A 63,479-nucleotide genomic window follows, 5' to 3' on the forward strand; every position below is an offset into this window, starting at 1 on the left:
TGTCCACCCACCTTCATCTATTCCGTTTTTATATTGGACCTTATTATCATTATTATTTTTTTTTTACAAGGCAGCACCAATATTGGCTTGCTGTACTTTCTTATACAACCGCAGTATAATAAAGATGCATAGTTCGTACACTCGTGCAAAACTAAGCCCTGAAAATGATACAGGCCTATTAGGCCGGTTCAATTAATTTCTGTTAGATTTTGAGAGTATTTTCATCGGACACATCCACATTTTGCTCGTACACCTCAATCGTCGTGTCTTGACCCGGAGCGATGCTCTCTTTCCCATTCATTTGTTCAGGTATGATGGTAGAAGGTCCTGATGTCTTGTTCGTGTCCATGTTCTTGTCCATTAGCCTGAGGCTCGGCAGACGACGTTGGTGCGTTCCCGTTGCCGTCCGCTAGGGGCTCTTTGTCTTCTGCGACGGGCATGGAGAGTTTTCCCAAGAAATTGATGGCGATGCCGTACACAACAAGGCCGAGAACGAACCCGCCGAGTACGCCTATAGAGATGAACACTGGAGTGGTGTTGAAAGGCGCTGTCGCAGCTATCGTATTGCTCACTGCAGGTGGTGATCAGATCATAATTTACTTGATAAAGTACTGTGCCAGTAAGTCAGCTTTCTATGAGCAATGAGATGATGATATTGATCATGGGATAAGTTGACATATATAGATACTGTCTAACGATCCACCATCAGTCTCCTGAAGATTTGTACTTTGATTAATAGAGTCAGCGTGACAGGTCGACATTATACAATCTGGAGTTTTGCTATTTACACCTGTCTCCAGATCATCATCATCATCAACAACAACAATAACAACAACAACAACAGCAACAACAAACTTACATAAAGCATATAAATGCTTTCGATCACTCCATCAATTTTAATGTGACATGAATTTTATGCCCACGGTCATTTTGATTACGGTACTCAGTCATGATGCCCATAATGATGTGAATTACGTGATGTCTTCACTTTCTTAACACCACTAAACTCAATGATTCATATATATATATATTTACCTTCACCTGTTAATTCCAGCAATATCCAACTCACCTGTCGTCATGACTTCACTTACGAGGATAGTCGTAGCATTCTCCATGTTTGTCCCTCTTTTTTAATGCTGTAGGCCTATATGAAGCTCAATGGCAACCTACAGAGTAGTAGAATATTCACCATGGTAATGGTGATGATGATTATGATAATAATTTCTTGTATTCAGCATGTCTATACATATCATACGTGTCACTTAATACCGAACATGTCTATATGTGCTGTTTCAGACTATGCTTGATACGTTTGTAGTGTATGACTGTGTGCGCTATACACCCGTAAACTTTCATGCAACCTATATACACCTATACCTCTGAAGTGCAAAATCATATACACTGTATTGTTAACAATGTCAAAGTAGTTTCTATAAAGAGTGGCACAGTGATGCAATCCATTGAGTACGTTCCTTGTCAATATTATCTAACTTGCAGAACATGATTATTTTTTCATAGCGATAGATTATAGGATCGAAACATATACTTTGTTAAATAATGTGTCTTTATCTTAATTTGTGTGTGTGTGTGAGTGTGTGTGTGTGTGTGTGTGTGTGTGTGTGTGTGTGTGTGTGTGTGTGTGTGTGTGAGTGTGTGTGTTTGTGTGGTTGCCGCCTTAATAAAGTATACAGTGCGACTCTACACTTTGTTCCAAAGGCTCATAAAATTAGAGAAACTATTTGAACAGCATGTTTGGCTCAGTCGCGTGATCTATGGCAACGGATTACTTACGTATCAAGGCTTGTGCTGCGAGATGGAACCAGAACAGGTATATCATTACCACGATGTTCTATCAGTCACAATGATTACGGCTGCTGTACACAATAGTATCTTAATGCGTTACCATTCAACGTCACATTGAACGTTTAATTGAAAACTGCAACAATGCAATAGGAAACACCGAGGTTGCGGTATCATCCGCCTTCCCTTTATGCCTTTGCTCCAAACCGTAACAATTCGAGAAATGGGTAATCACCGCCAGGACAACAGCAACAATCAAAGTTGAAAGTTTCGATCCGATCAAGCGATACTCATGTGGGAATCAGAACGCACACTAACTCGATCGTTGAAAATGACACCAGTCCACCGTGAAATACTTGAGTATACTTTGTTCACCCATACAAACACACACTAGTCCTGAAAACTTGATCCACTCCCTCCATGTCTGCACGCTCCAGTTTTGTTGACGCCGAGTACAGAGTAAATACAAAAGAGAATACTGAATAACAATACACCTCCGACATCAGTCTGCACACCTATTGTGCTGGTTCCATTTGAATGACTGCAAAAAGATTGCGATTGACATCGACACTGCTTGACATTATAAAAGTGGTCTTAAACTTACTTGAGGGAGTGACCTGATGCCACGAAATCGTCACTTTTATGGTTATATGACGATAATTAATGACTCTACGGCTGTGTGTCATCTCAAGATCTCATGCGTATTATTGACTCAGGGTTTACCAAAGACGGGAAGATGAGTGAAGTGGCGTATAATGTTTTAGGGGTTCGGGCAGAGTTCTGATAGAAACTAATAAAAACGATCTCATGAAATTTATTGGGAAGGAATGATTATACTTGAGATACATAATGACTGATGATTAGAGTGCTTTTAAAGTTTCACATTCCTGCTCAAAGTCTGTGAACGCAAAATAATTATGTCATCACTTTGTTCAAGGCCTATAAATTTTGTTAGGCCTGAGAGATTTATATGACGTTTTGGAGGTATACGTACTATTAGTATTATATACTTTATTTTGGCTCGAAGTGCAATTTTCACACGTTCGAAAGTGTTCGAGTTGGTGTGAAGTTTGACAGTGAGTTTAATTGAATGTGGGCAGGTATTTTGAGTTTCACAGCCAGGATATAGACGTATTGTTCACAAATAATTTATGTACAATTTTGCCGGGTCCATTATATCCGAGGTTGCGTTGCGTTGCGTTTCGTGGGCCGTGTGTTTATGTGATGATACAGTCATGCCATCAACTTACAATCCCAGTTTGTTTATGATCGAGGGTGAAAAATATTTGTGATCTGTGCAGTTGTCTGTATCAAAGTCATTGTCTCTAAATCATTTGAACAACAGCAAGAAAGTCGTATATGAAAGATGAAGCTTCCAGCACTTTTATATTCTTTTAATTTACTTCATGTCACGTGAAAAAAAATAAAGAGGTGTTTTAACACGATTGACGGATGATTGGTGATTGATGATTGATGATTGGTGATTGATTGATAGATAGATAGACAGATAGATAGATAGATAGATAGATAGACAGATACTTTGATTAATTGATTGGTTGTTTGATTGATTGATTGATTCTCTGACTGGCATTACGTTATTATACAATTCCATCAATTTTCAGCAATATCACCAAACACTAATCTTTGTGGAGGAGGAAGATGGAGACAATTACAAAAGAGCAAGGATGAAAACGCGCAAATTTTTCCACCACTGGCAAACAGGTATAAGACACCTCTAAAAGTATCCAATGATCTTCAGTATTTTCCGTGGTGTTTTCCCTGGAACATCTAGAAACCTTATACAAAGTTGTTTTGTTTTGTTTTGACTATCATAATTATTCTTGCATGTTGATTGGGCGACTTCCTTCACCAAACAATGCATTTACAAATCGTCTTCAATCAATAATTCATTGTATGATTATTGAGCAGGATATACATTTCCTCGATTTCTGTAATAGAGAAAAACAAAACCAAACAGAAACGAGAGGGGCAACGTGGTTTCGCCCGACGAAAAAAAAAAGGGGGGGGGGGTGCGGAAGCGGGCGGGCACAGAGGGAGTTGCGTGCGTTTTTATTGTACGCAAAGAGAGAGGCACGTGTAGAATCTCTTTGATTGTACTCCGCATGTAATTAATACGTACATTGTACGTGTGTGTGTGCGTGTGTGCGCGTAAACTAATAAACAAGATGGCAGCCGCCACGTCTCCGAATGAGCTGATGGCTGGTGTAGAAAACCTCACTGAAATCACTGAAATTCAGAGTGCCTTGTCTAAACTTTCTAAAGAGGAGGTATGTATACCTATGCGCCTTTGGCGACATGTGTCAAACAGCTTTCCTGGTCTTGCTTCGTCGTACCGCTGCGACTTTTACTTGAACGAACCGAGCAGTCCGAATGTTGACGATGCGATGCGAAGCGCGAATGACATCAACGTTAGCTATGTAGCCTACACACTGCACTGCTGCCCTTCTTCCAGCGCCAGCAGAACGGCCCGCGGCCCGTTTCCGTTCGTTCGTTTGTCTCCACTACATAGTTCAGTACTTATTACTGTATGTACAGGCATATTCAGATCTTCTAGTATTTAGTACCGGACACACACATTTTAATTTTTGCGTACTAATGACATTCTGTACGCGCAAACTTCGTAGATTAGCCTCACAGAATTTTGTGTGGACCGAAATCGCAAAAAACGCGACATAAAGTCATAGAAATGTATAAACACGAAGAAATGCACCTCATTTTACCTCAAAACAGTCACATTTAGTTGAGTGATCCGCACCTCGTCATTACCAACAATAATACTTTATATTTATGCATGTTTGAATCACATTTCGTGACTGAAATTCTAATTCTATGAAATCCCACTCACATATGGGCAATTCCACGGTAACTGACGTTACGCGTAAGGATTTTCATGAAATTGTTTACGTTGTAGTTTTGTGAATGAAAGCACCTGGGGCTTGTAATTAGCATTGATGAATGAGTTCATGAGAATGAAGAAATGGGTAGAAAATTTTTCCTCGAACTGCATTTCTTATCAAGCAAGTGAAAATGTGTCGGTAACTGACGTTACGGAAAAAGGACATGGGAATTTATGGTGTAGATTTAAATGGAAATATCTCATGTCCCTGACTTCTAACCTTTATGTGTTTAATATGGTAATATACTTAGGTTCTTAGGAACAGGTGTGCAAAATAATGTGCACTGTAGATATTTCCTTTTAGCACCATGCCAATTTCAGTGAAGGCATGACGGTAACTGACGTTAGGCTTACATTTGCCATAGGGTTTACACATGCAAAATCATGATTAGGAATACCCGGTAGTTTTGTGATATTTTATAATTCTGACCTTTCAGAGTGATTTGTTTGATATGGAATCATACCTTGGTTCATCGATTACAAATACACAAATGAAATGAAACATTAGTCCATTTTCTTTGTGTTCTATGAAAACTTAAAGGTAATATGTCAGTGACTGACGTTACACATACTTTAGCAGTTTGCTACGGGTTTACAGAGAACTAATTTGTTTGAAAGGTTAATTATACTGCTGCAGTTTACCAGTAACAATCCCAGGCATTTACAAAGCAACAAATTAAAACAAAGTCTAAAGACACAAATGGGGTGGGGCCCTTAGGGGACACGTTCCCCCCCCCCCCCCCATGCCCTAGCACAGTTGAGCAAAAATAATGTAAATACTCCAGAGGATATGTCTTGACATTTGTCTTAAGATTGAATGCTAATATTCAACAGTTAAGATTACACAGATCCATTTTAGATTCAGCAGTTCCAAGTATAAATATTGACATAACTAAAGTTTGTTTGTTTGTTTGTTTTTAAGAAAGTTTCTATCTAGAGTGCCCCACCCATAATGCCCTGTAGTACTACACAAAACACATATATTTTTGTGTGTTTAGAATATATATCTTTCAGGTCATGGCAAAAAAACGTACAAATATCAACTCATAAATAAGCATATATATGTATGAAATCTACTGTGATATATTTCTTCTTCTTTTCTTTATTTTATTCCTCCCTCAAGGCATTGTTAGAGCCACAAATAAAGATTTGATCTCCATCATCGATTGATTTAAATGAGTAGTGTTACACATTTAATTTTTTTTCTGTGAAGAAGAAACATTATGCTTTTTAGGTCAAAAGGGCATTATTGGTTTACTCCTGGCTTGAAGTACGATAATTGTTTTACTTTTCCTTTTCACTGGTATATCAAGGCTTGCAAATACATCCCAGATACCAAGAAATAGGGCTTTTCAACGAAAGAATTCTAAGATCAATATAAACAAATCTTCCCGTTCATAATTATCATGTATTACAAAATGTCCCTGCATGAATGAATTAAAGTGATCAACAAATCTGAACAGTTTCTTTTACCCTAGAATCACCTCTCACTTTGAGCAACATCAGTGTTCAGTTTGAAACAGTTATGACAGTACATGCCTTATGTACCATAATACATGGTGTGCCATATTAAAACTAAATCAGACGTTTAAGTTCAAGCGAAGAAATATATCTGTTTGTGCATTTGCCTTGAGGTAGAAACTTCACTAAGCTTCCAGAAAAAAAGAAAAATGCTAGCAAAAGCAGTCATTAGTAAAGATTATAAAACTGTTGGTATACAGCTGTACACAAGCTTTTTAATAGAATAAAGTGGTTACCATGCAACCACATCATTGATTAGGCCTGAAAACTTTGGTAGCTGTATCATCCCATAGGACTGTGAATGTACTCTCCACATAGTAATTTGAGTGCATATATTGCATGTGGTAAACCTAAACTTCCAGATGATTTAACCTTAAACTTGTGCTGAACCGAAAATCAAAATCTTAAACCAAGAAAAAAATGATAATAATAATAAATAAATAAATAAATAAATTTAAAAAACAAAATAAGATGAACAAAAACAAATGTATCCATGGACATACCATGGTGATGAAATCATTCCCTATCAAAGGGATTGTTGCTCTTTGTTGATAACCTTTGACCTGTCAGATGTATTTAAATGGCCTGAAGTCAAAAAATTTGCCTCAGTTATAATTGCTGTCACGGTAACTGACATTACATACTGGTATACGGGCATGTATGATGTTTCGGTAACTGACGTTCCACATTTTGAAGTATTCATTTTGACTCTCCAGTATGCCAAGTGTCCTTATTTCTGGTATTCAAAGGAAGGCGTATGGGCATACATTAGAAATCCCAAGTTACATCATACAGAGCGTACTCACTTTCTTTGATGAATGAAGTTCAAAATTCCTTGTTTTTGGTAACTGACGTTACATCCATCATTGTCAAACTAATTAAAAGTTTTTCTCAACGTCTAGCAACCAGCTTTTTTTCTATCATGTGGTAAAAGACATCCCTGGTATTAAACTGCATACATACACGTTGTATAAAAGATTGTTGTTTAGAGTATTAGTAAAGTGGATATACAGAGAGTAAGTTATGTGACAATACACTCTTTCTTACTATTAAGTTATGGGTATATTTTGGCAGCCATATTGAAAATCAAAATGGCCGCTTTTATTGAAAAACATCTTAAAACTTCAACTCAAGTATTGTCTGAAAATGTATGGTGTTTGAAACAAATATCATTTTGAATTTTTGGCATCTGTGTCCTATATACCGTGGAATTGCCCATATGCTGAAGATTCCAATAGGCTAACTGCGTCCAGCCCGTACAAGGAGCGTCCCGGGGTTACCAATAGGCCTACTACAAGTACAATATTATTAGAACCAAAAGTTCACTGATCGATATCGGAAATTTGTAGCTAGATTTATCGTCCTCAGGTTTAAACGTGAACGATGCGGAATAGTTGTGCGCTACGGAAGGGGCCCGCAAGTAGCGCAACTCGTCACCCGCGCGCCGCGCATTTAATGCAGCTCCCATAGACAAAGCATGTAAAATAGAAGTCGATTTCTCACAAGGACTTATTGCGTAAACTGTTCGGAATGTTCAAGACAGACATTTTACCGTAGAATACGAAATTTGAGCCTCATTTGCCGATTTTTCTTTGTCATCCGCTCGGTGAGAATGTGTACGGTGATTTGTGGGATGAATTGTGATTCTGGTGCCAGGACTAGGTGCAAAAGACGTCGATTATTTCATTGCGAAAATCGTGTTCGGTAATAGCCTAATACAATGCGATTTTGCACCGCGCAAAGAGACAACTTTTTTAAGAGGGGTATGTTTGAAGCATAATTTCTAAAAACTGGAGCGAACAATTGACATAAGTTGGCAGAATTCGTAATTTCCAGGACTCTGAGTCTGTGAATAAGTGGTGTTATTTTTAGCCGAAATTTCATCCTCTGAGTATTCAAATTCAAAGCCACGAAAAAAAAGCGTCCGGTGATACGATCTACTCTCCTACTCCTACTATGTCCTAGTATACTATGATGATTTTGTTTGTCTCCACTCTCACTATGATAATTTACAATTAGATCATAAGCCCATATGCCCCAGGCCAAAGGACAACCCAAGATTGTTAGAGGGTTCTAATTATTCGTTACCGATCCAAACCATCATCATGATATCGGCGTCATCGCTTCTTCTTCCTCCGAGCTAAGACAGAAAGATCCGTTTGTCCGGAGGAGTCTTTTATTTTATTTCATATTTATCATTATTATCAAATTTTTTTTGACGTTCTCGCTCTCCTCCGAGGGGATCCATGAAGCCAGACGCAGTCTCCGTGGAACATACATATCCTCATCGACCAGATACAGACCGATCTTTCGCTCAATGATTAAGTCTAGTAGACTGTAGCAAATTGAAAGGATTTTTATTTCGGCTGTTTTTAAAGTTTGTCTAGAAACCCCTAGATCTGAGATATGATCTAGCTAGACTCTCTAAACAGTTATGTGGTTATCTAGGCCTCACAATTAAATTTAGATTTTAATCATTTAATTCATTGTATTTAGCCCACCTAGCCTAAATTTATGCATGTAATTAGGCCTTCCTAGTACTAGAGTAGTGTGTTGCTAGGGTAGGATCTAGATTAGTATCGCCACCCACACCAAGGTTCAACCTCCCGTGCCAAGGTTCAACACATAGAATCAAAGCATAGAATCTTAACTGCACCAGCCAGCACCAGCGACCCCATGGCCCCAACACGTATAGTTGGACCTTCTCATCGACCTTTTTTTATTAAATACCTTGTATCATAGAAAATATCTCTCAGTTTCAAGTTAACTTCATTCCACTCGAGGCAGAAAATACCGGAGGTTCATATCCCGGTTTAGATTGTTGACTCGTGCTGTACGGGCGGAATTGTCGGCAACAAACACAAGTGACATTTTTTACTAAACACTGGCACAAGCTCATCATTCTAATTGACCGCCCATTTCCCCATTGAAAAGCATGTAAATCCAGTGAATGGGCAAATACGTGTTAACATTAATTACGTGTATTACTCGTCTAGTGACTACACCTCACTAAATCACTACACCTCACATTCAACTGGACCCCATGGAAGACCAGCTTAACGTAGCTGAATATTGGCTATCCAGCCATCTTGGTAGATGGAAAATGAACAAAAAAACAAACAAATGAGGAATTTTGTTAATCTCTTTTTCCTCCTGTTTCCTCATGTAATTTACCTGTGACTATCCCTCTAATTTCTCTTAATTTGTATTCATGTTTGAATGTTCAAGCGTATTGTGGCCTGTCCCATGTGTACTTTTGATTTTATGCGCAAGGGTGGTTGATCTAAAAATAGGTGGTTGATGAGAAGTAGACTTACTAGATCTATACATGTTTTTTACTGCTTACAGTGTGTTTGGGTCAATAGAACCTTAGCCCCACCAGATGCCGTGCGAAGTATGCGTCTTCCATACACACTACAACTGTATAGTTAATAGAATCTAGGTTTTCTACACTTAGCAGGCAGTCAAATTATGGGCGGCTTGCATTAGGCCTACACCTGAATTTTAGTTTACCTCTAGTAAATTGTTTAATAGATTAAACTGTTAATATGCTAGTTTGCCAGTGTATAAATTTACAGCCACATACATGGTTCTTTCCATTGTTCAAGTTGCTAAATACATCCACTCGCACCTTGCACATCTAAAGTGAGGTATACAACATGCTCCTTTCTTTCTCTCTCTCTCTCTCTCTTTGTTCCAGCAACTTGTGACTGATGAGATCTCAGTTTTGCTTGACCATCATGGACACCTGGAATCCAAGATGAATTCTCTGCACAGGATGGGGTAAATTGCCCAAGATTTGTCATGCAGCAATTTCTTTGGATAAACTCTGATTTAGAAATTCATCTTCCATCTTTTGAATGAAAGATTTGTTCAGCCAATTAAAAAGCAAGTGCCATGGAAAAGAAAATACACCAGTTATATTTATACTTCAAAAATGTGTGATTCCTGTATAGTAAGATGCATAATATATTACATTATGCAACTAAAGCCTGTGAAACCCTGTGAAAGTCTTCTTTCATCATCCCATCGCCATTGCTACTGTGTTAGACAGGTAGTCATATGATAACAAGGCTGTGACATATTTGACTCTTCAGCAAGAAATTCTATCATGTTTACAGAGTTAATAGACACTGAAGTGACAAAATAATGGTATCGTTTTTTTATGTTTCTTGACAGATTGTTAGCATAAACTACTGGGAACCTAGTCAAAGCCAATGTGAAACCTTATTTGATGCCCTGCTAAGCAAGACTTGAATCTTTTCATCTTTTTATCTTCTTATTTTAATTTTTGCTTGTAAATCAAACTAGACCAAACTTGCAGCTGGTCCTGACTGATGCTAAACAACTCAGTGGCATGATTGGGTTCACATCCGAGTTGGCAGAAAATGTCAGCAGCAAGGTTCGACAGCTAGATCTTGCTAAGGTAAAAAAAATGGAAAATACAGTGCTTAGCAAAGATATGAAACCAGAATCGTGTCACTGTGATAGACTACTCCACTAGGTATGTCCTCTCGCTAAATGACTGATCTATCTTTCTAAGCATCCTTACTTTGTAATGATAAATGTAACTTACTCTGAAATGTCAACAATGAATATATTTCTTTCTTTCATTCCTATCCCTTTACTATTTTTTCACCTTTAACCCTATTCTAACTGGGCTATTTGAGACCAAGTTTTTACTGGGGGGGTCAATTTGACCCCCCCTTCAGATCTCGGCCACCGATCGCGCGATCGCCGCGAAATTTTGCCTGAAGATAAAGCTGGATGTCAACTACAAGTTTACATGGTCATACAATAGAAAAATGTTTCCTTTCTATTTTTAATAAATTAATTATGCAAGTTTGTGCATGAAATCATATTTTCACCTATAACTCCATTAAAAAGACTGAAGTATTGGTAAATTTTTGTGTCAGAATTCCTCAAGACATATCAAACAATTTTCATGTAAAAAAATAGCACAATCAAAATCAATTTCTTATGTTTTTTATTGTTTTGTTAATTTCTTATGTATTTTATTGTTTTTTCGACCTTTTGTTTTCTATTGTTTTTTTGCCAAAATTTTTTGTAGGCACTTTTTCAGGCTTATCTATACTAGAATTGATTAATTTCAATGGTTAAAAATTGAAATAATCTAATATGTATCAATTTAACCAAAAAACACAATTTGCATTCAATTTGAACACAATATCATGAATTTGAGCTGTTTTCGGGTTGACATGTATATAAATAACATTACGTAACTTCAGAACGGTGTAACCGGACGTCGCAAATTTGATCTCAAAATTTGCAGAAGACTTCAATGAAAAAAGTTGTGAAACTATGTGGCAAAATCTTTGCGCGTTGCCGAATCGTGGCGCGAAACGTCGAGGTAAATTGGTAAATTTTTGTGTCAGAATTCCTCAAGACATATCAAACAATTGTCATGTAAAAAAATAGCACAATCAAAATCAATTTCTTATGTTTTTTATTGTTTTGTTAATTTCTTATGTATTTTATTGTTTTTTCGACCTTTTGTTTTCTATTGTTTTAAATTGACCCTCCCTGGTGCTATAACATTACTTGTGTGTGTGCAGGGAATGATTTTCCTGGTTAAGTATAGCAATTTGTTATGCACTTCAGTGAGACTGCTGTATACAAAATGTCATTTGTCTACCAGTTTCAATACATAGAATTGTACACGAGTTTGTTCAAAATGTATGTACATCAACTAAAATTGCTATTCAATATTAAGAAGGGTAATTAGTCCCTGGTGTGTGTATGTCCTTTTTTTAGCTTACCCGAGCCGAAAGGCTCAACTGCGCTTTTGCAGTTGTTCACTGTCCAGCGTCTGTCTTGTTCCTGTAAACTGATGGCTGGAGAGTGACCATGTTGGCAGGAATCATCAATTGGCGGAGGGGATAATAGATTTTACAAAAGGTGGTTGTGTCTTTTGGACCAAAGGGGCCTGTAGGATGGACCAAAGAAAATTAGAAGGGTCTTGCACAGGGGGCCTGTAGCAATCCCTGAACCTCAAGATTTTTTCAATAGTTTGCCTCGGGTGTATTGCTCTGATGATGAAAAGTGAAGTGTGACGTTCAGGTCAGCACATCTGTGGGTCTCTTTTTTTTTTCCATTAAGCACTCTACCAATGTAGCATCCTTCACCTACTTTGTCTGTTAGAGGAATTTAAACTCTCTATGAATTAAGGCCTACTATCTGAAAATGACAATACAACTGATCTTTAGCATAGTATTGAGCCAACACATATTGTCATATGAACTGCTGTCATCAAAGTTGGACACTCTTGTTATCATCTGTAGTATTATCATAATTTGTAGTGTTAATAGAATCATCATTATTATCACTTCATTTGATATCATCAGATGGTGTTGTAGTGGTGATGGTGGTAGTGATAAATGCATAAATTTTGTACAGCAAAGAATTAATACTATGCCTTTTTTGTTTATTCTGTAGAGTCGTGTTCAAAGTGCAATCCAGAGGGTAAATGACATACTTGATTTAAAGGTAAGATCATGTCAAACTGAGCATAACAGAGAATTTCAGTATCTTACTGTACATCCAATATAGAAATCTTTAATATCAACCTGCATTTTTTTTTCATTAACGCATGGAAGCAATAAGCACAAATTGCTGCTGAATTTACACATATTATTCCTTGGGAAGAAGAAGATAAAAACAGTCATTGATTTCAATTTCTATTAACTTTCAAGTTAGCTGGAAGTTGCAACAGAAAAAAAAAATCAAAAGGTATTATTACTGAATGTCCCTGGTAACCATTAAAACATGTTGTGATAAAATATCTAAACTTTCAAGAGTCACTCATGTCATAGATATCTGTCAGTGATACATTTGCTTATACATTTTGTACCTTGGTACCTTTACTTTGTCAATTATGTGTCATTGGTGGGAGTTGGAAGCGTCTCAAGGTTCTTGCATTTTAACACAATCAACCGTGTGTTCAGGGAGAATGTGTTTTATTTTTCCTCTTACTCTCTCTCCTTAACACAGTTTTGTACTGATGGAGTCCAGACAGCCCTTCAGTCTGAGGACTATGAAAAAGCCGCTGGTCACATCCACAGATACCTAACACTGGATGAAAAGGTTCTGAAGCAGGTCATCTCTGATGCCAGGGAAGGTAGGAGAAAGAGAAATAGCAAATTGCATCTTCACATGTAGTTTTTGTGTTGTATTACTTGGATGCACTGCATTTTGTTCTTAAAAGTTTGAAGGAGAGAAGTGCCAAGATAGGTGGATTATGCTAGGTGCTGTACTAAAGTTCATTTCTACACCACAGCATCATGGGATACACTTTTGTTTTATGGTAATGAATATTTCCACTGTAAATGGTGGAACTCTGCTATGCCTTTGTATATGATAAGTTTTTGTTATCAAAATACAAAAAATGCAGTCACTGCGAGTGCCAGTCATGCCTTGCCCATTTCACTTTTTCGTAATATGCTGGATGCAGGTAGCAGCATTGACGCCTCCCTCAAGGTACTGCATGAGGCTGAACAGAACCTGAAGGGCTTGGTGAGGGAAAAACTGGACCAGGCCATCAAGTCCTCAGACCGACCCTCCGTGGAGCGCTTCTTCAAGATCTTCCCCTTGCTGAACCTTCACGAGGAGGGGCTGGCCAAGTTCTCCACATACCTACAGGCTCAGGTGAGGACTGAAATCATGACAAGAGGAACCTGTGGTTGTGGCTAGATCTAGTGGACAGTGCACAGTGGTTTCCATTGATAGCTTCATAGTTTAAGCCATAGTATGGTACATGTATGGTACATAATCCACAGTAATCATATGTTGTGAAGGGCTCTGAACACCACGGGATGGTGAAAAAGTGGTATACACAAAAAGAGACAGATTTCATTATTACTTCTCTTGTTATCATAATCATCAGACATTAGGAGCAGTAGTAGTAGTAGTAGTAGTAGTAGTAGTAGTAGTAGTAAAGTAGAAATAGTTGTTCGAGGTAGTGATAGTGGTCGTCGATTTATAGACAGGAAGTCAATACCATTTTTAAAAAAAATTTTTATGCACCAAACTCTAAATAGTGAAAGTTTGTGTCAAGCCCTATATTATGAATGAAATGACAAGGCACTACTCACTGATCATAAGAGGGAGAAAGGTATCTATGTTCAGAGTTTGAGATTTCATGCTACCCTTTCCTTGCAGATTGTCAGCAACGCTAAAGAGCATCTGGCAATAGCATCGAGCGTCGAAAGTACAGACAGGAGAGCAGGAGTCTTGTATGCAGACGCACTGACGAGTCTGTTTGAGGATGTTGGGAAGATTATTGAGGTCCATCAGCCTCTAGTTGAAACATACTATGGTGAGAGGAGTTCCATGTTTTGATCAGATCCCAGATTTGAATTTTAGGATTATATGCTATTTCTGCTACACAGTATTTCAGTCTAACTTTGGTTGGAATGATTATTTTCTGACAGCACTTCATATATTTTGTGAAAAGCAAGTATGAAATACTAGTATCCTGCAGTCCAAATAGTGTGATAGCATGAAAATCTTTACATTTCACTGAACCTTTCCAGTCTCACGATCTCTACATAGTAGGACCATTAGCATAGTGGACATTGTGTGTATGAAGCGACTTTGACAACTAGAGTAAGTGATGGCAATGTACATCATGCCTGGTATTATGAAATTTTTATTTCATTTTTCAGATGCTGCGAAAAAAACAACAACAACTTTTGCCTGAGACAGCAAACCATAAGAGACATTTTATAAAAGTCAGTATTATACAACAAACTTCATGGCCTGTCAATCAAACAAACAAGCAGCTCCCTGTATGAATGCAAAACTATGTCCATATTCATGACCTTGTGGCTAGAGATGTTCAAGAGGAGTGAAAATTGGTTTTGTCAAACTCATCTCTTCAAATTTGTTGCCAAGATCATGCTATTCAAACATCAAGCTTACACCTAGAATCAAGCAAAACTAAGGTGATTGCAAAACAGGTGTAAACTACAATCTAATAAACCTGATTACAGAGGCATGACCCTTTGCTGTGAGATGAAAAAGTAATGACAATAATGGGAATAGCGTGAGAAGGCATCAGACTTATTTCTTAACTTGTTTGAAAATAAATCATTTGCGATGTACGAACCCTGTGGGGCATGTTATTACTGAAGATTCACCTGATGTTAAATCATGTCCCTGTAGGACCAGGGAGGCTGTTCACCATGATTGAATATCTGCAGAAGGAATGTGACAGACAGGCCCAGAAGGTGATCAACACGTTTGTGGAACAGCGCGACTTTGACAGGAAGGCACAACAGGTCCAGCAGAGCCTCAGCAGGTCGGCTTACAAGTCATCAGCAGTTCACGACAAGTAAGGCCTTGATGGCAGGGACGGAGAGAGAGAGATTGGAGGCTGAGGGTGTATGTGTGTGAATATATAGGATATCCTAGGGCAGCAATAGGCTCTTAACAATGTTCAGTTTGCTCATTGCATTGAGATGTCAAGATTTTTCTGCCGTAGGTATAGAGCGATGCAGCAAAATTTGTTGCATTTGACAAAAATGGTAGCTCCTCAGTTAACCTGTTGAAGACTAGTCCCCGGTATACTCGGGCAGGTGTCAATGGGGAATGTGTGTTATTATAGCAAAATGTTTTTGTCCTCAATGGGTCAAATGTAAGTGACTGACACTAGCAAAATGTTTTTGTCCTCAATGGGTCAAATGTAAGTGACTGACACTTAGTAGAACAGAATGGGTATGAAACCAAGTTCATTGCTTCCAAAAATTACTGTTTTCTTTCAAAGCTGGGTTACTACTACATTTTTTTTTGGGGGGGGGGGCATAAAAAGAGAAACTGAATCACCGTAAATCGTGTCAAGCTGTCAATGCATTTACATTTCCTGAGAAAATAATTGCCTTTAAGATGGACATGGAAAGTTTTTCAGAAAACTTTTTATGTTATTGCAGGCATAGGAATGGTGTTATACCAGTATGCTGATGTTTTTTTTTCTTCTAATGTTTGCACTTGGTCGAGTAAGATGAATTTGAAGTGTTTTTTTAGTTCCACAGAATCTGCAGTATCAAAACATAAGATAGTATTACTTATATAACAAGAAAACAATTTGCATGCTGTTATTATTGCACTTGTTTCTTCTCTAGCAAAGTGCAAGATGTTCACACCACAAAAAGTCCACTTTTATAGTATAATTCATGATGCCACTCACTTGCAATAATCATTATTTTCTTGAAGTAATGATCAATGTGAATGTGTGTCAAAGACGTTTCATGGCACTGTTTGCTCTGCTGCCAATAGGCTGGACCCAAGGGATCTAGATGTGTTACTGGCAGAGTGCACCCTTCTGAATGCGAGGACAGAGCTCTACCTGAGGTTCATTAGGAGGCGTGTTACGGTGAGCTGATGTACCTTCCTTCAGATTGTTATAAGGCTAAACCATTAACTAAGTGGTACCCAAAGGCAGCTCTATCATATGTAAATGCTAAGTCATCTTGGCACAGCAGGCCCATAAGGGTTAATGGGCTGGATTGTATTGTCCAAGTTATACTTTTCTTCAGATTGGTAAGAGCCATCTCTCACTGCTACTTGCTTCCTAGAGTGACATTGAGGTGTCCAACGAAGAGGGACCAGCCAAGGAGGAGAGTCTGTCGCATCTGGAGCGGCAGCTGAGAGAGTGCGCCCTCAGCAGGAGGATGCAGGAGATCATTGGAAACTACATCGTGATGGAGGAGTACTTCATGAGGGAGACTGTCATGAAGGTTGCCCGAATCTTGTGTTTGTCTTTCTTTGTCGTGAATTCAGTTTCCTTTACAAAATATTTGTAACATTCACCAAATATCATTCTTATTTGTAGATACGAGTGGATTATAGTCACTCAGAATTGTATACCTTAAGCAAGAAAATGATTTTTTTTTTTCATTCTAGAAATTTGTCAAAGGTAGTTAATAACTACTGTGCTTGGCTCCATTCACCTAAAGTAAACAAACCTTAAAGCAACACATTACCCAAAGTGTTGTGAGGGGGAGTGAAAAGAGCATGATTTACAGATTGTCTAGTTTTAATATATTATCACAACATTTATTTTCCGTATTCAACAGGTGCCAAGTTTGTTTGTATATTTACATGCCATCGTTGTTGTCTTTTATTTGAGGATATCCATAACCACGAAATAAAGGCTGTAGTTATCATATACGAGTGTAGGAGGGTTGTATTGCATGTCTATGTAATGTGATTCATAATGCAGCTTGCACCAGTAATTGAGCTGGGATAGAATATGAGTAATATAAAATATATGAGTACTAACAGTTTACTTAGGTAAAACATACATAGCATAGAAACATTTGACTCTTGTATCACTAGCATCCTATGAGAGCAAACTTTTTTTTTTTTTTTGGGGGGGGGGGGGGGAAGGAAACACCATGTAAGTCACCATGTAGTATTGATTTATTCTTAAATGTTTTTATGATCAATATATAATAATCAATCGCTGCTTTCTTTCTTCTTGCAAAGGCCGTCAACATGGACAGCATAGAGCCAGGGACACACACATCAAGTATGGTGGATGATATCTTCTTCATTCTCAAGAAGTGTACCAGGTATTCCTGAGAGAAGTGTGTAACATAAAAATGAATTATTACAGGCTGGCATGTTGAGATGTGTTTAATGACCAATACTCTGCCGATGATTTTACTTGTTATACAGGAGCCCATGCGCTCTGTACTGTTTAAGTGGTATGTTTGTTAGTTTGAAATCAACCACTCTTCTGTCTTTCAAGCCCCATATTGTTCCATAAGTTTTCTCTTAAGTCCCATGTATTGTTTTTACAGTAAACTTTTGAAGCATTAGCCTGCTTAGGCCAGTAAGCTGTAAGAACATATGAAATATGCCAGTAGGTTACTTATAAAACCAATATACTTTATTATCATATCATTTAAGTGTTACGTAGTATGTTAATAGTTCAAAAATATAAGTCAGGGAAAACTGCACTTGGTTTTTACTGTGAGTTTGAGAGTATGATGCAGATCCCTCAGAGATCGTGAATAGTGATTCTTTCTCTCTCTGAAGTATTCATCTTTAAAATCTACTTGCTTTGTCAGTTTGGGTTGGAGGATTTTGATATTCTTCCAGATTGTTGGCATCAATAGAATATAAATTCACCTAGGTTTTGGAGGATGCATTGTTGTTTATCATTTTATGTAGGAAACTGTGGAGCATACTTGGATACTTCTATATACTTTAAACAGGTATGAAAGAAAATTTACCAAAAAAAAAAAAATTGTTATTTGTTTTTTATTAGCTCACCTGAGCCAAAGGCTCAAGTGAGCTATTGCGATCGCCCTTCGTCCGGCGTCCGTCGTGCGTCGTGCGTCGTGCGTCGTCCGTCGTCCGTCGTCCGTCGTGCGTCGTCCGTCGTGCGTCGTGCGTAAACTTTTTACATTTTCATCTTCTTCTTGAAAACCCCAAGACCGATTTTCATCAAACTTGGCAGGTAGCATCCCTAGGGGGTTAGGAACTCAATTTGTTAAAATGGGCACCATGCCCCACCCAGGGGGCCCCCAGGGGGGCCCAAACCCCCCAAAATTAAGGAATCTGTAAAAATCTTCTTCTCTAGAACCAGAAGTGATAGAGCTAAGTTAATAATATGAGTTAGTACATTGATGACTGTAGTTTCAAGTTTGTTCATGGCAGAATCAGGGGTGCCCCCCTTGGGACCCAGGGGAGGGGGGTGGGGAAGGGTTCTAATGGGGCCTAAATTGTACATTTTCATCTTCTTCTTGAGAACTCCATGACCCATTTTCACCAAACTTGGCAGGTAGCATCCCTAGGGGGTTAGGAACTCCATTTGTTAAAATGGGCACCATGACCCACCCAGGGGGCCCCCAGGGGGCCCAAACCCCCCAAAATTAAGGAATCCGCAAAAATCTTCTTCTCTAGAACCAGAAGTGATAGAGCTAGGTTAATACTATGAGTTAGCACATTGATGACTGTAGTTTCAAGTTTGTTCATGGCAGAATCAGGGGTGCCCCCCTTTGGACCCGGGGGGGGGGGGGGGGGGGGGGGGGGGGGGGGGGGGGGGTGGGGGTGAGGAGGGGTCCTAATGGGGCCTAAATTGTACATTTTTATCTTCTTCTTGAGAACCCCATGACCCATTTTCACCAAACTTGGCAGGTAGCATCCCTAGGGGGTTAGGATCTCAATTTCTTAAAATGGGCACCATGCCCCGCCCAGGGGGCCCCCAGGGGGCCCAAACCCCCCAAATGAAGGAATCTTTAAAAATCTTCTCTAGAATCAGAAGTTATAGAGCTGAGATAATACTATGAGTGAGTACAGTAATGACTGTAGTTTCAAGTTTGTTCATAGGAGATCCAGGGGTGCCCCTCTTGGGGGTGGGGGGGGGGGTGGTTGGAAGGGTCCAAATGGAGGCCTGAATTGTACATTTTCATCTTCTTCCTGAAAACCTCATGATGGATTTTTGTCAAACTTGGCAGGTAGCATCCCTAGGTGGTCAGGATCTCAATTTATCAAACTGGGCACCATGCCCCACCCAGAGGGCCCCAGGGGGCCCCAATTCCCCCAAATTAAGGAATCTTGAAAAAATTGGGCCCTTATTGTACATTTTCATCTTCCACTTGAGAATGCCTCGTCAAATTTTGGTAGAGCTGTGAATAATTTAGATTAGTGACTGCGTGAAAGGTGAACTTGCGATACTCAGGTGAGCGCTAGACCCGCGGGTCTCTTGTTTGTTTTATAATGCAGGAAAATGTGGCATTTCCTCACCTTTCTCTAATAACTTCATTCTCACGCTAAAATAACAAACACAGCTCATGCTGAGATACCCTAAATGCATTGGATGGTAAAATATGACGAAAACCTTCCTTCCTTCCTTGAAAAGATATCCACCACCTTTCTTTCTCTCTCCTATTACCAGGAGGGCCATGTCAAGTGGCAGTGTGGACTGTGCATGTGCCATGCTGAACCACACCAGCACTCTCCTTGGAAGTGACTATCGTGATGTATTGTACGGCAAGTTAAGGGCGGGCTTCCCATCGGGTTCCTTCGATGTGGCCCAGGCCTACAGCATGCTGCAGCAAGGAAGATTTCCAACATCATCATCAGACACCAATGCGGCTAAACTAGAATTCCTTGTAAGTTCATTAAGTACTGTGATATTTAAACCCTGTAAAAAAGGAAGTCACTTCAAGCAATGAGATATTTTGAATGAAGTCAGTGAAGTTAAAGGACAAGTCCACCTTCATATACATGTGGATTGATTGAATGCAACAATATTATTAGAACACATCAGTGAAAGTGTGGGGAAAATCAGACGATCCATTCAAAAGTTATGAATTTTTAAAGTATCTGCACAGTCACTGCTGGATGAGAAGACTACTACAGTGTATGATGTCATGTGCATGCAACGACATAAAGAAAATTAAAAGAGAATTTCACAAAACTTCACTTTTTGAATAAAGTATGCATTTCTTCAACTTGTTACTGACATATGTCAAGGGTAATATTATTCCCCCTGCCTTCTGAAAGAGAAAAGTTAAGTGTTCTTTTGTTATGCTAGAAAAGTGAAAATATGTTGAATTTTCTTTATTCTTTCTTTATATCATTGTACGCATTGTGACATCACAAGCTATAGTAGACTTCTCATCCAGCCTTGAGTGAGCAGAAACTTCAAAAATGCATTAAGTTTGAACAGATTGTCCGATTTTCCTCAAACTCTCACAGATGTGTTCTACTAATATTGCTGCATTCATTCAGCCCACATGTTTATGAAGGTGAACTTGTCCTTTAAAGCATCCAATCAAGAAGAATGGAGCCGAGGAAATGATGTGCTGTCTATTTTCTTCCTAAAGCTACTGTCATTCTTTTGTGGACGAACAAAAGCTGATTTGTTATGTTTTTTTTTATACGCAGCTGGACAATAACCTGGTATAATGATCTGAAGACACTGAATGTGGCATTATGTATTTTCAATGGTCCTTCCACATGTTCGCAGAAAAAAACATGCAAAGGGTGCAACAAACTATTGTGTGAAATTGTGCTTGCAAGGAGAAGGGATAGTACAAAATTGACCACATAGACAAGTTTACAGTGTATACTCAGTAAGAGAGAGTGAGAGGAAGAGAAATGGAATATACGTAATATTAATGCTAATCAAAACTTGGACATATTAAGGTCAGTGTGCTTTGATGTGAAACATATTGTGTCTTTGTTACCCAGACCACCTTGAACAATGTGGAAGTGAGTATAGAGTACACACTGACATTGAGGAAGAGCCTTACAGAGGACTGTCACAGTCTGGTCAGTCAGAGTGGGGAGATGAACAGAGACAAGCTGGACATGTGCTTGACCGAACTCACCACCCACACAAACAAGTTCAAAGATGTGTTGGAAGTAAGTGATCATGATTTCTCTTGGTTCCCATAGCCAAAGTAGAAATGTTTAACAACAAATAAATCAAAGTAACTTTGACTGTCAAACAATCAAGAGTACGGTCAACAGACATTGCTAAACTGATTTATTGGGATTTGATCTCATTGTTTGTGTTGCAGTATGGCCTTGGCCAGCTGAATGCCAGTGCCATCAAGCCACGGATCAAACCAATGGTGGACATGTTCCTATCTACAAGTCACAACATCACTGAGGATGAGTTCTCCGTCTATGAGGCCAATGACCCCTTTGTCCAAGAGTTCATCATGAATCTTGAGCTGCTCCTCAAAGAATTCAAAGTAATGTGCATTAAACCTTTTCAGCTCTACCAGTTTATCACAAACCTGTGATAAAGAAATGTCTATGATATATAGTATTAAGAGTGTATCACATCCGATTGTTTGATAGCCTTTAAAAACTTACATTGTCTGATCACAGTTCCAAAAAGTTAGAAAAATGATCAAACTTAATTTCTTGCTTTCAGCCATTCTTGAAGTTGATGGAGAATCAGCCAACATGTTATTTTCAGAATCAAGGCAAAGTTTCTCACTTCCTTTGTGCATAATTACTCATATAATCTTTGAAAATGTCCATGGTAGTAGAACTTTCAGGGTGGGTGGTTTCATGGTACATTATGGATTCTTTATTGGATGAGAGTGTGGTCTTTAGAGTGCATGTCTCTGATTGGCTAAAATGGTCACAGTATGGATGGATGATCATGGTTGATTGCACAGACATCCGCACTGTCTGTGAGGGGCTTCACATTTGGCTAAATAAAGGTACAGAACAGGTCCTTAACAGGTCGTCAGCGGCAATTGTGTAGGGGCTCTCGGTCTTATCCACTGTTGTGTGGGGACTAATAGGTGTTGACTAGCCACAGTTGTGTTGGGGCTGGAGGTGTTGACTAGCCACCATTTTGTCCGGGCTAATGTAAGTTATAGAAATAAGCATTTCCTTCATAAACATGAGATATGATATAAGGCTGAAGTACTTCAGAAATCTGTGTAGGTGTTGTATTTGTCACTTCTTGTTCTTTTTTCTTTTTTTTTTAAATCCCACCATTTGCCAGGATTTGCTGACTTCCAGTAACTATGATGCCATCGTAAGCCTCCTGACCAATGAAGTCACAGTTCAGCTAGAGAAAGCCGTCCTCAAGTCTGTCTTCAACAGGGTAAGAAGGGAAGAACAAACTATCACACCTTATTATTTGACAAATGAGTCAAGTTGTCAGGGCTGTCAGAGTAAGGATCACTTTTTCCTCCTGCATCCTCCTGTGCAAAGAATGTAGCTGGTACACTTTCATTGCCATAAACCCAATAAAAATGGCTTGGGAACACAGCACAGTTAAAAAAACAAAACAAACAAAACAAAACAAACAAAACAAAACAAAACAAACAAAATCCTGTAAAACAGGTCATCACTCTGTATGTGGATTTGATTGGCTGTGATGCTGTTGTCACATGTAGATCGTAGCTCTATGAAGCATCAGAATGGAAACATTTTGTATCTGTAATCACTATCCAATACTCCAAGGTATGCTGAGTGCTGCAGCTCACTCTTGTGCAAATCATAGGCATTTTCATGTAGCATAATGTCAGAACCCACAACTTGAGTTTGGTTGAGGAAAACCCTAAATATGTAGTTCATTGGTTCACATGATTTGTAACCAGGGAAAGGTTATATGGATTTACAAATTGTATGTTACGAAAATAGTAAATGTACAGTGAAACCCCGTTATAACGAGTTCGGTTATAACGAGGTAATGCTTATAACGAGGTGATCGCATCGGTCCCGTTTTCCTTTGCGTGTAAAAATATGGCAGAACGAATCGGTTATAACGAGTTCGGTTATAACGAGATTCCGGTTATAACGAGGACAATTTTGGTGCATCATGATAAAGAAAAACATTAGCAATTTGATCGAATATAACGAGGTTCCATTTCTTGACTTGCCGCTTTCAATGATCACGCGACAAACGAAACATTGGAAACCGAATTCACGCTATCCACGTCTCCTTCCCGTTTTGCAGAGTACAGTTCCATGTTTTCTTCTAACCCACGCGATAAGACACAGGAATACCTTCCGATGTTCTTACCAAGTTATTTGATATAATCATTTGATTTTCTTTTTTGCGAGATACGTGTGCATGATAGAACGTCAGACCACAACGCAACGAGAGAGAAAAAAAAATAACGCATTCAAAAACTTTCCATGTAGCGACACTCGTGGCCAAAAATGGACAATTGGAATGCAAGTGTAACTCATTATATCCTTTCCATTTTTAGTTCTGACTAACACTTGTTTTGCTGGTTAGTAAATATGAGTGTGTATGATTAAAGCGGAAATGATTAATGAAATCATCGCGATCCCTCCGAGTGACAGTAGCGTAAAAATAGTTTAACAATAAATGTTAATCTACTTGATTCGGTGTTCAGAAAAAGAAACAAATTTTTTTCGTCTGTTTTGTATCAATTCACAAATAATTTCCCTTTATTCTCTCAATAATAATGATCCATAATTGTGTAAAAACAATGCAAAGGATGTTCTTAAGTTTGATTGATGGGTATGTGTGGTCGTCCTTATGTTTTTCTATGTTTTTTTATGCGTACGGTTATGACGAGGTACCGGTTACAACAAGGTAATGTCGCCGGTCCCGTGGATCTCATTATAACGGGGTTCACTGTACAGGAATTGTTCTGCCATACGTGAGTTGTAGAATTCTGCACTGTCACGATGATGTTCTTGTGAATACCGAAACATTACTTGTTCACAGCTAGGTACTTGTGGTGTCATACACTGCGTAAGGATAACAACACATGATGTATCACTGTGCATGTGACTTCTTAATACTGCACTTTCTGATTTGTGGTTCCCATTCCAACAGCTTGGAGGTTTACAGTTTGACAAGGAGCTGCGTTCCCTTGTTGGCTACCTCACATCAGTCACTCAGTGGACAATACGCGACAAGTTTGCCCGCCTTACACAGATGGCCACCATACTCAATCTAGATCGAGTGAGTTTTCCAAGTGGTGGGGCAACTGTTTTAGTCACCTGCTTGCCACTGTATCCAAAAAAAAAAAAAAAAAGTCTTCCAGCACAAACTTCTTCATTGGGGTCTTAAGGGAATTCAGCCAAGTATTGCCACCTTTCATTGCAAATACCTGCATGACAGCCATTTCTTTTGTCTGTGGTGTGTTAGTATACAAATAATGCACATTACATAGGACATTAGTAAGAATTATCTCCCAGATAATAACAATGTTTTGGACTGTTCCAAAGTTACAGAGGATGGACAGTTTTACTATTGCCCAACCAAGTAGTGTGCATTATATGCTATACAAAATAATGAGATGATTTTACTTCAGCAGCAGCCATTCTCGCCTGATTCCCAGGCAACACTGGTTTCAAGCTAACCAAAAGTACAGTCAAGAACAATTTACAATGCACTTATACTGCACAGTCAGTGCAGTTCAGCACGGATAAGCTATTGCTAATACCCGTGATTAGTATACTAATGCTCAATGAAAAATAAATGTAGGCAAGATTAAAGATTGGTCATGTGATAGCTCTCAGCTGATGATTTGATTAGGACTCATATTGCCATTTTATAGTTGTATATGTGACCGTGCACCTCAAAACGAACATAAAGTCGCACACACTGATTTTGCGTGAGGACTGAAAATAAGTGAAATGGGTAAACCCAGCCGAACTTGACTTTTTTATATTTTCAGAAAGAGCGGGTCTTCTCTTACATTATGCTAAAATTTGGTATCATAAAATGGGCAGGAAAGTGTTTTTTTTTAGCAGTTTATCTCGAACATTTTTGGTAGAATAGTGTGATTAGGTGTGTCTTTAGAATCTCTTTTTCATTTCTGAAAAACCTTGTCCACACTCTTCACTTTCAACTCTGATAACTTTTGAAAGGATAGTGCTACTGCTTTGAAAGTTGGCATTGATTATTGACAGAATGTGTTAATGAGGCATGCTTAATTTTAGTTTAATCTGATAATTCCTTCATTGTTGTTACTCTGGAGGTTTACTTCCTGTTTTTTGTCCCATTCATCGCACAGCCAGCATGGTTTGGTAAAGATTAAGCGCTTGAATGGACACTGTACTTCAGAGCCTCTTTTCTCAGTTCACACTTTTCCTGAGTTTGGGCTTTCTTTCCAATATTTAGATGGGTTAGGAGAGTCCATTTGATATGAGTTATACATCATTTTAAAGCTTAAAGTCTGTTCTTTCAGAATATGGTCTTAACTAAAAATTCATGTCTGGCGACTTTTTGTTTGTTTTGAGGTGCAGGGTCACATATATAGGGAGGTTATGGGGAGATGGGAGAGAATGCACTTGATTTTTAAGCTGAGTCAATTCTTTGCATATTATCTATACTATTTTAGTTACAGAAATATCATCGCTTTCTGATCATTTGTTCCTTCATCCAGGTAACAGAAATCCTAGACTACTGGGGGTCCAACTCGGGACCTTTGACTTGGAGGTTGACTCCGGCAGAAGTCAGGCAGGTGCTTTCATTAAGGTGAGCAAATATTACTATCATACAAAGTAATTTTTTTTAAAAGTATGTGTTTAAACCTGTGATAGGATCTGGCAAGGAATGAAACAATGAAAGTTGTCCTTGTGTGCACTCTTGATTGCTTCAAAGTGTGGGAAGATGGCTGTTTTCCCATCAGCTTGCCTTGTATCAAACTTTCTCTGTAAGTACCTTGTAGTGCTAATGATCTTTAACCATCTCGGGCTGACCCTCTCAACATGCCGTTGGCATTGTTTCTAATTAAGTTGCCATGGTAATGACAGATATCAGTTTGTTGAAAATGTGTGAGTAATCTACAATTTGCCTTAAATGTGGTAACCATCTGTATTGCTAAACCGTGCATGATAACTCCATGCAATTCATCTGTGGACACCCGTGTACACCAAAATAGCACTTGGCAAATTATAGATTATACTATCTCCTTAGTGAGGAATAACAAGTAGGAGCAATCCTTAAATGTGTGTTAATTTTTCTGTTAGGCCTGTGGCATTTCAGCTCACTTCACCCTGAAATATGAGAAGCCATGTAATTAGAAAAATCTGGATGCTCTAATTTATCATTCTTTAATTCTTGCTTTAATGCAATTTTGTAGTCTTAATGGATTTGTATCACAAGGCAGTTTAATTCATGCATAATCTGACTCATATGCTTTTTGCTATAATTTCAAAGCAATTTTCCATCTCAATGTTGATTTTAGAGTGAGTAATTGTGCGGGAAATAAAAATGCATATGAGTTTTCCAGTTTAATCTACCGGTATAGTAGAAAATTTCAATTTCTCAATAACTCTAAAATAATATAAGATATGAAACTAAGCAGTTGATTTATGTGATTTTCTCTTATTTCTTCTTTTCAGATTGGATTTCCGATCAGAAGACATCAAGAGGTTAAAGCTTTAGTCTGCAGTGCTGGTCTTCCTCGTAATTATATCCCACCCTCACAGAGTGTGTAAGGATGTTTGTAGAAATCACTCTGAGATCAGGTAGGAAGGCAGTCGGTCGATCCATTGCAAAAGTCTGTGGATAAACTACCCCCTTCCTGGTTTTTCAACAAATAACCTAAAATTTGGCACATGTGACTACTATTATGGGTAAAATGTGCAAGACACCTTTGTTGTCGGTGTCAATTAATTCATTGCCAGGGTAATGGCAAATTTTCATTAAAATCATACCAAACTGTTGCAGCTCAAGTATTCCCAGTTTGAAGACAGTCCAGGTAAAAGTCAGCATATGTTATCAATGTAATGTGTAGTTGTGCAAGACACCTTTTTTTTTTTGTGAGTGGCGAGAAATGTGTTGCCATGGCAACAGCATTTTTGAAGGAATGAAAGAAGTTTGTGGATCAAACTAGTCTCAGTTGATGAGCATTTGAGTTGGAATTTTGGACATGCGATGACTATCATCCAAGACTCGTGTTGCCATTTCAGCAGCATTTTTATTCAAATCATGACAAACTGTGGTGCATCAAACTGGTCTCTAAGTTATTGAGCAATGAGTTGAAATTTGGTACATGTGTAATATGATGATGTGTAGTTACATGTACTGTATGTCACAGAATTTCTCAGTCTTTAGCAATGGTTAACATGGCAAAAGCATTTTCAATCTTCAGCAGTCTATCAGTACAGAAGAGTTCTGCTTGGGTCTTAATCAGCGTCAGTGATATTTCAAGACCTAATTATTGTTATTTTCATTATTTTAGCATACGTTCGAACACTGGTAGAAATAGGTTTATAGTCCTTACCTTTATCTTTGAAAGATAGATGAATTCAAACACACTGAATTGTGCGACAGGGCAATGAGGATAAAATCCTTGCCTGGGGGCACGACTGCTGCAGCCTGGGTACTTGACCCAGGGACCTTGTAATTGATAGTCTGAGGTAAATTCTTCTCCACTGTGTAAGTAATTCAGAAGAAACTTGGCATATGGTGATTGTGATATGAAGTTGTGCGAGACATTCTTCAAGGGTCGCTGAAAGTATGCTGTGTTAGTTACTCTTATCATTCTAGGCAGTGTACCAGTGTAGAAGCATAAGGCGGGGGTTTTAGTCACCTTCAGTGATATTTCTAGTTGACTGCAGAGGTTTTCATATCAATTTCTTGAATTCAGGGAAAGCCCTGAAGGAGATCTTCAGGCTTGATTCTCTCAGTAGCATACAATTTTCCAGGCATACAGGTCATTGAATCTAGTATGTGTAGCCTTTTCCTGTTGAATCACTTCATACTGCCTGCTGTACTTATGTAGCAGAGCTGCCAACATTCCTACTTCTGAATCAGGGAGGTTACAATGGGCACTCAGGGAGGCACCAGTGAGTTGTCTGCATTCCTATGGCCAAATTGATTTCCAAATTAGGGACACATTTCTGTCGTCAGAAAATGAGGAAATACTTGTGCTTTTAGAGAGCCTCCTGCTACAACTTTGGAATAGTGATTAATCTTGGACTTCAATCCAGATGAAGTGCTGTTTGCATCTATAACCATGTATTGTTAATGTCACCTGAGGAACCATGAATCATCTATTCAGCCCAAATTGACTGCTGAGTTGGTGCCATCACTAATGTTGCTGACCTTGGAAATGGGGTGAGACTTTCTACAGTATGAGTAACATTTGAAGCCTTTGTGTGTGTTGCTTGGCCAAAGGGTATGGTTGAAAGTATGGGCCACCTATCTAAAATATTTAGTTTGATTGACATTGATGATTTTGTCACTGTGCCCAAGTTCGTTACAAAATGAGTTTTATTTGCACCTGTCAGATGTATTTTGTATACATTATCACTACATGAATCAGGAAGGTCGTCTGAAACTATGATGGCTTTATCCAGCTTTGACACCAATCTGTTTTGCAAGATGATACAATCCTGTTCTGTTTTATTTTTTGCTTCTTTTCTTTCCTTTTATTGGTGTGCTAACATCTCATGTGTTGACACATTTAGAGTTTCAGACAAGGCAACAAATATTTTGTGTAACCTTTGTTTTGGGACTCCTTGCTGTAGAATTGAAAATAGTTGGTATTTTGCTTGTTGGTCATTACTTAAGTAATTTTGGATGTTTGAGTTGGGATTAACTTGACATGAAGACTTTGTCTCAAGTTTGTGATGGCTGACACAGGCAATGGTTAACCTTTGAACCTTGACCTGACTTCCAGTTTGTTCAATATTTATCTATGCCTGTAAGGTTAATTGTATCAATAATATGTGTGACATGAGAAGGTTCACCATGTTGGCATTGAGACTGCTGCAAGTGTGATGGTATGAGCTCTCTTTTCAAAGCCAGGTGAGAATTAGATACAGGATGGTTGGAAGAGACTACTAGCATGTGTAAACATCATGATTCCTCAACAGTTAATTTAAAACACCTGGATCTTGCTTCATTTGAGGTCAAGGGTCCAAAGGTTTAGGTTATATTGTTTCAAAAATATGTCTATAAAATTAGATACTCAAGTTGTAGTGAAAGAAATCAAATCATGTACAGTGATGTGACAGAAAAGAAAGGAAAAAATAGTGACATGAGGCTGCTTGCAGGTGGAGAGGTCAAAGATCAAAGATTAAATTGATGCATTTGATGGAACTTTGTAACATAGTAACCAGGTTATGAGTGTGGAACACAGAATTGGAAGGACCTAGAAAGTACCTCCACATATCAAGACATGCAGTGTCGTGTCCGAGTATTCCAGTGTGTATGAGGCCAAAGAGTCAAAACAATAAAAAGGGGGGGGGGGGGGGTTCAAGTGAAGTAAATTGAAGAAGAGAGCTCCTGCCTCTGAGGCACACATTCTTAGATATGTATTTAATGAATTATGTATAGCTTGTAAGCAATATCATTCTGTATATTTGTGTAAATATACTAAATAAAATTTCATAGAGATGCTGATCAAAGAAAGGTTTGTGTTTATTTCTTAGTTTGCTACAATGTGAAGAAGGTGTGCTTTTTGGAACAGTCTTTTAACCCTATTATTTTGTGTCAGAATTCCTCAAGACACATTAAACAATTTTCTTGTAAAAAAATAGCACAATCAAAATCAATTTTTTTTTTATTGTTTTGTTATTTTCTTATGTATTTTCCTGTTTTTTTGACCTTTTGTTTTCTATTGTTTTTTCCCAAAATTTGTTGCAGGCACTCTTTCAAGCTCATCTACACTAGAATTTATTAATTTCAATGATTTAAAGTTGAAATAATGTAATTTATGTCAATTTAACAAAAAAAAAACACAATTTGCATTGGATTTGCACACGATATTATGAATTTGAGCCGTTTTCGGGTTGACATGCATATGCAAAACATTACGTAACATCAGAACGGTGTACCGGGATGTCGCAAATTTGGTCTCAAAATATGTGGGAGACTTCATTGAAAAAAGTCATGAAACGATGCGGCAAAATCTTCGCGCGTTGTGGAATCGTGGCACGAAACATCGAGGGGGGGGGGTCATTTTGACCCCCCCCCCTCCCCCCCAGTTAGAATAGGGTTAAATCAATTCACAGCTGTATCATATCCTGACAGTCACCTTTGAGTAAAATCAGTTGTGTTCTTGTAACCACAAGTAACATGATGGTGTTCAGTGGATTTCGACCAGCGGCAATAAGTATGCTTGCATACATACATACCAAGTACTATATACGTACATACCTACTTACACACAGACACAGACACAGACACATACATACATTCTTGTAAGATGCTTCAACCGGGGATATGATAGTTTGCTCCAGGTAACTGGGCATATTCCATTAGTACTCTGTTTCTGAAAAAAAAAAAAAAAAAAATTTCCCCCCACTGAACCACTTTAAATTGAATACCATATAAAATGATACATGTACTTAAAGTCGATTTAGTAAGTAGAATATCAGGCTTCATGTCGTGTATTGATGCATGCACAACAATCAAGGATACATGTAAATCATTTAAGATTTCCCAATTTTAATAGTGTGAAAACTATTTGCCTACATACAGGTCCGAAATATGCTGAATGGGCAGGTGCATTATATACCCAATGGTACCCCCAGAGCCTTAGAGGGTACTTTTTGTCCCCGCCGAACGAGTTCGAGCAGGGGACTATGAAACGGGCTCCGTACGTGTGTGTGTCTGTGTGTCTGTGTGTCCGTCTGTCCGTGTGTGCGTCCGTGTGTAATCAAAATCTTCAATTTGCTACTTCTCTGTCATTTATGAGCCAATTTTGATTCTGTTTGCTTTATATGATAGCACTACATGGGAGCTTTGAAACTTCTACACAGAATTTCAGTTGTGACCTTTGACCTTGACCTTTGACCTATATTGTACATTTTGCTACAAAGTGCTACTCCTTCGCCATTTGTAACCCAATTTCGATTCCGTTTGCTTTATGTGATGGCACTAGGTGAGGGCTTCAAAACTTCTACACATAATTTTGACCTTTGACTTCTTTGACCTTTGACCTTGATTTTTGACCTATATTGTACATTTTGCTACAAAATGCTACTTCCGGCGGGGACATATATTACGCACCGCGTAATTTGTACTTTTCCTTTTACTTGTTTCAAATACTCTGAACAAATGGGCATGTGCCCAGTGTGAAATGTATCCCCACTTGCCTGAAATGAAACACTACAATATCCCCAACTGAAGTTGTTTAAGAGACCACACACACACACACACACACACACACACACACACGAGAGAGAGAGAGAGAGAAAGATACAGGTGTCCCACATCAGATTTCATTGTGAACTCAACACAACAGAGGGGATAATGCAGTTCAACCAATTTTATCCTCTTTAACTATGATGATTTTTTCAGATTATTTCCAAATATCAGTTTACTTCAAGCTACCTCATTTGAAGGAGCAGCAGCAACACTATGACACCAACAACATTCTCATTCATTTACTTCCATTACTACTGTATTGGCAATTATCATCATAACATTTTTGTAGTAGTGGTTTCAAAAAGGATTTCCAGTCTGGTAGATTTGAGCTGCTTGATCTTGCATAGCTACCAGATTTTCTGATATTGTACAAATACAAAGCTTTGAAACAGTGTCAAAAAATTGTCAGTTTATCATATTCAATATTTCCCATGGACAGTCATGTTCAAATAAATAGTAAATAGTTTGTTTAATAGCAAGGTGATATTTCATTGATATATTGCTTCATAGTAATGGTATAATTCTCAGAACTTTTACATGTTAGGGAGTGTTTTTCTTTTTTTCTGCAAATGTTAAGTCACCACAATTTTAAACAGTGTCATCTTCTTGTGTGAATGAAAGACTTCAGGGCACAATGGTAGTGTGTTGAGAGACTAGTCTTCTTTAATGCTGATATCCCAACCTTAATAAGTATCTTGGTAAAAATAAACTGACAAACAATATGAATCCTGCCGAGTTGATGACGTTGAGAACACAAAGTGGAATATTTGATTACTGCAGACCTGCTATACTGCTTCCTGAAAAACACAAAACACTAGACTATTCACCACCACTTCCTTCATGCTACAATCACAGTATTTTCAAATTTGAGTTGTAGATTTGTCAATTCTTTTGATGCACTCAAATTTTACATAATTTGTCTTCTAACCCTATACTGAGCTGGTCTTTACCCCAATGGTGATGCATCACAGTATCAGATCATACCTCCTAACTTCACCAAATAAAGAATTCTGCTGGATTTTCATCAATTTCCAGAAGTAAACAACCATCCAATTTTCCACAAGACAAGAACACTGTATAATCTACCCTGGTTATTATTCAAATAAATGAAATGACCTTGTATGCAATTAATAACTACATGGTACCATACCACCACCAAAAAAAAAAAAAAAGAAATCAAAAAAATCATGTACATCTGTACCTACACTGACTGATCATACTCCATTACATCATAAATGAAACAAGAAGTAATCAGCTACTCAAAATTTAGTCTTAGAACTTTACAACACTCACTGTACAAAACAAACAAACATGTATCCCTGATAATGGACAAGGAATTTGCACATTATAAAGCAAAACACTGTCTACATATGCCCATTTTTACATCAATAAAGTTGTGATTAGTGTTCATCATACAGTAAATTAAGGCACTCTTTCCACTAACAAAAAAAAAGAAAAGAATGACCAGCTTTCCTAAAGCTTGCTCAGATTGAGATTCAAGAGTCAAGAACAATTCGTTTGCATAACAAAAGTAAAAGTGAAAGGACATATTCCTCAATGCATAAAATTCCTCCATAAAGACAACTGAAACTGCATCTGTATCAAATATCAAGAGCATTTGTATCTTCAACTGCATTTGTATCAAGTTTGTTAAATGTTTTGAAGGCCAGAAAGTCTGCAACCTTATATGGACGTTGTATTGCAACCAAGACAACAAAGGGCTATGTTCCATGATGTCATTTTCGACAACTGCAACAATTACCATCACTGTGGCAACAACTGTAACAATGAAATCAACTGTAAGAAATTTGCTCCATGCTTTGGTATCAGCTATCCATGTCATTTGCAAAAATTGTAAACCTCTTCCTACATCAGGCCCTGGGTTTTTTACAGACGATTTGTATCAGAGACTCTTTAACTCTCACATTTTCTGTGGGAGATCTTCCACTTGAGGCCAATTTCATATTCTCCTGATTGTGTTTGGATTATACCTCATTTAGTTTTGTCATATATATGCTAAAAATTGAGGCTACGATAAGCATCAGAGAGCATCTAGAACCCTAGAGCTTGGACCCCTGCTGCAAGGGACGCCATGCTTTGTGCCTGTAATGTGTGCTATGTGCACATGATATTGTATGCAGCTTTGTGCCACCAGAGTCTCCAGTTTGCCAGAAGTCCCCAGGCAGGAGAATTTGCAGTTTTTAGAGAAACTTGAGTCTCTGACTTGCACTCTTACATTCCACACTTCAACTACAGTTTCACATCATGGTCAATTTGACTTGATTAGAGTAATATCAGACAAACAGAATGACAGAAAAATCAGGCATAAAAATATTAAAGAAAGGTTGGAGAGTTAGACTTTTTCTCATATTTTCACAGAATACATTTATAACAGAATGGCAGAATCATGACGTCATCATTGTACAACTCCCTGACTAGTGTGTACACAAAATGTTTGAAATCAAGTTTTGAGTTGATAATGTTGCAACTGCAGCCTCCTGCCCCTAACAACCATTGTTGCTCAGTAATAACAAGACTAAAACAGTTTGATGGGAAGGATATATGTATGTTGACTTTACATCAAGGAAACTTAGTTTGCCTACTGGGTAACAGTAAGAGTCATACACATGCAATATGAACATAAAAGCACATATGGCAAGCAAGTCGAGAATATGAAGAGATGCACGAAAAATATGAATATGATGCTGCTGCTGCTGATGGTGATGATAATAAATGAGTAAATAAATATATAAATAAATATAAACATAAATAAATAAAAGAATAAAAACAAAAATAGCAATTATGATAACATCAAAAAAACATGTTTGCACATGTTGAACACAAATATACCACTCTGACACTCTTCTCTACAAGAGAGGACACAAGTAAAACTTGTACCAATAAACTTTTGAACATTCATAAGACAGATCCATGAGCTGACACAACTGGATTTGTGAAAGACATTTGCATAACATGCATGCTGTTAGTGAGCTTTGTGCTTAAACTCTGTGATCTGTCATGGCTGTTGAAGAAATCTAAGGAGTCGAACTGCAGCGAAGTTGGGGAGTACCAGTAAATATGATCAAAGGTCTTCTGGCTCAAGACTTGGTACAACAGCTAGCACACTCTTATAGTTGAAAGCAAGAAAATGCCACTAGCACACTAAAAATAATGACAGAAAGAGAGCTAAGAACCAAACTTCATTACTTCAACTCATAAAAGGATTAATGAGTGTGAAGTCAGAAAGCCAGGTGTACCAACATTTAAGAGATTTTGTAGCCTATGAGAAAATCAGGATGTACAGTTGTATATAGAGTTGTGATGAAACTACAACTACATGCATATTCCTTCTTGACATGTTATATGTCACCACTACACTGGTTCAATGCTGCTCTGTGAAAGACAATGGCAAGTTCTGGGAAAGCACAAACTGTACAATGGAGACATGGTGAGCTCCATCATTAAGTTGTCAGAAATGCAGTTAAGTCACAGTCACTAAACATTCAAAAATTCATTAGAAGGGGCACATGTAATGTTACACTGACCATATCTGTCAACTTATGGCATGGATCAAAGTAGCTTTGCATGAACAGACAATCTGGTGTACCAAGAGGTATGTAGTGATGTGTAAATACAGGCATGCTCTTTACAGGCTTGACCTGTCATGGTGCAATCTTACCAAAGTTCTTCACAACTTGATAGTATTACTATTACTGACTGATGTTCAAAACTTGGTATTCAAAAAAGTTAATTCATGAAGCCTCTTTTGATATAAGATTGGTAAGTATACTTAATATGTTTGCCCTGAGATACATACAAAATGGAAACATGAGATGTCAGTGCAGAACATGATGGCTTCTATCAAGGATGATGATGAAGGACATGTATTTCATGTTAAAGCTTTCAGTTACATCCATGTATAAAGACAAAAAAAGATGTGCATCTATGTACCAAGACAAATGTGAAAATGTAAGTACAACGTGTAAAACTCTGAGTAAAACAAATTACTGGTATGACTGCCATATTTCAAATCTTGCTGTGCTTACATTGTAACCATTTATTTATCTGTTTTATTTAGAGCAAGACATAACCCTAATCATGCTTATCACATTTCACACACAACATAATTCCCTCTTCACACCATGCTGAAGTATTGTTTGGGGGAATGATTGTATGGGGGGGGGGGGGGGATTGGCAGAATATTACAAATCATTTTATCAGTAAGGTTGAAAACTTATGTGGGGAATGGACAAACTAGCTTGTAAAAGTCTACTTCGTTCAAAACACAGATGCCTCCTTCTAATCCCCTTACAGTGTGTGAGTTTAAAGCCATGACTCACACACATAAAAGATCCCCCTTCATTCATTCATCACAAAAAGCAGGGTGCTATCCTGGTGAAGTTTTCCCCCTACCCACCCACACACGAAAACGGGTGAAAGATACCAATTCCTCGTGGTTTGCCCCACGTCAGCAAATAGTCAGCAAACGATATCAACTCGGCACATTGTGCCATATGCTCGCATGAATGAACCATCCGTGCAATGTAATCAAACTCCCTTTTCATGTAAAATGGAACACTCACATCACACAGCTCCACTACTAGATTTCCTTGGACCATATGTCAGTGGTTGCCATGGGAATGATTGTATTGGGGGGGGGGGGGATTGGCAGAATATTACAAATCATTTTATCAGTAAGGTTTGTCTTCCAAGGTTGAAAACTGATGTGGGGAATGGACAAACTAACTCGTAAAAGTCCACTGGCAATCCTATTTCCTATTCCGCATCTCATTCTCTCTGAAATATTACTTGCCTGCTTTACATGAAAGATATCTCTCTGATTGGGTCACAGACAAGAGATTACTGTAAAACATGATATATTCGCGGCACGAAATTTTCGCGAATTGGAGCCGACGGCCTTGTTCGTGGCAAGAAATTTTCGCGAATTGCCACTTGTGTTCAGTGCATATAGTGGAGATAAGAAATTTCGTGTGCATTTTAATTTTGCGAATCTTGGCACTCGCGAAATTAAAATACATGCGAATATTCCTTGTTTTACAGTAACCTGCCCAAGAAGTTTGTCATGATTGCTTATGCTATGGTCGCCGCTATCGATTGAGCAGCTATGCATTGTTTTGAGTTGTAAATATAAGCTTTACATGAATCTGTTTCCTTCTACCCAGGCTTTTCTATCACTGTCTTCAAATTAATCATATCAGTCATGTCATACATTAGGATATACTGCTATTTATGCATATAATTTATAAGATGGCATGTCATCATCTCACTTTCTTACTGTAAGATTCATCATCTCCATGGCTGATTTCCGTTTTGAAGCATCCTTGAATATTGTTGGTCAAAGCCAATTACCTTGTGAATCACTGACAGATGCGTATGAAATGACATCCTTTGTGTCATTTTGATGGCTTACTCACTATACTTTAATGGGGACTACATTTACCTTTTATTGGGATTGTCTTCCACTTTACTGTAAGCACACTAATGAGCAGCATGCTGAGATAAATGCAGTATGTTTGGCTGAGAATGAAAACAGGTGTAATTAATCAAACATAACCAAAATTCTTCATCCTATCTTTTTTTTTACCTTTTTTAGATGTACATCTGTTCAGAATCTACAATATATTGAAATTAAGTCAGGTTAAAATCTAATATCTACCTAAATATAACGATATATGTATATATATTTTAGAGGATATATTTTATCAATTAATCAGTAAGATACTAAATTTGTAGTGCATAAAAACATAAATGTATGTGCATATAATGAATAAACAGAAAAAAACAACACACACAAGGCTGCAATGTGGGTGCACACTCAAACTGACATGACAGTGGCACAGACTTCACACTGCACAGGAGACACACATAGCCCTACTGCAATGAAATTCCTTAATCAGTTTGTTATGCCTTCAGTGGTACCGCCATCCACACGATGCAGTGACCTGAACACTCTTTACAGCCCTGTCGGTGGTCAGTGGGGCTGACTGTTGATATCCGTTGAATCGGATGCAAGCATGGCTGTACGGGCTTCGGCCATACTGGCTGACTTCTCCTTGTCATTGCTGAATGACAGCTCACGGGTCAGCTCAGCAGCTTTCTGTTTCAACAAGAGGCATTAAGATGCAACATGTGATGAGAGACACCAGGTATGAGATTAATGGATGTGATTCAGTGGTTGCTAGGATACATTCTGCCGAGATCATCCTTCACATTCTCAAAATATAATATAGCAGTGCAGGGGGAGCAAGAGATAAAAGTAAGATATTACAATGAAAAACCCTATCATTATATCACATTGACTAGATCTAACACAAGCAAGAAATCTATTTATTGCCAATTGGGTACAGAATACATAGGAGGTTTGGGTACCTGAAAATTAGAGCAACAATGATGGACATGTTACACAGGTTTGAACAAGGTTGGGTGGAGCTGCAGCATCCCCTACGCTCAAAATATCCATCAAACGGCCTCATTTTTATTTCAGTACTCATCTCAGGAAAACATGAGGCAGAGAGGGGGCTCAGTCAGTAGCACATATGCCTTGGATTCAAATGGATTAAAGGGATAATATAGTATTGGTGGAGATGAAGATAAGGCTTTTAATTGTTTGTGAGATACCATGAAACCAATCATGAAATAGTGCAGAGCACACCATTCTAAGAGGAATTCAAAATTTATTTTGATGAAAATCGGTTTTGGAATGGCTGAGACATCCAAAAACAAAGTAAAACAAAGCGATTGCAACAAACGGTGGGTCCCACATTTTATTCCGCTCGCTCTGTTTTGGATATCTCAGCCATTTAAAAACCAATTTTCATCAAATAAATGTTAAATTCCTATTGGAATTACATGTTCTTTCACATTTCATACGAGGTTTCTCATTATCTCACCAAAAATGTTAGAAACCTGAAGTTAGGTCTCAACCAAAACTATACAATCCCTTTAAGTTTTGAGTTGATCCCACTGAGTCTAGCTGAGCCATGTTGTGTGCAATCGTGTCGGATCCTCTATTAAGAGCAGAAAACATGCTATCCCTTAGACAGGACACAAAATGGAGGTTCCAGCGGGGGAAGCAACTGATGTAGAAAATCATGATCATCTGCTCCTGGAAGAGGAGGGGCTGGGTGGGTGATGTGGGATGGTAGGAAGAGAAACTCACCCTGTCTGCCAGAGCCTTCCTAGATTCAAACTCCTCCTTGGCAAGCTCAACCTCCATCCACTTGGGTAGATCTGGGATGAGGATGGCAATGGCTGCCTTGAAGGCAAGGAAGATGTGCTGAACAACAGAGGGGGAAAAAAGAGATTACCATCAAATACTTTCATTACTGCTAATGTCATTACCATCATAACCAGCTAGTTAATGTCATTCATGACATTATAATTACTAAAGATATAAAGACAGGTATCAAAAGAACCAAGTACTACTACAAATCTACATATACAACATTTTGTCTTCAGCACAATGGATAAGTAATATTATTGTAGTAATCATCTTCATTATGGTCTCATTTACACAAACCACCAAAATCAAGATTTATTGTTATGATTACATTGATGTTACAGTTTCATATACAAGGTTTTATTACTCTTACTACATTACTACATATGTCCTCATTGATCGTCACTATTGCCATTGTCATCAAAATTTCTTTTAGACATTAAAGGATATAATGGCAATGATGCCTATGAAAAATCATGCCCTCCTCCTTTGGGAAATTGCACACAAAAAGTTTTAATTTTCTTTGTTAGTTTTTCTCAAAAGGATGTCTTACCTCAACTACCACAAAGAGAAGGATGTACTTGGTGGTGGACATTTCTGGGAAGAGGGACTGGATCTCAGGTGACAGAGCCATCAGTGCCACATTGGTTAGCACAGCAATGATGCTCATAATCTCAAATGTGATCTGAATAAGCAGAGTAGAATTGGCGATAGAAAGCCATTACAGAAATACTGCAACACACATAAATATTTCCCCCACTATGCAAAAACCAGGTTTTGACAGCCCTGTGATTTTCCTCAATACATTTTCAGACTTACATTGTTCACTTCAGAATAGTCTATGACAATGTCATATTTTGAATAAAATCACTACCATGTTTGGCCATGACATATGAAACATGTTTGGTAATTTTTTCTTGATACTTATTTTCAAATAGATGATTTATGCATTTGATGTCAAAGTAATTCATGATTAAAATTGCACTGCAGTTATCAATGTACACACTCAAATCGACATATTAGGAACTGCTAAACATAAAGCTGCAGTATACTGCACGTTTCAACACAATCATACAGTTAGTGACATTGCCACTATTCAATAAACACATAACAACATTAAACAAGAGACACGGTAGGTTTAGCGCTCAACATAGTATTGGAAATTCACCTTCCACACATTTCTGCTGACTATTTCTTTCATTCTTTCTTTTTTAAAATGCACCTACTCAAAGCACTTCCATAGTTCGATCACTTCTGGTTCAAGAGAAGAAGATTTTTTAAAGATTTCAGAGCTAAGGGGCCCTCAGGGGAAAATACTCTCCAACCTCCATTACTGACTGTAGTCCCTAAAGTTACAAGGTGGCACTTGCCTGCCAAGTGCCAATGTCGGCAACGGCTTGTCCAAAGGGTCGCTGGCACACGCGGCTGAGCTTGAAGGCATCACTCCGCACCTCGATGACATTGTTGAGGAGAGCAAAGATGCCTGCCAGCGGGAACACAGCAGAGAAGAGGAACACGTAACCAAACTGGAGGAAAAGCTCCAAGTAGTCATCAAATGTTCCCTGGAAATCGACAGTAAGATTGAGAGTACAACACAAGAATAAGTGCAACCTGATTCACACTCTTTCCCCAATATCATATGAGAGTGAGTGAATTTTATGGTATAGGGAAAACTAAATGTAACAAACACTGCTATGTACTGAGATTGGTTATTACGAGGAAACTTTCGCAGTCCCAACTTACGGTGAACTTTCCTTCCACACAAGTCTATGTAAAATGCTATTCTTAAAGTAAGATTAGCTGTTTAGAAATAATTGCTACAAGATGGATTTTGTGATTCCCAAACAAAGAAAAACACAGTTAATCAAACGTGTTATAGTCATGTAAAGCATATCTCTTTGGGTAAATCTTTCCTTTGCCTGTGTGACCATGTTCGAAGATTCTGCAGCTCAATGCAACAAAAATTGTGTCTTGTATATTTTTCACATTGCACTCCACCTCAGCGCTGCATGTTATGCATGTGTGTGAACATGTGCATGTGCACATGCACAGAATGTGTTTGAGTATGTGATGGTCCACGTACAGCCCTATGCATACATGCAGCATCATGAGGTGTGTGAGGCAATCTCCTTATTTGACTGACTTTCTACTATCAGGAATTCCCAATCTCTACACATGTATGCATAATGTACAGAAACACAAATGCGTCGCACAGCATTATGCATAACCTGTTCTAATCTTCCACACACAACATATGCATTTCAAAACAATAACATCACATGACAATTTACAGAGGATCGTGACCGTCACGCAAACTATACATGAACAAATTCATACATTCATTAAGAAATGCAACCTTAAAATCGTATTTCAATGCCGAAAAACATCTTAACACGTAAAGGTGAGTAATTCTCTCACACACATGAATATTGCCAGGTTATCAGTATGAATTGATATGTGATCTGTAGTCCCATATGTACATATATTGATAGTGTCTTAATGTTATGCTTCTTTTATGCCAACTGATATAATGAGATATCAGCTATAACAAGGAAAAGTGCTTGGTCCTGACCTCCTCGTTATATGAGTTTTCCTTGAACTAATTCTTGCAGCCACCCAGAATCCTTCATTTCTGTGTAGTTTGGAGATGACTTAAACCTCAGGTCCAGCACATTCCACTATATTATTTAGATTCGAACTGAATTATCCTTGATCACATCAGTGCAGTGCAAATCAAAGGACTCATGATTGGTACAGAATTGTATTTGTATTCATATCTAGGGGACTGATCACTACACAGGACATGGGGAAGGAGTTAGTGGGATAATTGATCATACTGGATAGACATCCATCTTGCTCTGCTGGGCTGCCAGTTTGGAGGCATCTTTGTGAGGTGAGGTCTCACTACTGGGAGCATCGTCATCTTTCTTAGCCAGTGCCTCCTTCTCAGCAGCCTTCTGTCCTCGCCAGAACCTGAGGATGAGGTAGGGCAGCGCTGTCTCGATGAACTGTTCAATGAATTGTTGGATGATGAGCAGCGTGGAGAGATACTGAGGTTTGTACAGAGGGATGAAAATCATATAGGTAATGAGAGACCAATGGAGATTGGCACATCACTATACCTGACGGAACAGGTTGTGGTGGAGGATGAGGAGGAGAAAGAGAAAATAGCGTCAAGTTGCAATTCACACTGTTTTTGGGAATGCACAACATAACAAGACAGCAGAAAATGACATTTTGTGTCATTGATTTTACTCTCTATGTAACGTGAACATCACACAGGTCAGATGCAATGCTTCTAATTCGAGGGAAGAGAACATCACATTTTGTGGAGACTAAAATTTTTTGAAAAGAATTTGGGATATTAAAAAAAATGATATAACTGATAAAAAATATAAATAAACATCAGGTCTAAACTTCAAAAAGCTTCAAAGAGTTTCACTGGATTACAAAACATAATTTAAGCAGCAATCTATGCCTAGTACTTCAAGGTTCATGGCTAACACTGGGTCAAACTCTCAAAGATATGTGACATGTATTACTGATTATTTCCACATTATCACTGTGCACTTCAAACTTAAGAATACTGTAGTATGTGTTGAAGTTGTGTTAAATTGATGATTAGAGATACACACAAACCTTGTGGAGTATTGACACACCACAATCTTTTGATTCAGTTAACAACAGTGTAAGGTAACATCGATTGCAATTTACATCCAATCTCCGAAGCTTTCTAAATATCAAGGCTTATGTTGATGCCTTAGGAAAAACCTTATCAATGGACAAAAGATCTCAGTAGTAAGAGGGCAAGTTCCAACAAATAAATTATAACTTCCTTCATTGGATATCTTTATGTACTCTACAATTGTGCCAAAGCTGTTGCTATCTTGAAAAAGCTTTAGAATAAAAATGTATGCTTTCTATAGCTTCTTTCAGACTTCAAGAATAAAACATGAAAAAAAATTCTGAACCTCATGAGGTAGACTGTATTATATGCACTGCACCCCAAGCATTGCTGCTAGAATACCACATCTACTGACACTTTGACTCACTGCAAACCCTACAGCATGATTATAAGTTTACTAGTGCTTCTCACCTTCCTCAGCTTCACCATGTCTTGTTGGTAGAAAGCAATAAAGAAGAGGCACATGAAGCAATTGGAGAAGTCAAACTGTGGACAGAAAAGACATCTTTGTGTCTTATTTCAATATGTACTTGTAAGCATTTGATCTTGATCAAACAAGATATGTTACGAGCACATTTCACACATCAAGAATCACTCTGACAATGTTGTGTGTTTAAAATTCAAGATTGAGAGCCACAGCAAAAAGGATGAAAAATAAAAACAATACCTTTCAAAGAAGCAAAGTTAGCCATTGCCAACCTTAGAGACAATATGTTGCATTAATGTTGCTGAAAGCAATATTTTGTTAATTTTGTTATGAGCTGACTTGCAAAAATGCGCAAAAGATAAAGCCATTGCAAAAATGCATGCTGTAAAAAGCAGCCCATTTTTGAAAAACATTCACATCTTATACTAGCAACAAAGATAGAATTATTAGATTTTCAAAATTTATCTGGACGTTCCCTGAGGCTAGTGGGACATAGTGACCAGTACTTGACCCTGCCTAATGGTGATTCACAGACAAGGCCAGGAGTGAGAGGAGCTCATTATCACATTAAGATTTTAACAGAGTTAATTATTTCAACATGAACATTACTCATAATAGTTCAAAGGCAATGACATTGATGCAATGACTTATCTTTTATGTCTTGAACAGTTCATACAGAATAACATGGAAGAATATGTCAATGGAAAACCAGTTTCAGAGAAAGAATACCCCAATGTTATCATAACAACACATGGAGGGGGGGGGGGGGTTGGGAATTGGCAGATGGTGTGTGATGGGGAGTGTGGGCAAGTGCTCACAGATTCATGGTTACTCTTCAGAAATCAGACAACACAATTACTGCTCTGCCACCACAGAAGAATTATCTTATCATAAAAGCATAAAATAGTACTGCACGGCGACACCAATTACTTGTTGTGAATGTGCATTACAATCTAAATTTTACCTAAAGAACAAAGAAGCGGGGTATCGTATCACCAAAGCTACTAATTGTCTGTAAATACCTCAATCACATAAAACAGAAAAATCTGCCAAGCCGTTTGTCATCCAAACGAGTACATCTTATATCATAGTCATCTGCATTTCATGATATTTCATTGCCCTTGCAGCTGTTCTAGTGGTTCCATGACATTTATGCTCCACTGACAATTGCTCCAAAAATGTGACATATGATTCGTAGCAAACACCTTCAGACATTTGCTGGGCTGACAATTGTTCCATCGACAATTGCTTCCTGGGAAGATGGTTTGGAGATAAATATTTTTTTCTGCCTATAATTGTTCCAAATATATGCCATGGTGTACGCTATACCGATAATTGCTCTGAAGATGTGTTACATTTGCTCCATCAATAATAACACCAAATATACATGACATTTACTCCACCAATAATCGCTCCAAATATATGTGACAACTAAATTTTCTTTGAGGACACATTGCTCTTGAATTTAATTCTTCTGCCTACAAATGCTCAGTGATTTCATTTGGGATTGATCTAAACATCAGAGCTGTGCCCTCGGCTTGAAAATTATTTGAAACAGTAACTATCTATCACAGCATTCTCAGAATACTAAAACCACTACAATATTTAAATGAATTGACGGTTACTGAATCAATTGTACTACAATTTCATTTATTTCAAAGCATTGATTCGATAAAGAAACAAAACTGATAAGCAAAATGATCTTTAAATGATTCTTAAATGTCGCAAGACTATGATACTTTCACAAAGAATTTAAAAATCAACATTACAGGGGAATCCCGTCATAACGAGATCGGATACAATGAGAATCCGCTTATAACGAGATAAATTGTCCGGTCCCAAATAAATTTGCGTGTTAGCCTATGGGGATTCGGAGTTCCGGTTATTGCGAGATAATTTTCGGGCCTAAAAACAAAGAAAAACAAAGATCAATTTGTGCAGATATAACGACAACTTTCTTTTCTTTTTTTAACCCGAACGAAACAACGGGAAAAATCATGCACTATTTCAAAACCAGAAAAGGTCAATTCTCTGTGAATTGTCTGAATTATCGTTGCGTGCAAGCAGAGACTAAGATCTGCCAGTTCCACAGAGAACGCAATCAAGGTGACGCGCCGCAAGTTCTTAAAGTCTCTTTCCGAGGGCCGTGATGGAACGGCATCAGAATATTTAGAAGCTGTAGCTTTAGCTAAAGAATATGCCTAAATGTTATCACAAACGCTACAATTCGAATTAGCGTTCTTAAATGGTGCACATCTATTTTTGTATCCGAAATGTTAAGTTAACCTTTCCGAAGATGCGTAAAGAGAGTATCTAATTGTGAGCGGGAAATGTTTACAAACGTAGCGAATTGTAGAGAAGTTTCTGGAGAAATTTTGAACATGTTCAAAATTTCTTTGCGATAAGAGAAACTGGTTGCAAAAATGAAAACTGTTTTTGAGTTTGATTGCAACTGTTACCGAATCCTGACGGAATTTAAACTCTGTTACTATTCGCTACTTTCGCAAACATTAGCCGCTCAGTTAGATAACCCATTAACGTAACTTTGATTATGAGATAAATTGAATTAGATGTCAAAATCAAAGTATGATGAGGTCATAAGCTAAAATTAGAATTAACTCGACTCTAGCTAATAGAAATACTATTTCACTTCACCAGTTACCGGGTACTGGTTTTTGTTTTCGCAAACGGCATGCACCCGTCAATCTCGTCGGGTAAAACATTCATGCAAAGCACACATTCAACCTGGTGCTTCGCAACAAGCTGGCAGCACATGGCACTCTTGCAGTAAAAGTCATCAAGCGTTTCGCGCATCGCACTTTACAGCAATAGGGAGAGAAAATAGGATATTGGGCACAGTGTCCTTGAAGGAAATAAAAATAAGAGTATAAATTGTGATGTAAACTTTCACCATAATACACATGATTTATATCATATCAATAATTTGTCATAGAATGAAAGATAAATTCAGACTTTAGTCACAGCTTTCATCCACGCAAGTTACGCTAAATGCAGCGTTGATAGCGCGATGACCTTACCTATAATAGTTGCATAAATTTTCCTTCATCTCTCTCTTCTCAGATGTGCAGAATGATTAGCATGCGGATAACAAAAAGCAGGCCCCATTTACGACATGATTATACGATATCAAATCTGAAACATTTGATAACAATTAAGCGTCGAGGAAAGAACAAAGATGATTGTAATTATCGCAAGAATGCTCTCGCATTTTCGAGTTGCATTTCCTGTTTTTCTGTTCATCAAAATGGAGTTGTCAAAATGGAGATGCATGTAACCCAATTTTAACAGAGCATGTTTATCTAAAGTGTATTTTCCACAAGTGTTCGGATACAACGAGAATCCGGATATAACGAGAAAAATCACCCGGAACCGACGATCTTGTTATAATGGGATTCCCCTGTATATCAAAAGCACTTGAGAATTCTACTGAGAGTTCAATCTTTGGCAAAGTAAGTGTCCATTGAACAGTTATTATTAAGAAGCAAATGTATTATTTCTGAAGCATATTTCAGTGGAGAAAATGTCCGTGGAGCAGATGTCTGCAGAGCTAAAGTCTCAAAGCATTTGTCGCATAGAGTATATGTTGACAGAGCATACGATGTGTCACCTTTTCTACTAGACCAATAGAGCTCTATGGCTCTGATAGAAGTGAAAACTAGTTTACAGTTTAAGCGTAATTCCACAATGGGTATTCAACGTGAAATGACACCAAATTATGGCATACTACTTATAAAGTTTTCTCTTTTTCCCTACATGTGTCAACAAATTACCTTTGAAGGGTTTTCTCATTTTGTTGTTTGTCTTTTTGTTAAGGGGGGGGGGGGGGCTGAGTAAGCTGATGAGCCAAATTTCTGGGAGTGGTAAAACTACACTCATGTTATACAGACTACCACAATTACATACTAGTTGTCAAATCTTATTGGCTTCCAACCATACAATGTAATTGTACACTATTTCAGTTTAATGTTACAAAGAGATATTCAACTACCTATAAAGATGGGCTTCTTAACCAATGAATAAGCCTTAACATCAAACACTTCCCTCTTACAAAATGTTATGATAATATTCTACAAGGTCCAGAAGAAAGGCAACTCAAAATGCTGTATCATAGGTTCTACTTCAAAGTTTACCTTACAAGAAATATGTAATGAAATAGAACTCCTTCATGTAACTTTGCTACAACAGACAGCATATGCAATGTTAGACAAAATCATGTTTCAGAACATCTAAGGTTACCCAAGCTCACAAATTTTTGCTCATTTTGGAGCAGAGCAGTTGGAGGTGTTGGACTACTGCAGGCTAGGAAGAAACTCACCACAACTAGTTTAAGGATGAGGTTGTTTTCATGAGCAGACTGAAGACGGTGGTTTTCTGTTATGCACACAGAGAAGAACAGACGAGGCATGCAAGACAAAACAACACATAAACTGGAACACAACAGAGTCATTCCCTCACATCCTTGAACAACATCAAACAGGAACGAATGGAAGTATGGTATACGCTATAATTTTCACGTACATAAATTTTCGCGAATTGTCGCTGTCACACATTTTCGCGAGTGGTTAAATTCGTGATTGGGGGACCAGAGAAAATATGAAGTGGCAAACAAAGTGTGAATTTTCAACTTACTAGCAAATAAGAATGATACTAGTTATACACTGCATGAAAAAGACTTGCCAAACTCTGCGAACTAGTAAGTTAGAATTCAACATTTTTGAAGTGGTTAAGTCCATCGCGCTAGATTTCTGACGAGTGGTCCCCTTGCGATAATGGATTGGCTCTCTACAGTATTCGTAAGTAGACGTGGACGTGCGTAAACAAGCTTAGCCAGTATGGTCTGTTCGGTAAGCCGTGACATGGTATACTAGTACTGAAATGTTCGTATCATCAAGGCAAGGGATTCATTTCGGAAGGTAATATTTTCGCGTGTTGCTAATTTCGCGAATAGCTCCTGACTCGCGAAATTCGCGAAAATAAAACCCCCGCGAAATATATAGCGTATACAGTAATCTTTAGCACAATTACAATTTCCAGCAAATCTCCTAAATTTCAATAAATGATGATCACCAAAACAAAACCTTAAAGTGAGGCATCTTTTTCCCTGCGGAAATAGGACAGTTCCCGGTAATCTAGGGATTCAGTAGGGATGCAAATTGAGTCACTTCTGTCCTAAAAAATAACTAGCCATGGCAAGTTACTTAATGCTTATTAAGAACATGATCACGGGAATAATTTGTCATAGTCTATGTCATTACAATTTTCATATATTTATAGTATTGATTCTGAAACAAACAACCAGCAGTCTATTAGATTCTCACAAAAAGAATTGATACGTAAAGTGCTCTCATGTAAGATGTAACTATTAGACATTCTATGGTTCACCCCCCCCCCCAAAAAAAAAAAAAAACAACAACAAACAAACATTAAATGACATAAAAGCATCCCAAGCACAGCCACTTTTAAATTGGTATGTTACCTTCCTTTTTTCTGTGTCACAACATATCTCACAACAATGTCAGTGAATTGGAAATTCACATTTAATGCACTAAATACTTGCACACTGAACAGGTTTTGCCACAAGAAATTGCTGCTGTCATGCATACTTTTCTGTCTTCTGTAATGGGATTGCCAGCAGAATGAGGAAAATGTTGGCTCTTGACAGGTTTAATTCTTTTATAGAACTACGTACAGTAAAATTGTGGAAACACAAGAAAGTTCAAAACAAGTGATGAAATGTGCACGAGCAGAACACAAACCTAAGCATGAAATATAAATGTACTATCCTAATCCATATCAAATAAAGGTAATACAAAAAGAATTGTCAGAGATGCCTTGGCAGTGCTGAGAAGGATGATTTGCTCAATTGTTTTATCCCTGCATCACGCCACAACATAAGTACAAACAGGAATAGCAAGTGTCTACATGAAGCAAAGGAAGCACTGACATGAACATAAAACAAAAACATGTACAGTGCATGCAGCTAAAACCCATATATACAAACATACTTGGTACATGTCTCATGCTACATCTTGGTGCATGTTAACATTCCAGATGTCATGCTCTATCTCAAAAGAAATGATTGGTAATGCCGAAGGGGGTATGACATTCAACAGTTCTGGGCATACTCATTTCTTGTTGCAGACACATTCTGTAGGTAAAAACTCAAGCCACAGAGAAAACAAAAAGGACTCTCCACCCACAAATTGCACAGCAAGTCAGAACTAATCACTGCCACAAGGATTAAGTCCACAGCAACGATATTAATGAATCATTCAGAGGCTATGCAGTGCACAGCTTCTTTGCACACATATCAGGATCTATGCAGCAAGCAACATATTCTTGACGTGGAAATTGTGCATGATTAATTTCTGGCACAAAGAGTAGTACCAGTGAACTCTGGATTATTTAGAATGTTGCCAACTAGAATATTACAGTAACATTTCAATATCTCCCTGACTATTGCCGTGTTGTAACTTTCACACTACTTCAGAAGAGCCCAAAATAATTACAGCATGAAATATTCTACATTCACAGTTTATGGTGTTCAAGGAGGTGAAGTTAATAAGCAGCAGCACATACCCCAGTCATTGAGGAAGCTGGCTATCTTGCGGTAAATGGAGTTGATAATAATGATCACAACAGCATACAGGATGCTTGGGATGAGGAGCACCAGACCTCCGACTGTTGTCTTGGCATCCACTTTTGTCATGAGGTAGTCCTCAAACCAGAAGAAGGCGAGCATCATGAGGAATGCAAGGCAGAGGAAGACCATAATGATGGGGGCAGACACACCATACTTCTTGTAGTTGCGTTTGGACTCTGGGTAGTGTGGCTCACGGCGCCCCGTGACAGGGTTAGTGGTGATAGCACCATGGTACTCAGCTCGTGGCTCCTCAAACTTCACCATGCCTGCAGGTGCAAGGATTAGTGATAATTCATGTATGCTTCTTTTGTAGATCAACTCATACTTGCTCTGAACTCAACTGTCATTTCCTGCTTAAACCACTGAGATCAAATATTACATCTTCAACACAATAATATCTCTCCTTTTATTAGGTTAAAAAAACATGCCAAGTTATAGATGACACTCTTTGAACCCTGAAATCAAATTGAATCACTATAATCTCTGACACAATTCAGATTTCAGCACAATACAACATTTTTTTATCAAAATCAGCAGTATTCACTTATAACTTCATGTCAAGAAACCATCTTGAGCACTAACCGTAAGTGCCCCACTTGAATGCCATCACATTGCACTTCCTCTTCCAGGCTTCCAGGAAGATGGTGGTCCACAGTAGGTTGAAGATGGCAAAAAAGGCATAGCCATGAGGGAGGTGGCCAACAAATGTGTCAAGCAGGAAGTAGACCAGGCCCACCGCTGCCGGAAGGAACAGGGCCTTGGTGTAGAACCCAAGGAAGGAGAAGTAGATGCCTATCTTCTCACCAAAGTAGTCTCGGATCATTTCTGTCAAAAGATATTTGAGATATAGGTTTCCATTTACAGACAAGGAAGAATGTAGAAATATGGATACATTTATGAATACACTAACAATTAATCATTAACATTCAAACAAACTATATCTAACAAACAAACAAACAAACAAATGAAATGGACATGAGGTTTATCTTTACAACAATAATCATATTATTATCATTATATTATTATCATTATCATCATTATCATCATCATCATCATCATAGTATTATTATTACCATTATCATTATCATCATCATTATCAATATAATCATTATCATTGTTTTCATGCCCTATAAGCACTCACACTGAGTGGTAAATGGCATTATAAACATCCCCATTATTATTAGTTAATTATTATATTATTATTATTATTATTATTATTATCATTATTATTATCATTATCATTATCATTATTATTATTGTTATTGTTATCTCTATCTTCACAAGATATCTCTTGGAGATTAATATCACGTCAAGTTCCATCCTGGAACCTTAGACTTCCAGTACTTTTCTCAGGATTCGTGCCGTCCCCAGCAATGCTGCTTTTTGGAGCGTTTGCACTCGATTTGGCACACCAACATCGTCCAAGTGCCGTCGCAGCTGCTTTGGCGTTGTTCCGAGTGCTCCAACGACAATAGGGATCACCTTCGTTCTCATATTCCACAGGTGGCGAAGCTCTCTGGCAAGGTCTTGGTACTTCTCTATCTTTTCCTTCTCCTTCTCGGCTACTCTGCTGTCTCCTGGTACCGCGACATCGACGATTGTGCACATCTGTCGAGCCCTTTCTACGACGATGATATCCGGACGCCTGTGCTGGATGACATTGTCAGTTTGAACATCGAAATCCCACAGGATTTTAACTTGATCATTTTCAGAAACTTTCTGTGGTTCGTGCATATACCATTTGCTCTCACATGGTATTTCATGTTTTCTGCAAAGCTCCCAGTGAAGGACTTGTGCCAGTTTGTCATGTCGTCTTTTGTACTCCTTTTGCGCCAATTTACTACAGCCACATACGATATGTTGCACTGTCTCGTCTCTTTCTCGGCATATCCTGCATGTGGCATCCACATCTCTCTTCTGTATCTTTGCTTTCAGAGCATTGGTTGACAGTGCTTGCTCTTGGGCAGCGATGATCAGTCCTTCTGTCTCCTTCTTCAGTTCTCCTTTCTTCAGCCATAACCATGTGTCATTACTGCTGATGTTCTCCGTCTCTCTGCAAAACTGCCCGTGCAGCTGCTTTTCTCTCCACTTTGCAGATCTTTCTGTTCGTTTCTGGCTTTTGAAAGTAGGTGGATCAATGGCGTTTACATTATTTCCACTTTCAACCAGAACGGCTCGAAGGAGTTTTTCCTCACTGTTGTTTATGTAATTGTTGAGGCTGATTTGCTCCATTTCAACGCAATCTGACGCACTCACGAGCCCTCGGCCTCCTTCTTTCCTTGGCAGGTACAACCTGTCGACATCAGCACTCATTTGGTGGGTTTTGTAGATCGAGAGCATCTTTCTTGTCTTCCGATCCATACCAGCCAGTTCCGCCTTCGTCCATTCGACCACTCCTCCTGTGTATCTCAAAACTGCTACCGCCCAGGTGTTTAGAGCTGTGATCACGTGTCCGCCATTTAAGTGTGATTTTAGTACACTTTTTACACGTGAGAAGTACTCCTTCGTCACAGACACTTTGATAGCATTGTTCGAGACATCATCAGATTCCAACACTCCGAGGTATTTGTAATTCTCTCCTTCCTCCAAACTCTGTAGTATTCTTCCATCTGGGAGTGGTATTCCTGCACTCTTCACTCGTCTCCCTCTCTTCATAACCAGGGTAGCGCACTTGTTGATGCCGAAGTCCATGCCGATGTCTTTGCTGACCAGACGAACCGTTTGAACTAGCTTGTCGCACTGCTTCTCGTCTTTACAAAAGAGCTTAAGGTCGTCCATGAACAGCAGATGATTGAGGGAGCCATGATTTCCTCCGAGGTCATAACCGGCCGATACATTTCGCAGAACGCTTGTAAGTGGAATGAGTGATATAACGAAGAGGAGAGGTGACAGTGAGTCCCCTTGGAATATTCCTCGTTGTATTCTCACCTGACCAAGATCTTTGCCATTCGATGTGAGGGTTGTGCACCATGCCTTCATAGAATTTGTCAGTAAAGCTCGGATGTTATCTGCAAGTCCGAACATTTGCAAGCATTCATCGATTCCACGAATGAGGCACCATATCATAAGCCTTCTTATAATCGATCCAGGCTACACACAGGTTGGTCCTCCTTCTCTTGGAATTTCTCATCACCATTTTGTCAATTAATAGTTGGTCTTTAGTTCCTCTGCACCCTCGCCGCCCACCTTTTTGTTCGACAGGGAATAAGTCCTTCCCTTCAATGAAGCAATACATCTCATTCGCTATGATGCCAGTCATTAACTTCCATATCATGTTTAAACAAGTTATGGGTCTGTAATTTGAGGCAACATTACCTTTGGATTTGTCCTTCATGATGAGGACCGTCCTGCCTGTGGTCATCCAGTGGGGAACCTCCCCGCTCTCTAAAGCAAGCTGTAGTTGCTTTGCTATTCTCTCATGGACTGCCGTGAAATGTTTGATCCAAAATCCATGCACTGCGTCTGGTCCTGCTGCTTTCCAGTTCGGCATTTTGCTCAGTTGTCTCTTCACTTTTTGTGTATCAATGAAGATGTTTTCTTGTTTCTCGACATGCTTGAGCTGTCTCTTGACATCTTTTAGCCATTGTGCATCCTTGTTGTGTTCAACTGGATTACCCCAAATTTTACCCCAGAATTGTTGACATTCGACTGGGTCTGGATGTTCCTCCTGGTGATTTCTAGTACCACTCAATTCCTCATATAATCTCTTCTGGTTCGTCTTGAAGAGTTTGTTCTGTCTGAATTGCGTTACACGTTGCTGGTATCGTTTTACCTTGGCAGCCTTCGCCGTCACACGCTGCTTGAGCTCTTCAATGACGACAGTCCTCCCTTTTTCTTTTACGTTGTACCTTTTCTCAATTTGAGATAGTCCTCTGATTTTCTTACAGTGCCTCTTTTCGCTCTCAGTCAGTTTACTTATAGCAGCCCTCATCTCCGTTATTTGTCCCTCCAGCCGTCTTTTCCACCATGGTTCAGTTTTATTAACTTTCTGCTTAGAATGAACTTTAAATCCAAGATCTTCAGTTACAACTTTGGCTGCAGCATAAAGTAGAGCGTTTGTGTCTGTTATGCATGTGGTATCGATGGTGTCCAATACTTCGTTAACGTCCCTAACATGTCCCATCAGCTTGCGTTTGTCTACTGAATTGAGAGCTGGTAGCTTTCTTCTTTGAGAATCTGTCATATATTCCAAGATTCTCGACCTTATTGTTGTTTTTTCTTCAGAGAGTTCGAATTCAATTCGTGATGCTTCCGTATCTGCCCCCATCTGTTCATTGTCCTCATCACTAGCGTGGAGCGTGGGTTTTGGAGCACAGTTATCATTTATGGGTCTATTATTCTGCAATGTATCGTTATTTGTATCTCTCTGCTCCACCTCTCTCTTTATCTCCTCCAACTCGACTTCAGAGAACAATCGATTTACTCTTATAGCTCTGACTTGATCAGCTAATCTCTGCTCTGATATTGCAAAGAGTTCTTCCTCGTCCCAAAAGCGCTTCATGCGCTGTCGATAACCTCTCTTCCTTGGCTCACTTTTAAAGTAACACTTCATTACAACTTTGTTGGTTGTTCTACTCCACTTTCGTCTCTGCACATTGTCAATCATTTTCTCATGTTGATCATGGTCAGTGTTTTGTTTACGTCCAGGAGACGCCTGACCATCCACGTCTCTCCTGACGGGTGAGAGACGGTTCATAGAACCAGACTCATATCCACCGTTAGATGAATTATCTTTTACAGTCTTTATATCCATCACTGTTATCGAGTGAGATTAAATAGGTGTGGACTCACCTAACTCAGGCGTGAACTGGGGTCCATTCTCTCCGTAGACAGGATACAGCAGGCAACTTTCAGCACTCTGATGCTTCAGGTTCGAGTGATTATACAATGTACCACAAAATATCACTTTTTGTTACTTGTAATCGTTGATTGTATATCACACAGAATCTTCGTATCCAACCCGGGTGCGCGTGACGTTTCCTCCCGGGTACGCGTAGGCTTTCAGTCTGTTGGTTGCGCGGTGTTTTCTTCCTGCGCGCGAGTGTTCAATTCAAATATTTCCAACCCTGAAAATGTGACATAAATCACCTTTTTCCTGCTTCCAGAGAGGTCAACACCAAAAAAGGTCCAGATGAGCGTGATCTTGATATCAAATGCAATCCAATGGTACCTATTTTGGAATATGTTGATGAATGTAAACCCCTTTTCGAGATGGTATTTTAAGAGCCTTAAAATACCATCTCACTTATCATTATTATTATTATTATTATCATTATTATTATCATTATCATTATTATTATTATTATTATTATTATTATTATTATTATTATCATTATTATAAGTCTTGTGTGTACACTGGTGGTGTACCATGAATAGCTCAGTATACTACAAACAAAGTTTGTTTAACTGTTAAACATGGGTAGCCAATGTACAATTTAAGCATTACCTCTGTATTTTCAGAGACATAGAAATAAGAATAACTTTTGTTGTTGTACTTACTACTGTACATACTAAATTCTTTACAATAATGCTAGAACAGACATATAAATCGTAGATCAGATACAAAACATTCTTTGAGAAATTCATCATAAACAGTCTCGCTAGTACATCTATTCAATCTTAGTAGCGTCACTAAACAGATGGCACTGGATCCATCCCTGTTAAAATGGTGGAAGCGTTTGTAGTTTACCATTTGTCATCATTTTCTTCAATTAAATACAAGAGTTGCATGCTATACATAATTTTGCTCAACTCATCACAAGGTACATGGGCTGAACTTCATCTTTGGATATTCCATGACTGAGGAATTGCCAATTTATACACATATACACACCCACAAAGATACACACACACACTTTACTGGTAGAAATAATGAATATTATACTTCTCTAGAACAAATCACTACCATCAACGCACTTTGCATACGTACAAAAAAACAAAAACAAAAACAAAAAAACAAACTTTCCCTAGTTTGAATGAAGTGATTACCTCACTGATTAAAACACAACTACCGGGGTAAGAGCACGCTTACACAAGGAAAAAAAAAAATGAGAAGTACATCTACCTATCTCATTGAGAGCTATTGACAAGTCTCTTGACAGACACAAGTATAGACCATGTGATCAAATGAAAAACAAAATAAACCCATATATTGGCAAAAGCAATGTATTACCAATGTGTAAAGGATGCACTGAAACACATTTTCAAGCATGCTTATACTGCACTCTACACCACACTGGAATGTATAAACATGTATACTGACTGACAATATTGACACAAGGTATCGCAGACAAACATTGCCTGTGTTCGCCTCTTTTCCTTAGGTTACATGCTATCAAGAATTAAAGACTAAAACAAATATCCTGTTTACTCAGAGGCTGATCAGACACTTGGGTGTGTTACTTAATTGCTATCAAAGTGAGAAAGGAATCAACAGATTTAACAAAATACACAAGATCATTCTGATTAAACTTAACACATACTGATATTTGAAACACTTGTGCCTGCTGTCAATATCCATAGATCTTGAGTAAATGTTTCATCAATCGAGGATTTTCTCTCATCAGTTAAAAACATTAATTGACAAAAACATGATTTGTTTTCCTCACTTAATGGATTTTGATAAGGCTGGTCTTACAAGAGTTATAACTGACACATACAAATTGGTACATAAGACAACTTCCCTTGAGAATCAACATTGTTCTCATCAGTCATCACATGCAAACAAACAAAATATATCCCTACACACTTCACACAAAGATTAAATGCAAAAGAATGCCCAATATTAAATGAATCAATCCCGATACCAGTATGAAATCAACTTGATAACGCACAGTCAAGAGACAAAGCTGTTTTGCTCCTCTAACATTCTTTTGGGCAGACATTTACACTGTACATTCCAGATGCAAACCTACACGTGTAGACAAATCATTGTTGGCCTTGTTTCATGCTTGAGCTTTGAAGAAAGTCTGAAGCCTTGAATCACAGACTCCAGTCCTATGACATATGTAGCAACTGCATTTACATTTGTGAGATGGACCAGCATGATGCAGGTCATGCACTTTATAGATATGATCCCTATGTCATCAGGTGTATTTAAGTGTCTTCAATGCAGTTTTTCACATTGTAACAAAACTTTACCACCATTTAAAACAAGTTGCTATTAGTGTTTGCAATGTAGTCTGTACATAATCAATGGAAAACAAACAACGCTCAAGCCCTATGCAGCATGGAAGTAGCAATGCTTTCTTACCAATTGGCTGTGGCTGAAAATACTTGGAGTGTTTGTACCAGTGCTTCTCAAGAGATGTCAGCTCTACTGGTGTGTGCAGTGGGTAGAGTGCTTTGATCAAACCGCAGTTCAGCAACTTTGGAACTATGAATATAAAATACAGTGCACTCCTGTTACAACAAATACGGATTTAATGAAATTTTAACAACAAAGTAAAAATATAGGTACCACAATTATCATACTGAATAACAACACCCCTGTTTTCACTTTCAGATCAACTGACCTCCCCAATAACGATCCTTATTTCATTTTCAGAGTTACGAGCCTTCTGAATAACAAGCTGTAAAAGTATCCTAAACCCTCACTTTTCATGCATTCATTTTCAAACTTAGCGAAAGAGTACAGACAACTTTATGCTTTCTCTTTGATGTAAAATTTTAATGACATTAATGATAGCCTTGCATCTACCATTGCTTTTCAGTGTATGATGAGAGCAGAATAAACAAGATATTATACACTTTTGGTTTGCGTGTTACATACTTGTTTGGTTATTACACAAAATTTCAAAATGTTGAAAGAAAACAGCCGGCCCAAGGACTTCATTATGATGCGAGTGGCCTATAGATTGATACTTCTCCTTTTCTGTGCTTCATATTTCCTGATGGTACAGATTCAATGGCAATAACATTCAATAATCTTTATTCTAATTCATTTATAGAAATTTGGATTACAAAATATGCAGTGTGTATTTACTATGACATCACTATGATATCTTTATTTCACTATCAATGTTCGGACCATGATGACACTTTACATTAGAGAGGTAAAAGTGCCATGCAAAAGTTCAGACAACAAAAAAAAAATGATTTACTTATTCGTTGCTCTGGGTAGAGATTCTGCTTCTTGGTCTCTGTGCCAGGAATATCCTGGGCCTTGGTGCTGCGAATGTGGGTTAGGAGGTAGTAGATCACTCGCTGCTTCTCGCAAGTTGTTAGGAAGCATTTATCTGGATGTGTTCATCAGAGTAATACAAAAAAATAAAGGTCATTATGATGGCGAACAGCAGCAGGAAGTATACTGATATCAAGAAATCATACAAAATAAACAAAGAATACAGAGGAAAAGTAACGCTGACAGCACAGTGGAAACCATTTTTCAATTCATGACAGCACTGCTATTCTAACAAGCACTGTTTTCACATTGATCAGAACATTTTGTTGAGTAGACAAACTTCCCTACCCTCGCTGTCAAAATGATCCCTGTGCCCGCGGCTAAACTCTCGCAGGGAGCCGTCCTTGCACTTCTTCCGGAGGCAGATCTTCTCTGCCCCTTCCAGTAGGAGCTCCTTGGTGGCACTGACCTGGAGGATGACATCCTTGCCGTTCTGTCCCCGTAGAGGATGTACCGACAGACCTCCACCACCTTCCCTTTCTGGTGCCTGCAGCAATGAGAGGTGATTACTTCATTTTTAGTCCATAGAAATTCAGCAAAATGAATGAGGATTTCTATATGATCAATGCCTCAGCCCGACATGCTCTTTCTCATGCCTCAACCCCCCCCCCCCCCCAAAAAAAAAAAAAAAAATACACAGAAAATGTGATTTCTAGATACCACAAAAGTCATATTCTGAGACAGTATAGACTAATTATCCCTGTTTGCACCAGAGTACCAATTTAGGGCAGGGGCAGTTTCATTCTTTGATGAAACTGCCTAATCAGGTGCGAGAGTACTTGCATTTTCCATAACACGTGCTAGTAATTCACTTTTATTTTGTTCTATAAGTGCGACTAAGCACACACACTCAACGCTATTTAGCTGTCTCATTGATAACCCAAACTGCCCTTGTTGTAAATAGGCGCTTCGCCACGAACAGGGATAATGAGTCTATATCAATTAGAACGAACCAAAATTTTATGTATACATGCACCAGCTTGCATGATATCCAGCTTTTAAAGCTCCTTACTGTGTTAGGGTTGACACCCCCCTTTCATACCCTCCCCTCCCTCACCTATCGCTTTGCAAAATCTCACACCTAGCTGCTCTTTGACCTTGACGTCTCTATAATGTAAGTAAACAAGCAATCTGCTATAGTAGGTAGATGCTAAGAGCTCTAATCTCATGAATATCGGTAGTCAACATAAAAAAATATTATGTATTCCAGTTGTAGGCCGACGTCTTGACCATTATCTTCAATACCTGTACTTAACCCCCCCCCCCCCAAAAAAAAAAAAAACACACACAAAACAAAACACACAAACACAGAACACAATTGCCTATCATAGATGCAGTGATGATGCAGATATTTTCCTCCCCCCCCCCCCAAAAAAAAAAAGAGAGAAATCTTTGCTCATTACACTACTGTATAAAACCCTTGTGGCAGTTAGTGCTAGTGGTGTTGCTGTGAGGGCCTATAAGTTTGGAAACTGATTATCAAAATACAGAAATGTCACATAATTACGTTACATCACAGGAAATTGCATAAATGACTGGAATTTCCTATATCACTGTGCGATACCAAAAATGTGTACTGTATGTGAAGGCTATGATAAGAAAGCTGTAAGGTAAAACTGTCAAAATTGCAAGCAATATGATTCATGATTTTTACATTCCTTTTCAGAAGGGCATATATCAGTTGAGATTACACCTAAAAATACAGAACATTCAACACAAACCTTGAGTACAGAAATCATCCAATTCTTTGTTGCCATGGCAGCACTTTTGTCAAACTCAATGATGCATATGGCATCATCATCATCACTCTTATCGCTATGATTGCAACATCCATCCGGACTGGCCGGGCTACTGATGTCCTGTATGCCAGGCTGATGAGTTTCATTCTCTTTTTGGATATCCGTCCTGGTTGGGGAGGAGTCGAGGCCAGCATCAGACCCAGCTTGTTGATGCTCATCAGTATCCATCTGAATACAAGCATGACAGCAATTCAGTAAAGTAAATATGTCATTTTACAACTACAAGAATTACAAGATCCTTTATTCTTCCAATACCATCCATCTTTGCAACCCCAAAACAGATATTGTTTTGGGTAACAGTTCAATACCAAAAGGGGGCAGAGGAAAAAGACAACAAAAAAAAAAAAAGGAGAAAGAAAAGAAGGGAGAGGATGAAAACGAGATGAGAAAGTAGAGAAAAAGGGAGAGTATGTAGAGGAAGAAGAATATCAGAAGGAAGAGGGGGAGAAGGAGATGCTGTCAAGTACTAATATGTGCCTAATTTTTCAAATCTGCTGATTATAGTCACCCTATTGGGGTTGGGTTTTCCCCAAGGAACTGCATTATTGGTACAAACACAGGTCACTAGACTCTCGAAATATTGTATGAACAGACCTTCAAGATTATGAACACTTGTTTACTATGGTTTTCAGCATTAGGAATGTTTGAACACAGAACAGAGTCCTGATACATCTGTAGCAACTGCTGAAGTAGAATCTAGGCGGAGCTAGGATGCAGCTATGGTCTTTACTGTCACACTAAACATCTGATGTGGTAATACTATATTGCCTTTTCTAAGAGATACATTGTACGTCTGAGAAGAAGACATGTGATGTTAAAGTAAAAGAAATGGTAAAGAATATCCTGTCAAATTATCAGGAATCCCACTTTTTATGAATGAAGAAAGCTGGCAGCTTACTAGCTCGAGTCTTATGAATGTACTGTGTTTTGGAAGGGCAAATCTCCTTCAAGAAGGAAGGATGAAGAATTCCAGGCAACAGTAGCAATATTTTGACACTCAAAACCTAACTAGGCCTATTTTAGTAGTAGTAGGGCCTTTAAAAAAAAAAAAAAGAAAAAGAAGAAAATGTTCATCTCTTCACGTGTTGAAATTGGTGTTCAGTGGTGGATCCAGAGGGGGACGCACTGCGGGCGCGTGCCCCCTCTATATTTTTTTTTTTGTTAAAACAAAAGAAATCTTTTAAAAAATGTGGGGGTATGCACCCCCCTTTAATTTTGTAAAGGCAACCTCCCCTTTCTGGATCCGACCTAACCCGACCAGACACTGTCAGAACCACAGCGACTGGGCTGTGTATAGATCCGACCCTGGTATTGTATAGTTGATTGCCATATATTGATACTGATGGAGGAGGAGGGCAACTAACGTTAGATAAATTGTCCAAGCTACCTTCATTATAGACAGAACTCTTCCCCAAAATACTGCCCGGTGCTGAAAATGCAAGGCTTACAAATCAAATCACACACACACACCAAAAAAAAAAAAATAATTAAAAAAAAAAAAAAAAAATTGGCCAGAATGTTAAATCTCATACCATCGGACGAGACGCAGAGAGACCCAAAATGAGAACTTAAGAAGCAAAGATGAATGGATGAACAACGCGACGGAGAACAAGTCCTTTTGATAATTTGAGGGGTATAGGTACCGGTACACGTATGGCGTACCAACGGTACTTTACGGTAGGCCTACTCTAAGCTCTACAACCTGTTGTTTAATTTGTGGAATGCCAACAATGTCCAACATTTATCAAACTCCTCTCTGCACTGGATTACAGACGTTCAGATGCACCCTGTCAAGTCCCCAATCTAAACCACTAACATAAACGTTACTATTTCGTTTAATAGGCTACCGGTAAAAATCTCTTGTTTAAGTGATACACATCACAAGTCTGTAAATTAATCAGTTGGTAATAATTTTGTCAAACAAGTGATGTTATTTGGGTAGCGGTCGTCGATTTAATTTCACGTCAGGGACCTAGCTAGCCAAAAACAGTAATTTAGGGTGCGTTTGCAAGTTTCGGTCTGACGTTAGATATCTCAGCAAAAAAAATGAAATCACTTCCGTAAGAAATTCACTAACACTTACTGTAGTCTAACAGATCTAAAAAATTTTATGCGAGTGCAACACGGTGAAGCAGACAGCTGGCTGATCTGAGCTAGCCACGGTCAGTTACCACGTCATGAAGAATTTGAGAGCAAAGTCATATCGCATGACCCTACACGCTATTCCGTGATGTATCTGATAATGAATAAGGATACGAGATCGAGAGGGCGGGGTTGGCGGAACGTTCAGCTCACAGAGACCATTCGTCCAAATTCACGTTTGTCTGGGTGGGCGTCATGGAATTCATTCCCCTTGCAGATCACTAAACCCCGCCAGCGGTCTGAGTGATACGGTACCGTATGTGCATACAACGTCAACGCCGGCCGGAGACGAACAGTCATGTACTAGCCCTACGTGTATACGCTCGCCCGACCAGAAGCACGGCGCGACACCTGTGTACATCTACTGTACTCATAGAGATATATACATCTCTATGACTGTACTATAAACAGCGACGCAAAGCGTTCGAACATACCAGCTGGGTCTCGCATGGGACACTAGGCCAAAGAATTCTTAGTAATTGCTGTCTCACACATGTCCCTGGAGATGACGTCTGGATCAAACAACTGTTCATGTTAAGTTAGAGCCTACAGTGCACTCCTGTTACAACGAAATTCCCGTTATGAAGATTCAGGCCCCCAAATTACCCTTTAATCATGCAGGAGCGGATCTAGCTTTTTGCCCGGGGGGGGGGGGGGGGGGGGGGCAGGAAGGGGGTAATTGACCCAATGACAATGGTTCATGACAAAAAAAAAGGATACAAACAAAGCAAAACAAAAAAAAAAACAAAATAAAAACAAGGTCTTCACACTTTTTTGCTGCCGTTGATCTCTCCCCAAATCTGCTGACAAGCCAAAAAACAAAAAACAAAAACAAAAACAAAAAACAAAATACCAAACACACAAAACACAAAAAGACGAAAGAAAACGAGGAGGGGGTAAACCCCTCAAACAACGAAGAAAAACAAAAAAGAACCCAACAAAGCGAGGGGGTTTAAACTGCCTACACCTCCACCCCGCCCGCCCCGCCCCCCCCCTCCCCGTAGAAACACCACTGATATAATTATCTCTATTAAATACTTTTGATATTTGTTCAGTGTCAACGAAATTTTGATGATCGAAGGCCTAACGAAAGAAAATTGCCAATCCCAAGAACTTTAATTGTTGTAACAGGAGTGGCATAACTTGTGCCCAACTTCTTCTTTTTTTTTTTATAAGAATAGGCCCACTACTACTACTACTACTACTACTACTACTACTACTAACCACTAATTCGAAGGCATGTATTAGCTTCAGCCTGTTCCATCTCGGGTTCTATAAACGAAGTTGCACCTCCATGGCCTCTATGGCTGTCCTCGGGTCATTAATACTACATATCAAGGCACATGTCCTCTATAAGTACACGGAAGAAAGTGGCCCTACTTCTTCCTCTTTTTGCAATTCCCTGTTTGGGCTCCCAGCTCAGGGTGCCACGCAGAGTGTCCTGCTAATAAGTATAAGTATAATCAGTAATATTCCTGTTGCCAAGGATGAAAGCGCTAGTTCCA

The 63,479-nt window shown here is 38.6% G+C and overlaps 2 protein-coding genes across 2 annotated transcripts; one reads left to right on the plus strand and one right to left on the minus strand.

The window, feature by feature from the left end:
• Positions 1–3,986: 3,986 nt before the first annotated feature.
• LOC139729754 (conserved oligomeric Golgi complex subunit 4-like) lies at positions 3,987–27,144 on the plus strand. The gene is made up of 18 exons (XM_071640687.1): positions 3,987–4,088; positions 9,939–10,021; positions 10,550–10,664; positions 12,695–12,745; positions 13,250–13,376; positions 13,710–13,903; positions 14,417–14,573; positions 15,422–15,590; positions 16,532–16,628; positions 16,831–16,992; positions 17,744–17,829; positions 20,163–20,379; positions 21,464–21,637; positions 21,796–21,972; positions 22,743–22,844; positions 24,558–24,686; positions 26,116–26,207; positions 27,077–27,144. Exons 1-18 carry the CDS (start codon positions 3,987–3,989, stop codon positions 27,117–27,119), a joined length of 2,277 nt encoding a protein of 758 aa, XP_071496788.1. The 3' UTR covers positions 27,120–27,144.
• Positions 27,145–37,820: 10,676 nt separating this feature from the next.
• LOC139729790 (anoctamin-10-like) lies at positions 37,821–60,000 on the minus strand. Its single transcript, XM_071640721.1, has 13 exons — positions 59,755–60,000; positions 58,322–58,520; positions 57,954–58,088; positions 57,104–57,226; positions 50,434–50,676; positions 49,788–50,117; positions 47,524–47,579; positions 43,172–43,246; positions 41,913–42,125; positions 40,446–40,637; positions 39,629–39,760; positions 39,016–39,132; positions 37,821–37,953 (listed from the first exon to the last, which is right to left on the minus strand). Exons 1-13 carry the CDS (start codon positions 59,998–60,000, stop codon positions 37,828–37,830), a joined length of 2,187 nt encoding a protein of 728 aa, XP_071496822.1. The 3' UTR covers positions 37,821–37,827.
• Positions 60,001–63,479: the final 3,479 nt, after the last annotated feature.

This window comes from Diadema antillarum, unplaced genomic scaffold (genome assembly GCF_040938485.1).
Source record: "Diadema antillarum isolate AM-2024a unplaced genomic scaffold, OU_Dant_1.0 seq00000263_RagTag, whole genome shotgun sequence".
Lineage (NCBI taxonomy): Eukaryota > Metazoa > Echinodermata > Echinoidea > Diadematoida > Diadematidae > Diadema > Diadema antillarum.

Excerpts from the sequence above, each read along its gene's own strand:
- LOC139729754 (XM_071640687.1), top strand. The coding sequence starts at position 3,987 with ATGGCAGCCGCCACGTCTCCGAATGAGCTGATGGCTGGTGTAGAAAAC. Across the intron at positions 14,574-15,421 it reads TCTAGTTGAAACATACTATG|GACCAGGGAGGCTGTTCACC; the intron begins GTGAGAGGAGTT and ends ATGTCCCTGTAG. Across the intron at positions 15,591-16,531 it reads TCATCAGCAGTTCACGACAA|GCTGGACCCAAGGGATCTAG; the intron begins GTAAGGCCTTGA and ends TGCTGCCAATAG.
- LOC139729790 (XM_071640721.1), bottom strand. The coding sequence starts at position 60,000 with ATGGATACTGATGAGCATCAACAAGCTGGGTCTGATGCTGGCCTCGAC. Across the intron at positions 47,580-49,787 it reads CAGCTTCCTCAATGACTGGG|AAAACCACCGTCTTCAGTCT; the intron begins GTATGTGCTGCT and ends TGTGCATAACAG. Across the intron at positions 40,638-41,912 it reads GCAAGATGGATGTCTATCCA|GGAACATTTGATGACTACTT; the intron begins GTATGATCAATT and ends GTCGATTTCCAG.